The sequence below is a fragment of the Centrocercus urophasianus genome, unplaced genomic scaffold (genome assembly GCF_019232065.1).
Source record: "Centrocercus urophasianus isolate 14NV4802_14NV808 unplaced genomic scaffold, USGS_Curo_1.0 seq_9, whole genome shotgun sequence".
Taxonomy (NCBI): domain Eukaryota; kingdom Metazoa; phylum Chordata; class Aves; order Galliformes; family Phasianidae; genus Centrocercus; species Centrocercus urophasianus.
In genome coordinates this window covers 26,512,837-26,584,925 of record NW_024885532.1, presented here as the reverse complement: position 1 = coordinate 26,584,925, position 72,089 = coordinate 26,512,837, and the positions used below count along the sequence as shown (strand labels likewise).

Here is a 72,089-nt window from a genome sequence, read left to right as displayed (position 1 = left end):
TGGTAGGCGGATGGTTGGGCTGAATGATCTTAGAGCTCTTTTCCAACCTTGGTGATTCTATGATTCTATGGTAAATCTCTTTGTGTATACTCATCATTCAATTATAGGCCTCTTAAGGAAGCTGATGAATGAGTTAAAACATTAAAAATTGCTAACAGATAAAGTTTGATGATGACTTTACGTGTTATTGCCATTTTAGTTGGCTATTCTGCTCATTCACTTTCCAACCTTGGAGCTTTCAGCCACGTGCCCCTTTTTCTCACACCTCAGCTGGAAGTTTCTGCCCTAACAGTTAGAAGAAAGACATAAGAAGTTCATTTACGGACGTGGCTTTGGAGAGACTAGGCAGAAGTAGTTGTAAATCTCCTTCAGGCACTTCTCCAAAGGGAATTTTCTTCAGTTGGGGAAGGAAACCTCTCTTCCTCCTTGACAGTTCGTTTCTATACTCCTCTCTAGATGTTTACATCCCTCAGGCTGAATATCGAGTTTGCAGTTTGTGAGAAGAAAAAAAAAATCACTTGGGAAAAGGAAAATCAATTTTGGTTGGTTTTGCAATGTAAAATAAATAATCTTGTTCTGAAATGTTGGGATTGAGCATTCTTTCCCATGTTTCTTCCCCAGAGTTTAATATCTTTGCAACCTTAATTACAGTATTCCACAAATTTCTGATCTAATGAATGAAATATACCTTTTAATTATCACCTTGGAAATCCAAGGAGATTTGCATCTCGTAATATTGACTATACTGTGGCAGTATTAGCAGGAAAAAAAAAAATATCACTTTTGCATTTAGAATTCTATTCAAGCAATGTGTCATTAATTATTTTGCATAAAGTTACTATGTAAAAGCTCTAGGGACATGCATTGAGAGCATATACATCTAGTTATTTAAGAATGACATAACATTAATCTCATAAAACAAAACAGAAATGGTGCAACTCCCCACTGAGAGATTAATAATTTATTTATCTTCACATGGAAAATTCACATAAAGTTTCAGCAGAGGCAGAAGTAAACACCGAGACTGGAAAACATTTTCTGTGGTCTGTTTTAAAGACTCAAATGAGAGGAAAAGCTATTGAGGAGAATCAAACAAAATGAGACAAGAGAGTATTGGTGTCACGATGGAAGCAGCTGCGCACAGAAGGGGCAGGGGAACAAAGCTGGTGTGAAACTACAGCATCACATCTACATAAAGTGAGTCTGAGTGCCAAGGGATTGGGTCTGCGGTTACAATGAATAGGGACAAAATGTCAGAACGTAGTTTCACAACTGTGTGTAAACCATGTTTCTGGACAGTGACCTCATCTTGTAGGAAAAGCTATTGTGGTCCCTGTGGTATAATCCTACCCTGGCTACTGTGTCATTTCTCCAGAAGTTTTTGTCATCAGAACATTTTGCAAAAGGATACATTGAAGAAAAGGGAACAAAAGAGGATCAAATAGTGAGGAGAAGAATAGCAAAATAGAAATTTGCACACTGTTGACGTGGCTGACATAGTAGCATTGTATCCATTATTTGACAGGTGAGCATGGAACAAAAATCTGATTTTACAGTGACCATGTATGTTAAAAGGTGGTTAGAATAAAAACTTCAAATATATTAAGGAATCCTCTTGACTCACCCAGCGTATGTATTTTAAGCTGTGTTACTAGCATATTTGTCTGATATCTTTTGCTTTTAGGTTACCAGTTTCAAAAAAAAAGGAGAAAACAAATCTGTGAATAGAGTTGCTTCATGTCACGTCAGAGCTTTTAATGCAGTGAAGAAGGTTCAGATAAGTCCTTATTATCTCCTGGAATAAATAGATGCTATGATCTTTGCTGATAACCTATTACCAAGTTTTACCACCCTGATTCTAGTCATTTCCTAGAATCATAGTACATCCTGCATTAGAAGGGACTCACAAGGATCAAGTTCAGCTTCCTGAATCCAACCTATGGCCTCTGTTGCCAGAGATTAACTGATTGTCTTTTTTTTTTCTTCAGTACAGTTATTGTGTCTTTCCCTTCTCTTTTCTCTTCTAACTTCCCCCGAGCTTGTCCTCTTCTCTATAGAGAGCAAAGCTACTTTAATCTCTCTTTGTACACTGTATTTTTTTTTCATTCTTGCTGTTTTCTCTCAGAATTTCCAGTTTACTTACACATTTCTTAAAAACTTACTGCCCATAATAAGCTATGCTAGTGAAACTAATGAGAATTACTTTTACTTTTTTTTTTTCCTCTCCCAGAATTATATTTGCTATTCATTTACTCCACAGTCCATGGTGATTTTCTGCATCCTGTTCTTCCACTCTTTTTTCTGTACACGTACCTTCCTTTCTTTGAAAGGAAGCCTCCCAGCTTGGTGAAACCCACCAGCTTCATAGATATATATTCTATTCTATTCAAGTAGTTTGAAAAGCATCAGATCTAGAATAGGTATTTATGAGACCCTAATAGAAATGACCTGAATACTTGAGGAAGAAGTCCTTGGTAGTGTATTTGAGAATCAGTTTTAAGTAGGTGTGCACCTTGTGATGATTTCCTTTACCCCAGATTTCCTGAATACTGGAAAATCTGCAACAGTGTAGAAAGCCTTAAAGCTAAATAATACCGCGTGTGTTGGTTTCAGCCATGAGAGAAAGATTAGTTCAGAACAGATGAAAAACATAATGGCAAACGTGGCAACACAATGTAATAATTTATGTGACATTATTCATGTTTTGTGTACCCTTGTCATTAGAGGTCTGCATTTCACAAGCATATGGTTTTATTTAACTATGGTAAGCCAGAAATTTCAAATGAAGGAAATATATTCCTAATGGGATATAGTTAGAGATATTACCCAGCATGAAGTGGTCTAATGTTATTGCCCAGTATGCAGGAGAAGCCTTTATTCAGCTAATTCTTGTGTTGTGAATTGGGGATTGCATATGTAATTTTACATAACAAGCCTTCTGCAGATGAAATCAGGGGAGAATTTCCATGCTACAGTTGCAGACCTAAGCAACTAAGCAACCACAGAGATGACGGCAGGAAACAAGGAATAATGATTGAAGGCTGTGTGAGACAATGGGAAAGGAGCATTGTTTCATGGTTACAGATGGCAAAGAAAAGGAGAGCCTCTGAAGTGTTTGGATCTGGAAATAAATGAAAGCAAACTTATTTCATGTTTTCCTGTTAGCCTTTGCTTCCAGGTACCACCAAACCTGTAATGATTCCCAGTTGTTTTCTCAATGTCTGCATTTCATTCCTATCCTCTCTTGACAAGTGGTCAAGATTTGATGCAGGTGCTCATTGCCAATATGGATAAACACCAAATTTAAGCACAGATGTACAAAAAGTTGAGCCAATGCTAAAAAATTAATTGAAAACTTAATAATAAAAAAATAGTATTACTATTTCCACTTGGGATAAGACCACTTTTATTTGGGGATGGTATTATGGACCTCTATCATGGTCTTAAAGTAGAGTCATGGAAAAAAAGTGAAAAACTAAAAAAGGATGATAAAGTGGGCAAATTGCATGGCCTAAGTTGTTAAGGAGCAGCTACAGGTGTCGTGCCAAGAAGGGACTCCAAGCCAAACCTGCTATTTTACCCATGGCTTTGTGGTAGGAAGAAATTATTGGTATAGGAAGTATAACTATAGGAAGAATATAAGCATTCAATGACTTTTTAATGTGAGATGTCATTTTGTCTATATACATACTGAGTAGAACAGAGAGATTTTTCATTCTAAATAGTCTAATATTAATATGAATCCATCTCTTCTAACCTTTTGATCAGTTTCAAGGTTTTTCCATATAGTTTTCTGTCCATACCTGATTAAAAAAAAAAAACTTCATTAACAAAATGTTGCTTGCTTCAACAATAATTACTCCTCTAAATATTTCCAAATATCTTTCAATTCAAACTACCTTTCCATACTCCTATATAGTATTCATGTTTTCTTAGATACAATCTCAGTTTTAAACTGTTGATGAAAATTTACAAACGTAACAGTATTTTAGCACCCTGTGCCTCAGTTCCCCATAATTTGGGAATGGCCACCTGGTTAATATTTCATAGGTGAATTGTTAATTTACTTTAATTTCAGTAAAGATCTCTTCCCTTTGAATTCATAATTAATTAACTCATGCTGAAAATTCTGTCTTTGCAATTTTTATGGTGCCTGCAGACATCACGGGGGCATATGCCCTTGGAAATTAGATTATGGAGAAGAGATAATTTAAGTTATTTTTACTTGTTCCACACCAAGCATGAGTTATTAAACTAAACTTGCACTTTTTCCCTCCAAACACAAAACGAAACAAAACAAAACAAAAATGAACAACCAACAGTGAAACCCCAGTGAAAAATAACAACAAGAAAAACAACCAAAACCCAGTGTTCTTGCATTTCTGGTGGCTTTTATCTACTGTGGCTTTCTGAAATAAAATTGTCATAAGCACTGTCTGTACATTTCTACAAATCATGGGAAATATATTTCACCATTCTCTGGAGGAGCATTTTTCTTCTCCTATCAAATACACCGAGTATATGTTTGTGATAAACTTGTTTGTTCTTTCTCTCTTGGAATGTTCTTTTTGATGTCTATGTTTTCCAAGGCTTTCCTAGTTGTATGCTCTCATCTCAGCTACATTCTGTTCAGGAAAATTATTGCCCACTGCTGACAGATCTGTTGCTGGATGTTATGTATTGAAGGACTGTTGTTTCTTTCCTTCATTCAATTAGTCATTCATACAAAACAGAAAAGAATTCCAAAGGTTTTAGTAAAAGCTTTGAATGTAAGTTCATGTTTTCCCGTAGGGCTGAAATTTAATCAAAGGATTATCCTAAGGGGGAAAAAAAAAACAGCAAAATAAAGAAGTGTACAGATGTGTTAGTCTTATTTTTGTCATGATGGAAAGAGGTGTATCAGCACAAGAGCTTACATCATTGACTGAAAATTCATTACTCATGGTATTGTGAAGCTAAATTGTTTATACCTCTGTTTACAATCTCTTGTTCAGCTATCTTATTTGTATGCTGACTTCAGTGATATCGCTAGAGTAAGAAAAAACTATTTGTGTGATGTGTCAGGAGACTTCCTGACCAGACAAACCTCATGAGTTTACTTTTTTTTTTCCCTAGGCTTGGGTAATTCTTCTATTATTAAAGGGCAATTTTAACTTTGTATTACCACAAATGAGATATTTTGTCCTTTAACTTCCCGACTGTAAATGAAATTAAAACTCCACATCCATTGCTAAAGGCTTCATAGAGTTTTGTTCTAGGTGAAAGTTAAGACTTTTTTCAAATATTAAAAGGGAGTTGCAAAACTCCTACACCAGACAAAGTCCAAATGTATAATGGACAATAAACTCCATCAGGGAGCAGGGCTGAATATTATTGATAGTGCTCTAGAGAGATGAAGTGTGGTGGTCACTGTAATCAGCACAAAACTCAAGTATAAGGTCACTGGGTAGCACAAGACCACCTATCAAAATAAGGAGATATTCCCCTTTCTGAAGATTTTCTCATCTTGCATACGCCGTATATGCAACTCAAGAAGAAAATGTTCTATTACAGGGATTCTGACATACTAGTCACAGTAGGTCACATATTTTTTGTAGTACATTTCAGACTACAAGTCCTAATCACTCAAGAAAACAATATTATTTAATCAATACATCTCCAAATATGATAAGAATATAACAACAGGTATCATTGAGACAGAAAGTAGCATGGTGTTTTACAGCAATGTGGGTGAAATATAAAATGGAAACCAGACGCAGAACACGTGTTCATGGCAATGGGTCCTCCTCCTTTCCTGCTGCATCCCTTTTCTGACTTCCCTTAGGGACACTTTGGAACTCAAGCCCCACCTGCTCATTCATCATCTCTTTCTGAAGGGGTAAAAAGTCTGTCCCTCCAAAGACTCAGATTAACCAGATTTTTGGATGCTTGGATTTGTAGACAAGTCTGTAGGGTATCTTCACCTAATCTCCATCTATCGACAGCACAGTTGACACTCTCAAAGTTCCTGTGCATGCTTAGCTGCACCTCTTGTGCTTAGGACATGCCTGCAGGTGCAAGAAAAGACAATTCCAAATTGATAAAATGAAAGCCAGACCTTCTGTCAAAGGTATGTGAAATGCAGAGTTGCAGATGAGCAACCACTCCCTACCTTGGTGTAGTGAGGTACCCTAATCCAACAACTCAGCTGGGATGCAGCACGACATTAGCACAGTTTTGTTTCATCTACACCAAATCTGTCTTTCATCCAGCTAGACATACCAGTGGATCCCAAATGAAAATTCAGTCCAGTAGAAATACATTAAAATAGATCCATAAATAGGATTTGTGCTGCTGAGGCAAACACTCTTCTGTTTGATGTAAAAGCAGTTAAAATATAGGAAATTTATATCATTAAGTGCATATGGCCTTGAGTTTTTTCATGCCTTTGCTTAGCAAAATCTTTTTTTAGTGTCGGTTGCTTCCACACACTTGCGGTACTCACAGAGAAATCCTCGCAGATTCCTCATTTACTCTGAATAATCTTATGAATATTCTTCTAGAAAGTAATTCCTCCTAGAAACATGCACCAAATAAGTCTTCTGTAAGATATTTTTTTTAGGTATTTATTTAGGTATTTATTTTAGAAGGGTACTAGGAAAATTTCTGTAGTAAAAATGAAGGTGACCATTTTAAGTTGTCTTTGTTACATAAGCTTTCAAATTCTAGATTCCCTTTAAATTTCTACTGATTCATTGTTCCCAGAGATATGCAAGTCTTCCAATAGAAAACAAGAAATTCTGCATCCTAACCGTAGTATAGCCTGCAATCAGGCTTTACTTTGCACAGCAGACATCATGTTTCGTTGAATTTTTCTGTACTTTCTTGATATATTCCAGTAGCTTGTTTGGCTTTTACTGCAATCATACATTACACCGATGTTTCCTATCATTTATACTTTGTTTGTTTGTTTTCCAAACTAACTAACTAACTAACTAACTAACTAAATCAGCAGAAGCAATATTAAAATCTCCAGGCTCCTCTATCTTTCTTCATAGGAGAGCTGTTCCAGCCCTCTGATCATCAACCTGGACATAAAGTCTTTGACCACATCCCTCTTATCCCTCCCATCAATTCCTTATCCACCAAATAGGCTAACCTTCAAATTCATATCTTTCCGATTTAAGACTGTGATGTGGAACCATACCAAAGGCCTCGCAGAATTCCAGACTTACCATTTCATATGTCCTCATCTTTCTTCTCCAGTAACTATGCTGTGGATCTTTCTGAATCTAAAACTTATATGCAAAAATGGACCCTTCTAAAATGCACTCTCATAAGTAATCATTTCAAACCTGTATAGGTCCAGACTTCTTCCAGAAGGGAACTGTCATTCTATATCATGCTCAAACTATGCTGGATTTTGCATCAGAGTTCAATATATCTCCCATTCTCCCAAGGTTTTGCTGCAATTAAGCAAAAGCAGCACAGTCTGTTTTCTTGTTTGTGACATCCAATTGTCATATTTTATTGTTTATTAGAGAGTGTTAAGGATATTCACAGACCCAATTAGCCTACAAGCTATGTCATACTCCTAAAGAAGTGCAGCACATTTCCTTTCATTTTAGGGAAATCATCAAAGCCTCCACTGATTTGTAAAGCAAGTAATCTGCTAGGTGTTATGAACTGAGCAGATAACATAGTGGGAAGGGGCAATGTGAGATCAACTTGGTAGAGAAATAAGGGTGCTCATCTCTACCATCTCTGCTTTATTAAGTGCTTATACTCCACCACTAGGGAAAATTAACTATGGATATTAATAGCAGCTTCTAGGGTTGTAGTCATGATGGAAGACAACATACTTTAATTTATATGGTCTTCAGCTTCTTGGCAATCTAAGACAGGTAGGGAAAGCAACAGGGGGCATGTTCTGACCACTGAATTCAAAGCTAGTGAAAGGAAAATCCCTGTGACTGGATAGGAGAAAACCACCAGAAATACAAGAAAATTATCTTGCTAGATGAATTTGTCATATGAAAGCAACTGGTTTTCACGTATTTCATATTTAAATTTTGTTATGTGCTACTTTTACATCTGCATATTCACTACTAGCTTGGGATTTAAGCAGTGGATTCCCAGACCCTTTTCAATTCATAAATTAACATACTTGACTGGATCCAAGCAAGAATTTTTTCTGAGTTCAAGCCCAGTGCCTTGGAGAGCACTCAGCTTTCTGGTAGGAATATGTCCATTTTGTGCTGCAGAGCTTCCAGAGGTCACTGCTTTGGGGCAAGCCATTCAAACATACAAACTTGTGCTCACTTTTCAAAACAGAGGTCTTGAGAATTAGGGTAAAAGAATATAATAATACTTGCCAGCAAAGCCTTGAGGAGCTGCAGTACCAGATGGTGAGTTTGAGGGGGAGCAAGGCTGATCTAGACAGGGAAGATTTTGTAGTGCCAATCCTTCATTTCATCCAAGCTTTACTGAATAAGGAGGAAATACATATAAAATGATTTTTATAAAGGGCACCTGTGTACACAGTTTCTCTCTCCCAATCAAATTTTCCTCTTGTTGACTAATACTGTGTATTTTCTCTTTCTCATTCTCTTCCAGTGTCTTGCTCAACTCTGTAGTGCCAAAACCTCAACAGGAAAGGTGCTGTTGAAGCACCCTAGTTCAGCAAATCCCAGAAGAGATAGACGTTGACATAAAGCTCTTCAGACAGAGACAAAATCCAAGTCTTCTCCTTCCTTGATGACAGCAGATTGCTAAGTAAGAGATGACTGCCATTATCATAGCCTCCCCTACCTCCTTCTAGAGAGTTTCAAAGAAATAATGTCAGTATTCCACTTAACACTAGTTACCTATTCAAAACAAGTTCATACTTTCCAGATCTGTTGAGAAGCTTAGGCAGATGAATGTGTACATTTCAAATGTACTATAAATAAGGTGTCAGTTTACTTAACTCTGAAATGCTTCAATGAGTACGAACCCAGATACCTAGAGAACTTCAAAGTTACCTACAGAACGTCAGTGTTCCTAGATTTAGGAGATCTGACAGTTGAAGTGATGTTTTCTAGATCAGTTTAGGATTTATGAAGCTAAATTCCATCTAAGTGTCATGTTAGATGCGTAAGTCTTTTCCTGGATTTCAGCCAGTGTCTTAGCTAGGAAACTATTTAGACTCGTGCTTTAATGGGTATCATACCGTGTGAAAGTTATCAGCACCCTGTAGAGCAGACTAAGTAAGCCAAGATCTCTCCGTTCCACAGATAAAGTTCTCTAACCTCCCAAAGACCTTTCACATTTACACTGATACATCCTAGGAGATTTTTCCCCTGGTTAAGTAATTTCCTTTGAAAAGATTATTTACAACATTTCTCTGATTAGTGGCAAGAGAAGAGCTAATTGCTGTATGTTAATGATGTATATCCACGTTTAAGAAAATGTTAATAGTTTATGAGTTGAGACAATAAGAAAGCTATAACAGGGAGAAAAAAGAGGTAGTTCATAAATATCTAAAGCCAATTTCAGCATCTTCCATTTGCATGGTTCTGATGCATGAATATGTCAGTGATCTGCCCAGATATAAACTGTTATTCGTCTGAGAATGCTTTCAGTGACGCACTCCAAGAAATGCTATGCCTTCTCACAGATTTGTAAAGAAACTCTATTTACATTATTTCATTTCTGAGAAAGCACAGAGCTCCCTCCTTTGCAATGGGCTGTACGGACATTGTTCTAAAGTGAATGTTAGCGAAGGAGTCTTGTGACATCATTCTTATATGGAGCTACAATTAGTCTGTCTGAAACTAACAACAATCCAGATGAAAGAGATCAAAAATGAAGGGGAGACTTCCTATCAGTGAATTTGCCAAACATAACTGGGAGAACTACAGGGTATTCAGGAAAAAATGGTGAAAACTTGCTATTTCGCTAGCCTGCTGCTTTGCTAGACTTGTTAAAGACTAGCAGTGCCTTTGTCTGCTAAAAAGAATGCTTTTATTGTCCGTACAGTTACACAGCATTTTGCAGTTGGCAGACAAACCTGCAATGATTGCACAGCACAGTGTGTGTGTGACACCTAGAGAACTGCCTTTTCTAAAGTTCTCAGTGTAAGATACCCAGAGTACAGAATTGTCTTCCTTCACAATAGGTCACTCAAGAAGATCTGCATCTGAGAGCAAGTATGTGATGACAAGAGAAAGGTCAAGCCAGCATTTGGGCACAGGAGAAGCAGGGTGTCTTCACACATAGCTTGTGTGTGGCAAGAAATGGTATCCTGGGAAGAAAATGGCTGTAGGACAGGCTGTAGATATAACTGTAGGAAAGCTACCTTTGCATGGCTGGGGCATCTTGTGGCTTACTCAGAACTTTTTGTGCTGGGGAAAACAATAATTTGTGAAGTCATAAACTGCTGTGCAGTTTAGGAGCTTCCAGTGTTTAGCAGGAAATGGTGAGGGAGATGGGAATGATAACTCTACATTTAGGGATTGTAAATGCTACTAAAATTCCATTTTCCATATGTGAATTCTAACTAAAACCCAGATGCTGTTGGTCAGTGACACTGTCAAACTGTCAGCTGGTAAAGAGATTCCTGACTTTTGTTGCTATCTGTTTTAGAAAAGGCTGGCAGAAAATGCCAGTAATGCAAATGTTGTTCATCACAGTGTCATAGTGTCATTAGTTCATTGTTTTTCTTTGATATTTGGAAAAGGGTAAATGTTATTTTTTTCCCTCTGTAAATGGAAGGGAATTGATTTCCTTTCTACTAAGAGGTGGGAGATGTGATACTATTTGTGAAAATATTATTTTATGAAAGGTTGAAGTATTTACCTACCATTGTAACCTTGTATTTATAAATCCAAAACATATTTTGAATGCTGATTTATTCAGGATTCTGGAAAATTTGAAACATGTGATTTTATTAATCATTAATTAAACGTTTTTGCAAATTATTTCAAATGAAAATTGATTGTGTCATTCTTTAGTGAAATGGCAATGAATTACCTTTGTCAAATTTTTAAACTTTGGCAGATTGTAAAGGACCTCTGAAACTTCTGGAGCTGAACTGAGGCCAATGTACTTAAAATATGTTTAAACAAGATCCAACTCCAGCACATTCTTCTCTAAGTGAAGCATCAAATTAGACTGTGATGAGACCACCAATAAATTCTTGGTGAGTGAGTGATTAGCTCAATCTATATTTACAGTCATACTACAATCTAACATGATTTTTTTCTCCAATAATTATTGAGCGAATGATTACTGTATAGTATTATAGAAGTCAGATCCTCGGCCAGTTTTTGCAGATGGGTGATTTTTCAAAAAATCTTTGCTAAAAATTACTGAGGAATACTACATTAAAAACTGAGTGGCTTTTTTTTTTTTTTTTTCAAAATAAAGATTAAAAATTAGTTGGAAGTTCATAAAAATATTGTTTTGCTTTTTATTTTGAAATCTCATTTTGAAACACAAAATGAAAAGGTCTGAAAATTCAGAAATTCTATAAATAAACATTTCTTCCATGTTTTAATCAAAATTACTGTTTGAGCTTGATTTATAAATACGATTAATAAAAAAAATTATTTGTTGCATTTGTTAGGCATACAAATAATTTTCCCCTTTTGCATTAAATACACTTTAAGGTTCATGAGTTTTATGTCCTTTGAAAATTTAAGATTAGATCAGTAATGCAAATTAGCTGATGTGCTCACAAGTACAAGGAAACAAAAGATCACAAGGTTTGTGAAGAATCCTTAGCAGTAGGGCAAATGACTCATGAAGCTTTTTATATCTCACTGAAGTCCTTTGTGGAATTCATGAGACAGGGCTGTTGGTCTGAAGATTAAAATGGGTCACCTGAGATTTCTGGATCTTATTTAGAAGATAGCTAGTTTTGTGTCAATCTTTTTTGCATCCCTACTGCACTCGCTGCTTTCTTTATAATAATTACGGTTTCAATTAAGAAAGTTTAGCTTGATGAGCCCCACTTGAATCAGAAAATATCCAGATTGGCAGTAAGGCATTTCAGAAGAAAAGCTTCCTTTATTTCTTGGCTGTCCCACTTTCATTTTCCTTGATAGCATGAGTAGAGAGCATACGATTTACAGTTTATTTTATAAACTGACCATTGGCTTTTAAACATTTCCCTCCTCTTCATCCAACAAACTGTCAAGGAATCTGGGAAATATGCAGATAGTCAAAACTGGACTCAGTGATGAAATGCAAAAAAGCCACCCACCACCAGCTGAAGGGTCCAGTGCTGAAGTATCCACCTGCCTTCCCATTCAGCAAGTCTATTCTAGTTTTGCATGAGCCAAGCTGACACGTCCTCCTTGTATTTGAGAAACTCCAGGCTTTTTGTATGATTTATGGGACGATGTGAAGCAATAAATCTTTGCTACAGCTAAATGGAACTATGTAGTGTTTGTGTAACACTTTTAGTCAGTTCTGCTTGACCACATCTGTGTCAATTCTGAATTGCTGAACTCTGGAGCAATGGCTATATGGGGAAGTGAGACTGAAATAACACCAGGCTCCCTGTGCCACACATGGGGACTTTCCCATCTTCAGCTGTTTTCCAAAGAATTAGCACTGTTTGTATAAACAGAGGCACCAGAACTTGAGTTAACCTCTAACACTGTGACCTTATTTTGTATTTATAATACATAATAGTAATTTATAATACAAAATAAGACTTGCTTGGCAGAAATGTCCATGAGCAATGCCCAGCTGAACTCTCCTTCTGGCAGAATATACTGCTGACTGAGCAAAAGGAGATCTGTGCTGGAATGGTAGCTGGGATGTTCTTACTGGTAGAGGGAGGGGAAAATCTCAATTAGGTTTATTATACCTGCCCTGGAGACAACAATTCTGTTGGCAGAAGGAATGAATAAAGGAAAGCAACATCAAAAAGGCTATCTCAGAGTAATTAGTGTGAAAATGAAGTATAGCTCTTGGTATGGCAAGAATATCTGCAAAACGAGATGTGTCTCTATTTAAGAAAAACTGTGTCATGTCAGCACTGAGACAGACAAAAGCAGTAACATGAGGATAAGGTGTATTTACAGAACCTATCTATAGACTGAGTCCTGCAAAAAACCTTGTAGACTGAAGAGAACAGATTGATGCAAAAATGGAAAATGAGGCAGTCTGCTGGCTCCCAGCATAAGCATTAGACTCAAACAGGGTTCTTAGAAAATAAATGGGAACTCACCTATACAGATATGCCACATTTGGACTATGAGGATTTGTTGCTAAGGTAGTATAATAAGATGCAGATTTTAAGGGAAAAAAAACGAGCACATTTTTGAAACCAGTAGATTTTTAAATCTCACAGCTGGCAGAAGGCTATTGGGAGGTAATTATCACATTAGACAGTTGATATTTCTATTAATGTGACTGCAGAACTCATCTGAAGAAAGCACAGGGATAGGGGTGCTTTATGGAATGGTACACGTGGGGAATGGAAAAGGCAGGGAACATGAAAGAGGAGATGAGTGTCACTTGAATAATGGATTGTACAAACGAAACCTTACATTAGAAATTCTATATGTTAGTACATATTTGAGGACTGTGGTTCTCTGTGAAGTTTCCTAATTCTAAAGGTTAAAAAGAAAAGCAAATGTTTATTATATGAAAAGAATCCTTTAGGCAGAAATGTTCTATCAAATCACAAGAGTAAAACTGCAAGAAATGTAGTGACAAAGTCTTTGTCTAAAATGCAGGACAAAAATAAAGCTGCAAAAAACCATTTTCTGTCAAATTTTTAATTTTATTTTTATTTTCCCCAGGGAAATAATGAAATAATCTTTTGGTTGAGAAACTCCCATGTTGGTCTCCCCTGGAAACTTAGTATAGATACCTAACACAACTGTCCTCCTGAGCCAAACAAAGTCAGGAACCATCACAATGCATCACAACAGGACTCAACTGTCTGTTAGCATCTTTTACTACTGCTTGCTTCTTCCTCAACTGAGAAACTCATTGTTACAGGAATACCTTATGTAGCTAATTCTGCCTGCTGCAGAATTTACTATTTTCTGCACTGCTTGGGTCAGGGCAATCACAAGCACAAATACAGTTTGATTGAAGAATGGACTGAAAACAGGCCTGAGGAGAAGGACTTGAGGTTGTCGATTAATGAGAAACTCAATATGAGCTGACAGTGTATGTTTACAAGACAGAAAGTCAACCATATCCTGAGCTGCATCAAAAGAAGAGGGGAATAATTATTTCTCTTTACTGTGCTGTCCTAACACCCCACCTCCAGTCCTATGTTCAGCTCTGGGACCCCAGCATAAAAAGGATATAGACCTGATGGAATGGATCTAGAGAAGGCCATGAAGATGATCAGAGGGCTGAAATACCTCTCCTATGAAGACAGACTGACACAGTTGGGGCTGTTCAGCCTTAAAAAGAGAAGACTTCCGGAAGACCTCATTATGGCCTTCCAGTACTTTAAGGGGGCCTACAGGAAAGATGCAAAGGAATTCTTTACCAGGGAGTTTGATGATAGGACAAGGGACAATAATTTTAAATGGAGAGTAGACTTAGATTATACAGTCAGAAAAACTCTTTCCTCAGAGGGTGATAAGGTGCTGGCACAGGCTGCTTAGAGAGGTTGTGGATGTCCTATCCCTGGAGGTGTTCAAGGCCAGTTTGAATGGAGCTCTGAGTGACTTGTTCTAGTGAGAAGAGTCCCAGCCCACTGCAGGGGGTTTTAAGGTACCTTTTAGCTCAAGCCATTCTATGGTTCTATGATTCTATGATGGCATGATCCTGTGATTCCACTTAAAGGAAGTGTGTCTTTGGAATCACCAGATATCTTCACATCAGTCCTATCCAGTCCTTCAGTTATATTCAAGTGGCCTTTTGTCCCTTGGAAACTTACATGATTCTATGATTTTTATCCATTATGTGCAGATAATGCAGTTTTATCAATGACTTCCACAGTCTATGAGGCCATAAGTATTTATTATATTTCTTTTCTCTTAATTATTACATTGAAGACAGTAGTTCTTACCAGAAACAATCCTTTCTCCAGTATTACTTATGTGTATAGGATTTGCTGACTAGTTTTTCTTTATGTAATTTCAGATTGTGAACACCCCTTCAAACATTTTTACAGCAAGATAAAAACTGAGCCTAAATGTTTTAGAAATGAAGTCTAAATACTAGAGATTAAATCTGTCATTAGATACCTTAAAAGACTTGAAGAAGATATCTGAATACTGCACACTTTGTGCATCATACTTACGTTCATTACAATGTCTCTTCCTTTTTGGGTGAAGGACACTCACTCAAGCCAAGTGCGAGAAAACAAATTCCCAATTTAGAAACATGAAATATCATCTGGATAACTCAAGAGTTTTTGTTTACTGGAAAGGATACTGAATTCATTATAGAGTGCCTCACACTCATGCAGACTTACCCATGGCAGAAAGCCCTACTAGCAAAGGTTAGTGAGGCAAAGTTTTCCTTCTGGGCCAGGCTGCCTGAATGTGCAGGCAGAGTACACATATGGTGATTACACTCACAGCTGCACTTTTGGTTCAGGCCCTGATCAATTAATTTCTCCAGCTCAGGCCATTCCTTCCCTGCCTTTGTGAGTAGAGATGGATTTTGACTGTGAGTGTTTTTCTCATACTCCTGATCCTCTAGTTGTTCAAGCTGGATTACCTGATACTGGACATCCTTGCTTTCTTCATGCATACATTCCTGGCTTTCCTTTTACTGAAAAAAATTGTGCATGTGAGGTGATGGTGTGTATTCAAGTTTTGCCCCAGTTTCAGTAACAGCATCCCAAATGTGCCATCGATTCTGGAAGTAGAAAATGGTCCCAAGGTTCTCCAATTCAGGTATATTTATGATATTATCTGAACCAAAATATTGCTTAATTTTAGCAGTATACAGAAGATCTAAAATAAGAGAAAAATATTAAAAATTAGCTGGACAAATGTCTATTGTATTGAAAGATGTAGTAAATAGCTTAGCCACTGTGAAAACAGTCTGTGGCTTCCTGTGACTGCCCAAACAGGCTTGTGCTGTTTCTTATCAAGTCTGACCACATGTGTTCCCTTAGCCTGTAGGCTTCCTGACTATGTTGTTACCTACTATGAATGAATCAGCTTCAGAGAGTGATTCCTCAATGCCATGTTATATGAGGGCAGTCTTTGTGCCCATGCTCTTCAGAGACTAATTCCTTTACAATGTTTTATTCATGCAGTGCACAAAGCTTAGCCTCCTCTCAATACTGCAATTATTTGGCTTGTGTCTCTCAGTCCAGAGCGTCAAAAACAAAGTAAAATCTGTATTGCAACGTAGCAGAATGACGTCATGAAACTGAGGGCAGGTGTGAAATGTTTTGGGACAACATATGAGTCCATGTAAGAGGGTCTGAGAACGGAAAGGCTACTGCCTTGTACAGCTGTCTTAAGAGTACCCATGAATTGAGGCCACAGAGTGAGCTATCTACTGGCTGTTGATAACCAATTTCCATTTCACAGGGAGCTTCAGAGAAACTCAAAAAGTAGACAAGCACTTCTATATAATGGACAACCAAGCAAACCAGAGGGATCTGCTAAGTCTTTGATGGCACAGACTTACAAAGTGATCAGTCCATAGTCTACTAACCAGTGGCTCTACAATTGTTCTGTGTATGTCTTACACATATATTTGCTGGAGAATAGTTTATCCTGAAGTATTTGCTTTCTTATTTGTTTTCAGTTATAGTATAACCCGCATAACTCTAACATAAAAAACCCTTAATTGGGTTGCACCCAATATTCCACATCTGTCACATGTCACGTGACTGAAATCTGATTATATCATCTTAACCTCTTAAGAGTACTTTTGAAAACATAGAAGTGGCATACTGCCAAGCTTCTAAGCATATCAGTTGTGATAAAAAGAATTATTTGACTAGGGACTAGGGGACTAGAAAATAAACCCCAAGAGTGAATTATCTGGGTCTGTTTCAGGGAACTCTGGAATGCATTTATTCAAAATGGAGATTTTTTCTTCCTTGGAAGCAACATCAACAAGTCAGTATATCAGATTTCCCAGTTTTAGCGCTCTTTTAGAAAATTTGGAAACTTGTTCCTTTGAAAAAGAACCAAATATGAGAAATTTACATTGAGCTGTGTTTTGACTAACCATACGTTAGGCCATAACCCAGGTTCTCATGCTAGCACTATAACATCAGTCACTTCTGTGACTTCATGTAGGTGATAGTCATAAGTGCAGACCTTACTTTTTCCTGGATTCTATGAGACTGAAGATCCATAATCTGTATACTATGGGACACAAGATAGTCTTAGATATCTGTCAGTTTGTAAGACCGAGAGAATTATATGGATACAAACTACCCACCTTTCAGGATCTCCCACTCACAACCCATATGTTGCAGTTAGCAAGTGCTGGCATCAAGACTATCAGATATTTCAACCAACTGACACCATGTGTTTAAAAGCTTCATTCAGATTCAGAATCACAGTTAGCGAGGTCTGCCTCCTCCTTAGGAAGCACAATAAATTAAGATTTGAGAGAGTGCTAAAAGAAAGGAAAAATACTGTGATGTAATCCAGCCTCCACTAATTAATGACAAAACTCCCACTGATGTCTGTAGAGATAGGGTTTCTCCACTCAGATGTTACCCACCTACTGTATCTAAGGAAACAGCTGGTAAAATCTTTGTCCCAGGCATATACTTCCTATCTTCCAAATTAAGCTCATGAAGTGACTTATCTTTCTGGAGCTGTGTGACTCAGTTAATAAATACTTCCACTTCAATCCTGACAAATGTTTACTGTATCTGAAATTTTGTCTGTTAATTGTAGTTATAGCCTTTGCTCAAACAAAAATCTCTTGCTTTCTTGTAGATCCTTGAATGTGACAACTAAAATAGATTATCAAAGCAATAATGGTATCACAGTGGGAAACCTAAATAATTAAATTACAGAAAGAAAGTTTACTACATTGAATTCTGCAGAGAAATGAATATAGGTGAATATCTGTTGTATTTAGGAAGGAAATCTGTTAACTTGATCACAATATTCTACACATGAGTACTTATGAAGAGCTGAGATTGTGTATACCATGACATCATCCCTACACTGGGGTGAGCTTGTGTCATACAGGGATTTCCCCTTCATGCTGAGGTTTCCCTGCAGGGGATGTAGTGACCAGCAGAAAGACAGAGCCAGGTCAGCTTCTGGTAGTGCCTCATCACCCATGAATGAATAAAAGAACATCCAAGAATAGAAGAGATGTAAAAATCTGGCTTCCATCTTCAACATGGTAATTTTCCAGTGAAAATATACTTTTAATAGCATTCACACAGAAACCGCAGAGTTAGATCATAACCTCACAATCTCATTAGATGGCAGTGTGTCAGCAGGACTGGAAGGAGAGTCACCAGCATCACCAGCCGAGCCCTATCTTGATCCCCTATTTTAGCTTAGGATTTTGATTAGAGAGAGAAAAAAAAAGAAAAAGAAAAAGAAAAAAAAAGATCCAAAGAAATGTTTAGCTCTATTTCTAAGTGCTGAGGTTACATTATTGTCAGTGTAGTGTATTTTAACGTATAAAACACAACCTAACATTCAGAACTAGATGATCATTGAACAGAGGGTGGACAATACAAGACAAATGGCTTAGTTGGGCTTTCCAGCATTTCTAAACCATGATCACATTGGCAAAGACAGGCATTGCTTTTTTAATATAAAATTTAGAGGAGTCTTAACACTTAAGAGTAACTGGCTGTTGTCAGGCTCATTTGAGATAGACTGCAGAGCTGTGCTGTAAATTCTGATATTTGCAGAACACACAGTTATAAAATGCATAAAAAATGTTTATGTGTCTTTATATATAGTCTGTATGGACTGATGAGATAAAGATTTTTGGTGAAAAATCAATAGGTGCATTTACTTTGTATGCAGATATACTTTGTAAGTGTCACATGAAATCAGTAACACTTTTCAGTGACTGTAGAATTTAAGGAAGAGAAACAGTCCACTCCATCTATGCAAATCCAGATACAAAAGAAACTTAAAGTTCCTGTCTGTGACTTTCCCTACACAAGGGCTAGTTCATGCTGAAGAGTTTTGGACATCTATGTTTGCTCTGAAATATCTCCACATATTCCTCTTCCGTAAAGAGTTATCTATATTGTGTAGCAAAGTAAGTGGACAATCTCTAAATGTTCATTACTAAATGCTTAGAGAACTTCTAAATGAGATCTACATAAAGGAAACTTTTCCTTCAGAAAAAGCAGTGATAGAACTGCTGACTTGATTTAATTGTCTAGTGATTAGAGGTCTTGTCCAGGAATGGAAAATCTGAGGCTTTGCCTCACTGTGAAGTATTTCAGTCTCTATTATGCGGCTGTTGCTACAGGGACAGATCTGAGCAAGGATTGGAAGGGGTTCTTCCTCTGTCAAATGTCAGACAGTGAATATTCAAAAACATGCACAGAAAAGAGGATACTATCAGCTATGGCTGGTGTAAACACACAGAATTTTTGTCACAGAGTTAACTAGATCAATCTATGCCCGTGACAGGGGGGCAGTAGACCCCTTCCCCCCCTCCTCCCCTTTGCCCCCCCCAGCCCCACAAAATGGGAAGGAAAAGGGAAAAGGGGTAGGGAGATTGGAGCTGGGCTCAAGGGAGGAAAAGAACAGCGGCAGCAATATATGGAGGAAAACTTATTTTACTAACTATGATATCAGAATGCAAGATAACACAATATAATACAGTCTAATTGAAATTGAGACTAATAAGTCAAAATAGGAGAGAGAGAGTTCCTGAGATGGAGTCAAACCTGAAAAGCTTGGTACGGCTAGGAAAGCACCCTCCAACACCCACTGCAAGGCAGTAAGAGACCACCCCACCCAGAAGGGCCAGATCTCATGACTTCCACAATGTACAGGGACATGTACTTGGAATTGGAGCATTAACACTTTAACTTCCAGTGTATTACATGATGTTATGAAACCAAAAACCAAAAATCACAAAACCATGACAATTTTTTAATTTTAGATTCTACTTGTGGCAGATTGTAGTAAATGGATTCAAAGAGTAGCAATTGTGTAGAAAGTAGTCCTTGGTGACAAAGCTCTGCTTCCTGTTCTAGCAAGCACCAATCATTATAACCCTGGAAAACTGTTCTTTGTTTCTACAGCCCCTCATCCTTGTGTGTGAAGAGCAGACAACTTCATTTTCTCTTACTTTCCACTTTACAAAATTAATTACATTAAGATCTTGCTCTTTTTATCACAAAACAGGTTTTTCACTCCTTCAATCATTCAATCAATCCTGCACCTGCAGAGATCTAAACAATCCTCTGTGCGCTTGGGTAGCCAGATTTGCAAGTTTTATCAGTGTTCTCAACAGTGGCATTAATACCCCATTCTCTTGAGCACATCCTAAGACAGCAAATACACTTTATTGTCTCTCTGCGATCAGCAAATACATCTTGATTTTCTTTTTATTTTGATTAGCTGGGCTTCTCTTCACAGGCAGTTCTGATTGTGAAATCAGGAGTTTAGGGGCTTTCTAGTCTTCGTGTCCCAGTGTCATGATGCCAAGAGCCAGATGACTTTGAAATGGGATTTTGGTTGCCAGATTCTCAGGGCAGCTCTGGTGTCCGTGCTGCCAGAGGATGAGGACTCCAGGACTTTCAGACAAGTGCATTTTTCAATGATGAAACTAATAATGCTGAATTTTATAGTCTGCCACACTTCTACTGCCATAATTCTACTTGATTTATGGGGAGCTCAAATGATTGCATGGAATAACATCTCATTGCATTGGTATTTGAAAAGTACTTTTTATTATAGAAGAAGGAAAAATATTACATAGGGGCATTTCCAACTGAGCCTTTAACCATTTTTCAAGACTGTAGGTGGCCCAGCTTGAGTGGAGGGATTGGACCAGATGAACTCCAGAGATCCCTTTCGATCGCAACTATTCTGTGATACAGTGATATTGTGAACAATATATCCTAAATTTTTATGGCACAACTGAAACAAACAAACAAGTCAAACCTATGAGGCCAAACAAACAAGTCAAACCTATGAGGCCATCCACAAATTAAAGTCATAGATTGTTCAGCACTATGATGGGTCTCAAATTGTGCAGATGTTTCAGGAAAGTATGAGCAAGTTTGTTACTGGAGTGAACAGGGATGCTCACACTTTTTATGGCTAAAACAGCTGTCTTTTCTAATGAAGGCATACTTACTGGAATATGTGTGCCTAGTCTGATGGCAGCTAAGCCAGGAAGGAGAGAAGAATATGGGAAAGTGACTCTGAGATGACTGTCAGAGAAAGACTGTGAGAGAGTACCACTTGTCTGGGCAAAACATTACTGACTGTAACAGTGGGGAACAATCCAGTCTTGGCTAGGAGATCGATAACGTGATCTTAATAATAAGACTTTTCCATCTGTAATGTCTCTGATCTACATCTGGAGAAATTATAAATACACATTAGATGTAAAGCTGTTTTCTTCCAGACTTGCTTCTGTTTGTATTTTGGCTCGATGTTTCTCTGGCTCATGTTTTCAGAGCCCTTGATGAGGACTGGAGATGTTACACAGTAAACACTCAAGTACTGTCTGTGTAGAGTTTGGGCATCATCGGGGCATACACCAGGACACGCAATCTTGGAAATGTTCCTGGGGCTTCTGCAGATTTACACAGTAGGAATGTGCCTTTCAGTGGTCCCATGATCTTTTTCCAAGGGCTCAGCACACTGCAGAATAAGCCTTCCCAGAGCCATTGCAATCTTAGCTGTACCTAAGTGAAAATGTGAAAGAAAAAAAGACACTAATATACACTTTACTTTCAAATACTCGTTTGCCAGGATTCCTGTTTAAAATTTGCACTCGTTGTATTTCCTACGTCTGTCTGGCCAAGATCAAGAAATTAGTTGTCCTTCTGCCCTTTCTCGAAAGAATGGTCCTTCCCAGTTAAATCACAGCTGCTTCCTTCTAGGGCAGAGCACAGAGACTCAGCAGTCTCACTTGCCTCTATGTCTGCATCTTCCACTGCAATATGGGTTCTCTAATGAAAGCCTTCACAAAAGAGTGCTGCTAAATTCTTCAGAGGAATGGATTTATGTGTCTATCAAGGTGGATCTCTACTTGCTGCTGAGAATGAAGGATCTGGATTTGCCAAACTGTAATAGACCAATAGTGTCAGGCTGACAATGACAGGCACCTGAGCTCTGGGAATTGCGAACTGGTGAGAACCTTAGGATGTCTCTTAGATATCATTTGCATTACAGTCAGCAGCTGCAAGGGCCAGGGATAAATTGCAAATCAGACCTTAATTCACTGCTGCCTGTATCCCTGAAAATTTCCCCATCTTTTGCCAGTAGTTTTTGCATTGATGTATTTTTCACACTTAATAAACATGCTGTTTTAATTTTGTTTAGTATGGCTTCATTGTGGCCCTGACTCAGGCCACATGTTTCGCTATGGAAAATAAAGCTGTTGAAAAAACTGTCAGATATTTTGCTGAGAGAAAAAAAACAAAACAACAACAGCAACAAAACAGTGAGATAATTGGACTAGAAATTAAAGGGCTAACTGCCTGTGATTCAACCCAGGCATGACTGAAACAATCCTGAAAAGTATCGGCAGGAGTTATTATGAAGTGCATGATTATAAAGCAGGCATGGATTAAACAGCATTCCTCATACCTTAAACATCTGACACACTATGATCAGGAGCATCTTTTGTTTAACAGTGAGTACCCCAACAGTCATTGTGGGGCCCAATATTATTTAGCAGCTACATTAACAGCTTGGGCAATGGAACAGAGTGCACCCTCCACCCTACAAGTTTGCAAAGATTACAAAACAAGCAGTGAATCATCATAGAGTTGTTCAGAAGAAAAATTGTCTGACGTAAACCTCATGAAGTTCAGCTAAGGGTAAAGCCATCCTGCCACAGGGGAAGAATTATCCTGTACAGGCTGTAGGCTAACTGGTTAACAGTTAACACAGGCAGCTCTGCAGAGAAGTACATTGGGTCCCAATGGGCAGAGCCAGGCTGTCCTAGGCTGTGTTGGGAAAAGCACTGACAGTGCATCAGCAAAGGGCCATAAAGTTTGTGAAGGGATAGAAACATGTAGCAAATGAAGAGAGACAAAGAAGGAAACACAAAGTTTTTTGTCTTTTTTTTTTTTTTTGTCTTTTTTTTTTTTTTTTTTTTTTTTTTTAATGAAAAACCTGAATAGTGTGTTTTTTTTTAGCTAAATATGATCACTTCTCATTCCTCACACGTGAGCCTCGTAGATTTCTTTCCACAGATGAGTTAATTATTGAAAATTAAAAGGAAAAGGAGCACTTGGTAGAAATGTGTCTGAAATTAGTAATTATTCATTTCTTTCCTTCCTTCTTTCCTTCTCTCTTCTTTCTTTATTTAGAATCATAGAATCATAAAGGTTGGAAAAGACCTCTAAGATCATCTAGTCCAATCATCTAGCTACCACCAATATTGTGCAGTACACCATATCACTTAGTGCCACATCTACATGTTTCTTGAACATCTCCAGGGACAGTGGCCCCACCACCTCCCTGGCCAGGCAGCCTGTGCCAGTGCTCAACCAGTCTTTTGGAGTAGTTTTTCCTAATGTCCAACCTGAACCTTTCCTAGCACAACCTGAAGCCATTACCTCTCATCCTATAGCTAGTTACCTGGTAGAAGAGAGTGAAACCTGTCTCTCCACAACCTTCTTACAATTTGTCTTCCTTTCTTTCTTTCATTCTATTTTTTTAAATCTCCTTCCCTCCTTCCTTCCTCCCTTCCTCCCTCCCTCCTTCCTTCCCTCCTTCCCCCTTCCTCCCTTCCTTCCTATATTATAGCACCTGATTTAGACCAGCTCAGCTGAAGTTAAATATTAGGTACATTATATAGAAGTGTGTCATAAAACACAATTTCAAGTACCCTAGTCCATACTTACATCTAAACTTTAAATAGGATATGAAAATTAAGTGAAGTATTGGACACATTAGTTTGCTGTTAAAGCGCTCCATAGCAAGATTTTGACCCATACTTTTGTGCACATTTTGAGCCAATCCCATGCACTAAATTATGAAGAACATGTTCCAGAAAATGTTCCAACGGCATAGACAAGACTGCACAGATGTAGCTTTCTATCTTCCTCCAATCCTACCTCGGCTGGCTTTTCACTCTTGGTTAATTCCTGTACACTTTACCACAGTGCATACAATAGAAAAACTTCACTGTCAGGTAAAGACAGCATCCTCAAAGCATCATCTTATTTCACATACTCTATAACAGCAGGAAAGTAAACCCCCCCTCCCTCATGAAAATTAAATCACAGCAGACCAGGTGGTAAAAGAATCTGAAAATGCTGTGTAGGATGGATACAGACTGCATATGCCACTGTACATAAGCATAAACAAAGTTTCTATATCTGTTTTTGTTGAGCATATCAGTTGGTATGAAATATCATATTGATCTTTCATACACGATGAAAAAGAAGAAAAGCCAACACTGAAAATGCAGGGCTGAAATATGTCTTGATTTCAGGAAAAGATCGTGGAGAAGGGTGACAGTTTCAGTTCAACCTCTGAGCAGTACTGTGAGGTTTCAGTCTCACCTAAAAGCTCTAACATGGATTAGCAGCCATCCTTCCATTCTTCCTTTTGGAAGCAGCACTGATTGCAAAGCACTGTAACACCTTATAGATGTTTTATTGGTCACCGCATTAAAATACTCTATTAGCTCAATAGGTCTACAAAACATAACAGTACAATACTTAGGCAGATTTACCCCCCTGAAAAGAAATCAAGGGAGTAATGCTCATGGTACATGATTATGGAATTAAGGGAGAAGTTAATTCTGTCTAAGGAGAGTCATGGAGTTAAAGGGCATTAATTTGTGCTAAATGAGGAAGTAAAGCATCTGCTTGCTTCTGTGAAGGCATGTTTTTATCCACAACTACACTGATAGCTTATGAATATATACAGTTTGCTTTATCATTAAAAAAAATTATAAATACAACGAAATTTAGCCAAATTCTTTATTTAGTATTTTTTTCAAGACAGAAATATAAAAGCACATCAGATGTTTCCTCTTAAACTTCGGTTTGCAGAATTAAGGCACTTTGAAGGCATGTTTTTTCTTAGTCCATGAGTAATTTTTTTCCAGCTTTCATTAACAAAGTAAACAATTTTTATGAGTACAAAATTAGTTATGGAAATGATATAATTTACAGACAAGTCCACATTAATACCAGACATTAGCAAAGCATGATTTGATATAAAAGCTTTTAGACCTAATCTCGTCTTTGTGACACCATTTTCCATGCAGAGTTAATTGTTTGCATGCAGTTTATTTATCCACTTTAACACCAAAAGACATATTTAGGGAAAACTGGGAAAACACTTTAGAATCTCAGTATGTGTGTTGGTACATCATACCTTCAGCAAGAATTATTTTTCACATAAATAAAGTTCAATCTGGTCTCAAATACATTTTAGGAAGATCATAACATTTTTTTCCCCCCCTTACTAAGAGCTTCCATTAGCCACATTTACCATATGACATTTGGATATGCAATGCAGAACAAAAAGAGATACACTGAATATAAGGCTTATTTCTTTGTTTAGAAAAGGTAATGTTATCCATTTCACTATGACATTAAAAACATGACAAAATCTGACTTATAAAGGACATACAATTCTACTGAACCAAAAGTGCTACGTAACACTCATATTTCCTTACAATACTCATTCTAAAAGTCACCTGAGGTGATTTTTCTCTAGAAATGATCTGATTTCATTTATATTTCTTATTTAGTGGAAATAAAAATAATTAAAAAATATACATTCTGAATTGTTCCCTGCTGTTTTTGAATCCAATCCTGCAAACGTTTACTAACCGATTTAAGAGGGAATCCTGGAGGAAGTTTTTCTTGCATCTTCAGCAGTTCCAGGATTCCTCCTTGCATAAAGCCTACTGTTAAGAGCATTTATAGCACCTCCAATGGAATACCCCTAGTGAGCATTATGCTGTTAGTAAGCATCTGCATTTTCATATCTTTTTGTGGATTCATGGTTCAGTTTACATTGTTACACAAAACACATTTTTTTCTAATGTTCTTTTTTCTTTTCTTTTTTTTAAAAAAACAAACAAACAAACAAACTTCTTTCTCTCAAAGACCACACTGTTTATTTGTAATTCTGTGGATTCTATCTTGAAAAGCTTTTAAGAATAAGCTAGTCTTGTCCTCCTTCTTGCTGATCCCCCTAGAGAAAAAAAGAAAAAGAAAATATAATGTAATTATATGTAATATGTTACTGCATCTGTATACGTTACTGTGTTTACTGATGAAAAGAGGAAAAAATGAAGCTTGACACTGAATCTTTCTCTGCTATGCTGCCAGCTAGGGAATTATAGTTGTCTCAGTTTCTCAATCAACCCAGATAATGTGGAATCCCTGTGTTACAAATCCCACAGTGGGGAATCCCACAGTGTCACTGTCTTAGTTACAGCTGGGACAGTTATTTTCTTCATAGTGTCTGGTATAATACTTTGGCTTTAGGAGAAAAACTGTTGATAACACACCTAGATTTTAGTTGTTGCTGAGACAAGGAAGATTCAGATTTCAGTTTCTCTTAGTGACCTGACACCAAGAAGTCTGGGAAACACAAGGAACTGGGAGGGGACAGAACTGGGACAGCTGACCTGGAACTGGCCAAAGGGACATTTCATACTATATGATGTAATGCAAAAAAAAAAAACAAACACGTATAAAACTGTGAGGAACTCGCCAGAGGGTGCACAGCCACTGCTTAGAGACTGGTTGGGCATCAGTTGGCGGGTGGCAAGAAATTGTGTTGAGCACCACTTCTTTTCTAAATATATATAGGTAATTATCATTACTTCTATTATTTCTCTTCCTTTTATGTTTTAGTAAATAGTTTTTATCTCAACTGTACTTTTTTTGTTGTTTTGTTTTTTTCCCTGATTATCTTTTATCTTATTATTTTTTATCTTTTTTATTTTTTATTCTTTTTATCTTATTGTTTTTTTCCCTGATTATCTCCCCCACCTCACAGGGAGGTAGGAGTGAATTAACAGCTGTATGCTGAGCTGCCTTCTGGGTTAAAACACAACTGTCCTTTTCACAGTGCTAGACTCTGAACTTTGACAACTTTATTCTATTACAAAACAATACCTGACCAAAGCACATAATAAAAGTTCTTTCAGATAGAAAAACATATATGTATATAAAGCATGCATAAGTCATTTACCAAATTTTGCTAATTTTTCTTTTTTTTTTTTCTTTTTTTTTTTTAAGCAGAAATGCAACTCTTTCCTTTAGAACTCAGTTTTTTTAAGTTCCATCCTGTTTCACCTTAAACGTAGCAGGGGAAAATACTTGAAATATGCTAAAAGTTTTTAACATATGTTTTGCTTTTACCTTGTGTCCTCTTGTTTGCTTGTACTTTCCGTACAGGTGCTTCTAGAAAATAGAAATGTTTCAGTCAGAAGTTATTTGTAAGAGGTATAATTCATTATAAATGTTGGAAACCCATTGTAGACTTGTAACATCTGCTCTAAATGTTTTTAACGAATTAAGGATTTTGTTAGATTGACTCAATCACCTGAAAGATGAACGCTAATAATAAATAGAGTTTACACATTTCCACCATTTGTATTCATGCACAGAATTCTATCAATATTTCAAATAGATTTTTAAATTTTAGTGCTATGAACTGATCCATTATTCACACTGATCTTGTGTGGACATTTGCATGACATGGACATTGGCCAGGACATTTTACTCAGGCAAAAGCTATCTGATGCCGACAGCGAGGTGCGAATTCATATTAGTGTACTGCCCAGAACTTGATCTCAACTTTTGGCAGAGGAAGTTCAGGTCTGCTTGCAGAGCACTGCAAGACATTTCTTTAGGAATTATGTATAAATGATACGGTTGAAATGCAGCTGTTGCAAGATGTTGTTCACATGTCCAGTTGCACTTAGATGTGTGATGTGTAGCTTCACCGAGAGCCCACAGCATCACTTCATATTTACGGGTCAGCTGATGTTCTCAGAGACTTCTACTTTAAAGGGTATGGTGGAACAAAGCCCAACGAGGTACCATTCTCACTAACAGATACATCTATTTTCCAAAAGACTGATTCAATTCTATGGAGAGTTTTCCTTTTTTCTCATGAAATATTTTTTAAAACCAGGTGCCTTCTCAACAGACGGAAAAACATTTCAGAAACTTAAGACAGCATGCTTCTATCACTGTCACAGGAATATGACTGTAGCATTTTTCCTTCTTTACATGAAGTACTTGTTTCTTCGTTTAACCAGCAGTTCTCTTTTCATCTTGAGGTACAAGGTTTGTAAATGTGTTGCCCTGAGATACAGGTTTTGCCTCTTTTAGCTGAGGCTAACTGGTGTGCATTTGTACCAAGTTCTTCAACATCCTGAAAATGAGAACGTGAAAATGAACGTGGCCTGTGTGAAGTAGTACATTTTCAGGTAAGGTCCCATGGTCAAAAGTCATACTTTTCAGGCAATAGTTGATTTCCCTGCATGCCTTGTACTTCTCAACACTGAACATAACAAATAACTGGTGTACCTTCAGCATTTAGTGTAAACTTCAAATTGTAAGAAGTATAAAACCGTATTATGTCTATGAGTCTGTAGTTCAAATACATTCTTACTCTGCATCATGAGAATTAGATTTAGAAAAGTACCTTCATACTAATCCAAAAGAAACACAAAGCAAAGTACTTTTTAATTAAAAACAAAGAAAAAGAAAAAAAAAAAAGAAAAGATTGTGAGACTTGAAGAATAAATTATTGGCATATACCCAGGCTGAAGCCATTAGTTGGCTCCTCAGGTTGGACTCCAATTCCATTCAGCTTTTTAAAAATGATGAACTTCCCTTACTTAGCAATAGGATGAAATTGATATTTACACTCATGCCCAGAGGTTGCAGTCCTTCCACCCCACTCTTTTACTAAGTTGAGAACCCAACAGATCATATTAACATTGACATGAAATATCTCATGTTAAAAACAACTCACGTGGTCTTCTTCTGGATGTGCTGCTTAGAGAAAGGTGCATGTTCCTTCAAATGTTTTACCTATGCTTTGTGGTTTAGATATTTCCTCTTGTCTACTATGCCTGCCAAATCTTTTGGTTACTTTCAGACACAAGATAAGCCTCAAAATTTTTCTCTGTAATGTTAAAGAATTCTTTTTCCAAAACAAACATAAAAACACTTTCAGCTAAAATATTGACTTCAGACCTAAGTAATTTTTATGAATAAATAAATACTATAATTCTGCACCTAGAATGATTACTTCAGACATAGGAGGCCTTAGTGATATTGGATTTTTAGACAAACTAACCTTCCAAATGGACTTTCTTGATTTCTCTCTCGATAATCTGTGGTTCTCCCTCAATTACTTTAGTAACCTTGGTGTACTCAGTTCCAGCTATGATAAGCATTAAAAACAAGTTAAAACTGGGATAGCACAGAAAACTTCAGTGGAAAGAATGCCATTTTGGGAGTAGGTGTATGCAGGCCACAGTAATCATGCTGTAAAGTCCTGCTGATATTCTTGGCCCTGATACAGGTGATTCCCTCTCTAGAGCTGGAAATCATTCATCCACAATCTTGGCTTTTAGGATGTTCCAGCACAGACTGCCAATTATAATTAGCAGTACTGTACATCATACAAGTTGAATTAAAGCCCATCTTTTAATTTAGAGGGAATGCATCTATTTTTGTCTGGATTCAGATTTAAGTACTTTAGAAATTTTCAGTAAAACAATAAATTTGATGTAGACAAGAAAGTCATAAAATATCACTGCTATTATCACCAACAGCCAGAAAGTATTGTGTGTATCCACTTTTTTTGGCTGAATGTATGGTAAGATATTGTCATGGTAGCTAAGGGCAGCTGACTGGACGGATAAATCATGGAAAAGATAGAAAAAAATCAGATTAAACAACAGCTTGAAATCTGCCTGTATGGTTCATTCTGCCAAGCAGGATGCTTATGCAATCTAACATATAATAGCAAGGAAAAATAGCAAGAATTCAAGAGACAGTATTGTCTTTACTAAATTTACTCCACGTAAAATATTTCTCACTTTTCACATTTATGGGTCCCTGTAAGATATACAGATTGTGTGTATTTAGTTGTATACCTCTGTAGTGGAACATTTTGCACGTTTCTGGGATAAATTTATACACGCTCTTCATAGACTGTTTGGGACCAATAGAACATAGTTTGATATACTTTTTCTCATTTTCAATTTTCACTTAAATAGTCACCACTGAAATAGGCATCTGCAGAGAATAACTCATAGTTGGGATGCTTAGGGTAGGGTACAATGGAAATATCCTCAGGAATTTCATCTCTCTCTCCAATGACTGTTGACTAATCCTGGCTAGAGCAGTGAAACTAAGATTTGGCTCTTTAAAAGACCAAAGATTAATATAGTAATCAGTATTCATGATCATATCTTGGTTTGTCTATAGGACTAGTTGCATTATCAGCTAGCATGGTTTTGTTTGATGGAAAATTACTGTCTTTCAGCCATCACTTAATTTTTACCTGATGTTTAATTCAAGTACACAGAATGGTGCTCGCAAAGAGCTCCTAGATTTACTTCTGTGAACACATAGTTGAACTGTCAGCTAATTCAGTGGTATTCAAGTTACTAAATTATTATAAAGTGAACATAAAATTAATTGGATTCAGCTAATTTGTGCTAGGAGAAATATTCGTGAACATGGTTGAACTTCTCACCTTCACTAAAAACACAATACTTGAATTCTCTGTTTTATTCTCCATTGCTATTATAGATTGTTATTTTAGTCTATATATTAAGCAGAGAACATTCCCAATTGAATAGATAAGAATTAATTTCATAAGCACAAGTTCTTTCACCAGTTTTCTACAGCTACTGGTTATGTACTGCCAAGACTGTTAGAATCAGAAGAGCAAGAAGGAAAGGAAACCATTCCTTGGAATGCTATATTTGAAAAGAATTAAAGTTAATGCCTCCATATCCATCACCTGTAAGCACTGAAAGAGGGATGATCAACATGCCTTTGATTATTTACATGAGGGCAATGAACATTCATTTCTGGATAACTGATGAGGAAGATACATTTGGCCTATTACAATACTTTGGATTTCATAACCATTTTCCACATATTTAAATCTGCTGATCAAAAGAGTTCACAGCTAGTGGAATAAATCTTCATTGCTCTCCTCGGTTTTTATTAGACATCTTTTTAAAGACTGAGAAAACAAAGAAAAAATATTTTTGTGATTGATAACATATCAGAATAGTTTAATCAAAATTTGGCACTTTGTCAGATATCTGGCACTACATCACACAGCACTGCACTTTTTCTTTTTTTTCTTGAATTAAAATTTCACTTCCGTTAGGTCAGTCTTTAAAAAATGTTGAGCTGAACGTATCTGAGAGAGGTTTCAGTTGTCATAACCTGTTGCAAAAAGGTTAGTTGTAATACACCGAATTACCTCCCTGCAGAAGTCTTTTGATTTCTTCATCTTCAAGTAAATGACCATCACCTTCAATAAATTTGGTCACCTTGGTAACCTCTGACAGGATACAGGTTATGGCAAAAAATTGATTGACAGAAAATACATGACAATCATACAACAGCACATAATCAAATGTATCATGTTACAGAATTCTGTTGAATTACAAATGTCATCTGTGATGATATTAAGCTCCATGCAAAACACTGGAAACACCATTTTTCATGACAAGGGTAGCTTACTATATATTACAGGAGATCAGATTTGGACATTTCTTAGTTTCTGAGGCTTAATCTCTGATTTTGTTCTATCAGCACATTTGAAGAAAACAAAATACACATTCAGTTATTACTTAACTAATATCGTGCTGGTTTTCTGTGTTCTATTTATTTACTTCTTTTAAAGAAGATAAGGATACTAACCTTCCTCAAGCAATCTCTTCAAATTTTCTTCATTGTCTGAACCACCTGCAGTAATTCTGGTATATTTTATTTCTGGACCTGAAACAAAGACGTATAAAACAGGGACTTCAATTGTAATGTGTAATAGAATTATCGTTGAAGATTTTTAATAAATATTAAAGCTTGTGTTTGTTTTTTTTTTATTTGTTTTTCTTTGTTTGTTTTTCTTATTTAAACCCCACTCTATTTCTATCTTTAATGTGTTTTAATCTGCTTCTATGGTGGTTTCATCTTTCACTGTGTTCCAAACTGAAATGAAAGAGAGTTACAAGTACAGTTTACAGCTATTCAGACAAGTAGTTCAACAAATTTAGCATAGTAAACATCTGCTCACATTCTGGAAGAAAGGCACAGTTTTAATCACCCTGCTGTATAAGGTCGGTATTTCCTCAGTGAAAAATGAAATTACTGTTGTAATGGAACAAGAAAATATGATTTTCTTTTCCAGAAATATTCTCTCTTGAGAAATAGACATATTAAAAAATATCTTTTTTTTTTATTATTTTTATTTTTGTTTAATTCCATTATATGTAAGTAGTTGCATTAGAATAACTTCTCCTATTTCCTCTTTCTCTCCTGCTTGAATGACATTTTAAATTGTCATACATAAACTCAATGTGAATACCTTCTGCTAAATCAATACGTTCCTTTTACACTGTCTTTCCCTTGCAGCTTTTCATGCAGACAGTATTTTTGCTATGGTGTTAAAACTGAATCTATCCAAGGGGATCAAATATGTTAGCAAATAATTTATACTACAGTTATACTATACTACATACTAATTTATAACATACACTATGCCTCACTCCACTCATTTCAATTTCTGTATAGATTCTAGAATTCCTAAACGTAAAATCTGCACTGTAGGTCAAATGTAACTGAAATTTGTAAAGGAAAGATTGAAATTTACAGTTGAAAAAGATCAAGGAAAAGATGCTCATCAGTTCTATTCTACATTAGGACTAAACAACTGTCTGCCTTGTAGGTGTTAGAAAAATATAGACTGCCCTCACACAGAAACAAAGGATTATTATAGTCATTATTTCTGAAATAAGTGTCAAGAAATCCTGAGATGAAATGCAAAAGCAAGCAAGGTCTAGTATTGACAAAATGAAGACTAGCTGGAGATATAAAAATAACTCGAAAATTCATATATATGAATACCCCAAAAATTAATCCTAAAATAAGATAGACTAAAAATAATTCAGAATAACAGTCTCATTCTGAAACGGTAGTTAGAATCCAAGAAAAATGAGAAAAGATGAGTTTCTGTGTTTTTGCATGCAAGATGTTGTAACTCTTTCTGCACATGTATATGTAGCAGACACAGAAAAAAATTGAGCATACACAGTGACAAATAGCAGGAATAACATTTCCTCTCCAGGAAATGCAATTTAGGCATTAGTACAGGACTTAAGCAGTGTTATTTCAGTATGTAATAGAGAACTTCACTGAATAGCTCAGCATGAGTTACCTTGAATAATTCTTTCTTCTGTTACTTTTTTCTCTGTCACTTCCACAGGTCGCCCATCAATGATTTTGGTGTACGTTTTAATAATTGGTTCTACGAGGATTTTTAAAGTGAAGATATTAATAAATTGATGAGCAATGTCTGAAGTGCTGCTTTTGAGAAACTGAAACTTAATGAAGCACACTAGGAATTACAATATAATTTTTTTTTTTTTTTTTTTTTTTTTTTTAAGTCAGATTGCTCACAGTAGACCAGAAACTAAGTTTCCCCCAGATGTAGAATGGCCACATGCTATTTTCTTTGAAACACTCCTAGATATAAAATCCTCAAAGTCCCTAGCGAAGCAGGAAAAAAAACAGTCGATTTCTTTGTCTGACAAAGCTGTCCTTCTATACAAGAATTACATCCTAAACAGTTCCTAACTTCAGCAGGTATAATGTCAGCATGCAGAGAGAGCATTTCTAACACTATCTTGGCTGTAAGAGTTACAGCTAGACAGATAAAAAGACAAAATACTTCTGAAATGCATGAGAAGTGAGAATGAAATGATACAATCCAATCCAATAATTCTCCTTAAAAACTGGTCAGTTGTCCAACATGAATAATTTTCATCCAAACAAAAACTGATGGGGAACAGATAATGTTTCAAATTTCATCTAATACAAATTGAGTTGCTGAAAGCATACCAACCTCCATGAATCACTTTAGTTATTGTCTCTCCCTCCCTGACTATTTTGAACTCAGGTTCTCCTTCAATTATTTTAGTGAGCTGTGTAATAGATGGGTCTGTGACATAAGGAAAAAACAGCATGTTATGAATAGCCATAAAAATATGCACGGTATTCCCCAGGGCTGAGATTAAGTTATCATTACCATTCCTACCCAAAATAAGCCAGATGACCATAAAAGAGTCTTTTTAAAATCTGAGTAGGCATCTGCAGCTGTGGCTGCACAATCCTGCACTTCCTTCCATACTACCTCAAATTTAGACCTTACTGCACATTTACTGTTTAGAAATATTTCTTACTTCTGTGCATTGGGCATTTTTAATATCTGACAAGACTTGGGCAAAAAGACTGTCAGCAGAAGAAGGAAAGCATACATATTGGTAAAATACCTACTCTGACACATTGCTAAAATCTTACAACTATTGCTTTGATAATCATCAGCATGTAAAGTATTGAAAACTTGGAAATGACTGAAGAGAAAAATGTTCATCGTGTTATTTCCTACTAACTCTACAGATACCCAAAAGGAAACTGGGTCTTTAAATTAATTCAGATTGTTTATTTATTATTTCTTTATTTACGAATGGCTGATTCCTTTTTTGTTGTTTTTATGTTTTCTAAAGCTAGCCAGACCTCAGCTGTGGTCATACAGTGTAAAGAAAAATTAAGGTAAAATTCAGAGCTCAACCAGAGGGGCTGCAAAGGTATTTGTCAGCAAGACCAGCTACCATCCTCTGAGATTCATGGGAGATGTCATCTTGATATCAATGGCCAAAGCAAATAATTTGGTAAACTCTTATCTTGTGAAATCCCTGGAGACCACATTGATAAAATGTGCCTCTGCATGACAGGATGCTGGGATTAATTTGTTAGGACTGGGTTTCAACAGATTTAACTCCTGAGATCTCTTTTAAACTTCCTTATGTAGAGACAATGACTCACAACACCACCAGAAATCACTAAGATTGGAAGTGGCAAACAGCAAGCTGTAAAATGACTGATTTTTTTTGTTGTTGTTTTAATGAAATCTCCCTGCCATGATTTTCTGCTGGAACATACAGACATTATGTTGCAAAATATAACGTGCAACTTTTTACACAGACAATTGTAGGCATATGTGGTTCTGATGGGAGCTTCTACTCATTGCTGTTATTGCAAGCAAGCTAAAAAGGGCTGAACCAACTCTCCTGGGACTACATCTGAGTCATCATTAGGCAGATTCTGTTGGCCAGAGATCATTCTTTGGATAGTATCCCAAAACAGGAATACTGTACTGGCAGCAGAAAGGAGTGACAGTTCAATGCTAATTAACATGTGAAAATATTTTATGCCTCTTTGGCAAATAGCACTTAGTTGTACATTTGCAGAGAAGTGCTCGGACATTTCATTTTTTTCCTTATTTTTTTCCTCATCTTTCAAACTATACTAAATTACCAAAACTATCTGCTCCAGTTTTGGATTTAATATAGAAGAGCAGGTACCTCCAGAAGGTAATTCACCTTCATCTTATGAAGATCTCTAAAATATTTTGGTCAAATTACAATGTATGGAATCAATTTCATGTTTCTTTTGCTCTGTAGCTCTGATTTCATAACAGAGACTAGGAAACAAGCGTTAGCATATACATGTATAAATATATAAGATAGTATCTAATGCTAGGTGGGACAAAACGCAGAACAAAAAAAACTCATTACTTCTGGTGGATGGGAGCCTCCACAGAAACAACGGCTAATCAGTCTGCATGAGCATTCTGCAAGATACTCTGACTGCCTTTGTTCTCAGTTGAGCTCCACCAGATTCCTTTTGAGCGTTTACATTTCAGAAGGAAACTGGAGCAAATAAGCATGGTCACCGGTTTAGTGAAACTAAGGGATGTTTTATTTACACTATGAATTACAAGTGTTTCTAATAGTTATGGCCCCACTTTTTGTTCTCTACAGTCACACCACTTATCTATTCTTTAAAACATGCTTTTGATTTGAGACAAACAGTTTGGCTGTCTTTTCCAGGCATTTGACAGATATTGGTATTTAGAACTGATTGAAATCTATAAAGAAATTAACTATTGCTTTTAATGTTTGGTTAGTTGGTTGCACTTGAGTGTGTAACAAAGCTTTTAAAATAACTACTTCAATACAAAAACATGAAAAAATGTTTCAATTGCAGAATCCAATTTTCTTTATACTTTAAGTATAGTAATATTTATATAAAGTAGAGTAACATTAAGGCGTTTAAAAGGCACGCTTTTAAAAAAATTTTGTATTAAACAATGTGTTTTTAAAATGCCCATGGGAAAATAAAGTCCATCTGGGGAGAATAACTGTGGGAAATCTTTTCATACAAAACATTTCAGCCAGTTCTAATCACAATATTTGTATCTTTGCTTTTCCAGCAAAGTACTGAACAACCTGGAGCTGTTAAGTACAAAATACATTCAGTTAAATAAATACAATATATATTCTGTATATATACATATTTGAACATATACAGATATATATATTGGAAGGCCCTGTTTACCTTCCTTTCTGACGATAGGCTGCACGTTGCTTTCAATTATGTTAATTTCTGAAAGTATAGAAAATGGAATATAACACACATTCCATTCTTAATGATAATTCTTGATGGTCATAATTCACATCTGGTCATAAAGATGTGAATAACGATACACATATTAACAGTAGGTAAACTAACTTGAAATGCCTCAGAGTATGGATCTCAGTTCTATTTACTAAATGGTGGTATATACTGTAGACAGTCTTCTAATGTGCTATTTTCTTTTGTTTGTGTCTCATAAAACCCACTGGTCTTGAAATAACATAAGATAAATAATAATACTGTCTCATACAATCCTCTTTATAAGAATTTATACTGTTCCCCAGCATACCTTAACTTTGAATTTTGCCCATTTTTTTTCTTAAAGAGCTCAAGTAGTAAACAGAGGAGACCCTCTAACACTGAGAACTATTCTTGCATTTCACAGAAAATAGTGTGATACTCATAGGTATCAGTTTGCCCCTCTACAACTAAAACAGACGTGTGTTTATAAAACATTGCTGACAGATCTGACTCACAGCCATTTCTACAAACCTTCACTTTAGAGGTCACAGCCATGTTGAACTAAATCAACAGTTATACAACTTTCTTAATGCTCAATATTGAAATTCCTTGCTCCAGCTCATAGACATGGCTTCTTGTGCTACTATCAATGGCTGTGAAATACATATTCCATTTTTTTGTTGTTGTACCAAGAGCCTTTAAAATTCAGTATATTCATCCTAGAGTTACAAACTCTCATGTGATGTTCTCCATTTCTACTGAGAAATGTGGGCAGTCCTGCAGAAATTTAATCTGCGTAACTTCACATTCTGATACAAACTGATGTGTATGAGGAACAGCTGAGCTTCCTGATTTGCTTAGCCCAGAGCAGAGGAGCTGAGAGGAGGCCTGACAGCGGCTGCAGCTCCTCACAGGGAGCAGAGGAGCAGCGTTGATCTCTGCTCTGTGTGATAGCAACAGAGCGGAGGGCATGGAACAGCCTGCCCAGGGCTGCGGGCACAGCACCAAGCCTGACAAAGATCAGGAAGCATTTGGACAATGCTCTCAGACACAAGATTTGAATTTCAGGTGGTGCTGCGTGTAGGCCAGGACTCAATGCTCCTGTGTGGGTACCTTCCAACTTCAGATATTCCGTGATTTTATGGTTTTATAATGCTTTCTGTGCAGATAGTAGAAGCAAACCCTTAGAAAGTCTATGAGAGAGCAAGAAAGTTTCCTTTTTCATATTTATTCCTCATAGAGGAAATGTTTGAAGCAGCTGGTTCTATAAAGACTCCTATTTGCATGTATGCAAAACAGGTGGAAAAGGTCCACTGTCTCACTGGAAGCATTTGTGAAAATGAAAGCATATCAAATGTAGAGTTGGTCAATGCGACATCTTTCAGAGCCTCTGAAGCCATACGACTTCTGTGCAACAAGCACTGAACTTCAGGTAGAAAGTGGAAAAAAAAAAGTCTTTCCATATGTATCTTGTCTGCTCCAAACAGTCTGAGCAGCTTAGTTTAGGGATTCTTCCCTGTCATCTTGAAAAGGATAAAAGTGTATACAAATACATGCAATAGCCAAAAACATTTGAGTCTTTCTTTTCCTGGGCTTCATTGGCCAACCTTATCTTGCCAGAAATTGCTTACTTATCAATTGAAAAAAATAAACAAATAAAAAAAGAAATCTACAATTCAGAACTGGTAACATTAAAAAGCAATCTCAAATCCATCTGTTAATATTTAAAATTAACTTACTGTAAAACGTCAGTGGAATCTCTTTGAAGGTACTGTCACGAACAAACTACAAATACAGAAAAGTAAGTTTAAAAGAGCACTTGCATTTCCATTTTCTAAAGATTGTACACAGAAATCGCTGGTTAACTGATCAAAAAGTCAGGCTACTCTATTTGACTATGTCCTCTCATTCATGACTGAAAGTGAATATAGCCTCAAGAGAATAAGACAGATCTCTATTTTTCTCCATAGGCTTTGAGGCTGATGAGTTGAACGAGTTACCTGCTTGGTATTTCTCTCAAAGACAGGTTGCCTTAAGGACTTGGAATTTACCTATGCTGATGTAGTGATAAAGTGTACCTGAAGCAAACAGTAGATTTGGGCCAGTTCACACTGGAGTTGCCTATGTACAAATATTCTGCAATTACTTGGTGATGAAAAACATAACTTCTAACTGTTGCATGCAATGTATCATTCAAGATTACACTTGGGAGACTGGGAGCAACTATTACGTGTTGCATTCCAAAGAAGCAGAGCCAAAGAACCATTTCTGAGTGATAATGCAAGTGATTTTGCAGATCCTGCCAAAAGGACAATGGGGGCAGACATTATTATAAGAATACCTTGATTTGAATATACTTGATCAGCTTCTTCAGGATTGTGAGCAACTGATCATTTCCGACAGGCAGATCTGAAAAGAAGAAATAGGCATGTAAGAGGACACATGTGCACATGTTTTATTTCCATTTGGAGTAGTAAGGATATGTAAGGATTTTCATTAATTCATAAAAGCATGTATGTGTACATACACATTCTTCTGTATTGAGAGAGGGATAACACAAGACATCTTATCTTCCATATACTAGACTTTCGTAACAGTTCAAAGAGCTGCCATGGTTTCAGACAACACATAGAATAAACAGTGATGTACACTTTTTGTTTTGTATTCCACATAGAAATTGTCTTTTTAAAGGAAGTAACTTTTTACAGTTACTGCACATAAGATACAGATTCAGAAATGCATGTAAATTCCATGAACTAATACTCACCTGCTGGATATAGGAGTTTATCAATAACATGAATTACACCATTGGTTGCCATGAGATCAGGTTCTCTTGACTTCAGTTCATTAACCAGAAGAGTATCATTCACCTGGTAAAGAACGGAAGTTATCAATGATATTAAAAAATGAAACCCTTAATGCTACATTCTGAGAAATATCACACAAAATATCAAAATATAGACATTGAATGTCAAATCTCCATTACAAGATTGTATTAGAAAGAGTCCTTTTTCATGACTTAACTGTTTTCAAGTACAGTTTTCCTCCTTGGATAGTTTTAAGGATGTTTGTCACACCAGGCTCAAAACCACTTCCAATGAAAACTCCTTGTGTCAGGTGGTAAAGGAGAATGTTCCTGAGAGCATTTTTGTCTCCTATTTAAATTGAAAAATAAGAAATACAAGTAAGAGATTTTCTAATTATGCTCCACAAAAACATTAAATTCAGAAACACTAAGCAGTCTACAGTATCAAGTATCGTCAAGATACAAGATAAACTGCTACTTTAACATCCTTGCAATTAAAGGGAACTATAGCTGACAGTGTTGGCACTGAAATAAATGCAAATATTCTCTTAAGCAACACCCTTCTGGGATGAATGGGGATAACTCATAGCTCACTATACACACATTTTCTATCTTGGGCAGGACAAAGTTGCAGGCAGACTAGAAGAATGTCATGTGGAGTATGATCCTTTGCTGGTCTTACATACTGTGAGAGGGAGAGAAGTTGAGAAAAGCAACCCCATTCTGGGAGTGATTTCCTTATTTCATAGGTTTCATTTCTATTTGGGAAGAAAAGAAAAAAAAAAGCCAACATTTCCAAGACTAGCAAAGGAAATGGATTCTGGAGTCCAAGGTAGTATCATGACAGCCCTCTGGAGCTCCACATCTACGGAAACAAAGGATGAGCTGTAGGAATATCCACAGGACCAAGCAGGACAGATTTAAAACATAATATTACATGGAATATTGTCTAATATTGATTATTCTTCCTAAAAGTTTTAGCTTCATTGAAACTGTGAGATTATAACTTTTCCTAGTTTCTTTTTCAGTGAGCATTTCCCTTTCTCTGCTTTTGCTGATTGCTGATACCACTGCAATTCACTTTACTGCTGAAGTTCAATTAAATGCTTCTTTTCTATCTTCTAAAATCAGTGCCAAATTTATGTGACTGAATCTTCAATAGATAGAATAAAATTATATACAAAGCGTAAGCATGGCCATTTGAAAGCTTGTTTCACTAGATTTCTTTTGCTCTTTGACACAATGGTCATTGAATAAAAATAATCTTTGTTCTGTATCTTTCTTACAGATAAATATTTTTATATTCCTTTTAAAAAAAAATTATTTTAAAGTTTAAATTTTACATAAAAAATAACATTGTATCTTTAAAAAAAAGACAAGATGAAGTTCCAGAAATCAATCTGACTCTAAAAAATGGACTTTAAGCTGTAAAAACAATAGGGTAAAACTAAAATTTTAACTACAAATGATATTAAGTATAAACTACATCACAATGGTAGGAAAAGCCAGTACATAAAAGTCCTTGAAAAGCAGAATGGACACATGGTTTTCTGGATTGTCAAAATGATTCAAAAGAATGTAGGCCTGGGCTGCAACATGAAGTAGTTAGCTGTGACAAAATAGGCCTCCATTTCTTTTGTTTCTTTTGCAAGCATACCCAGTCTTAAAAATAGAACCATAGTGTTCATCTAGTTGGTTAAGTTCACAGCACTGAGACAAGCTTCTTTTGATTTTATGGCTCTTTAATGACATTCATTTAGGTTATCTGTTAGTTTATTGTTACTAAACACACACTACACCAGAAGGTAATTTATACCAGAGTCATAATTTTAAATTACTAAGAGGGAATTAAAATTTACAATGCCTCATTAGTGAGTTAATGGCTGCACAGAGCTGGGTTATACTGGGGCAGTTACTTATCAGTGCTCTAAGCTGGACTCTCAGATGTTATTAAGGATTCATGGGATTTTTTTTCAAGTCTTTGAACCTTGATTTGAAAAGTACAGGAGCAGAAAATGTGGCTGCTCTTCTGGATGTTGAATTCAGGGCAACTGCTATTCCCGCACTAGTACAGCAAGCCAAATTCATATTCCCTCAAATAAAGTAAAAAGATAATATGTCAACAAATGAGGATAATTTTTAGTTAATGTTGAATGTTTTTTCCCTAAAAGATATTTTCTCCATCACTGAAGAAAGAATTAATTTAGAGAAGTCCCGTGGCTTGTTTATGCAAAAGGTTATCTGCTTTATCAGACATTTAGGAAATCAGACATCTAGGAAATACACTAGCCATTTTTCCCATTAATTTTTCCATAATTGCTTATACTTGCAGTTTTCTTCTGTTACTTACTTATCAATACAGCCTTATCATCATCGGTCAAACCTTTGAAGGCATCATTAGTTGGAACAAACAGAGTCCATGCTCCAGGCCGTGACAGAACATCATCTAAATCTGCAGCTTTCACCAGACTGAGGAAAACACTGTTTAAAGCAAACAAACAAACCACAAATACGTTACAACTATACTTAGGTCTGGGCACTTAGTTCCTTCATTTCTTCTGAGAGACCATCAATTTTCAAACAATCCCACTATTTCCCAGGAATAAAGACAGTGGTGGACAAAAAAAATAAAATAAAATAAAATAAAATAAAAAAAAAAAAAAAAAAAGGGTGTCTTAAGAGTAGCAGACTGAGAAGAAAAAAAAGAAAAAAAAGGCTTTGAAAAGTAAAAATATTGTCAGTATGGATCAGAGCAGAGCTGAGGGAATAAAAAAATCTGCAGATCAAAGACATGAAGGGAGGATTAGAATTGCTCTCTGAAGGCAGTTCCTCTCTGGAGGATCAGGATATCTGAAGACAGGGGACAGGAAATATAGACTGGTGATGTATGAGTCTCTAATCATTCTGCTCCAATATGGAATAGTATCATTGGGTAACTAAACCTTCACACTCTGCTACATTTATAGCTCTCAATGTGTCATCCAGTCCCTTTTACCCTCTTCCCTCTTGCTCCTCTCTTGCCTATTTTGCAGTAAAGAACTGTTTTTAAGGAGTTAATTACCTCTTTCCTGCCATCTTTGCACCCCAAATATTCAGTAACCCCTGGTTCACAATTATTTCTCAGTCCAGCTGTGCTACATTCTGTACCCAAACCTCAGCGCTGTCAAGATGCTACTCACCTAAAACGCTTATCATTTCTCAGCATTTCATGCAAAGATTTTTCTGCTGGCTTGATGATTTGTCTGAAGACGTGAATAAAGCCATTCCTTCCTTCTTTACTTCCTCTGACCATGCATGAATTTTCAACACATACAGCCTGATTAATAGAAAAATGATAGTTTCAAAGGTACCTACTCATAGAGCATTTATATATTAAATTAAAACATTTAAACATATTTAATAAATACAAAGTTTGTGTATTTCCCGACTGGCTGCTAAGATTAAAATTAGTTTTCACCTGGATTTTCAAATATCATACTGTATTGTCTTGCCAGGAAATCTGAGAAAGCAAAAGTAATGAAATCTGGAGTAAGTTAGCAGAGTGGAAATGTTTCCAAACTTAATTTTTTTTTGTTTCCTTTGAGGATTTTGTTACTTAGTTATAAAAATTAGTTTTATAAATTTATAACTGAATGCCAGATCCTGAATTTTGTTTCATTTTTCCAAAAGAGTAGTTTATGCAAAATTCCCACGAAGACTGAATTCTCATTTTTTTTCCTAGTTTGAAAGCTTGATTTTTTATTTCTTCATTGTGGTAATTGTAGATATTGTCATTTTCATTCAGCTTTTTTTTTTTTTTTTTCTTTCATACGTTTTCCTTTTCGTAGTCAGGATGCATATTGCTAGAAAGTCCCATTCACTTACTGTGCGATACACAAAGACTCTTAGCAGCTTTCCGCCAATTGTCTCCAGCTCTTGTCCGTTGTACAGTTCATTGAGCCCAATTTTCACTTTTATAATGTGATTCTGCAGGATTGTTTTAAGAAGCCGTTGATCCATCTGTAAAGTGTCATCTACAATACCAATTAAGTAATAAATTATTTAAGTAGTGAACTTCCATCCAAGCAAGTTTGACTGTGGATATCTGCATCATCACCATGGAAATACTGAATCTTTACTTGAAATGCTTATAATATAAGACTTGGAAAGGTATGGGTAAATAGAAAAGAATTCTTAAACATTTTCTTTAAATTATCCTTTCTCAAATTTAGAAATAACATTTTGACACAGTTATGATTAACTACTGTAAACAAAATGGCTGATGATTTTTGTGTGCCAGCTGAGTGAACTTATCCCAAATTTTGCTTTCTGAATGTGCACCTGAAATCCTTCCCAGATTTCTCTGAAGGAAGAGATAGGATGCTCATGTGGTCATTCCTGTAAACATGTAGACATGTTTTAAAGCACTTTTCTATCAGTTTCTCTGTGCTTTAATGGACTATAAAATACCAACCTCCTTTTATAAATTTCATGAGTATAAATAACTAATCTAATGTAAGAAATGCACAAGTTGAGTGTAATGTGCAAGTTCATTAATATCATTGCTTTCACATTATATATCTATGCATGTTTTGTGTCTTAGAGATAATATTTCCATTAACAAATGCTACCACTGAAAATGCTGTGCAGCCTAATGGTTACATTTATTTTGTCTTTACGTATGGCGTTCATTCTGGAAGGCTAAAGTATCTCTAATTCTTAATTACTATCTTTCTTTGGGATATAGAACAAGTACTGGCAATTATTTGGAAGACTGTCAGAATATCAAACATTCTTCCTGCTTATTTCAATGTTCAGATACTGTTTGAAGGCTACCAACCTGAGAAAGCACGATTCTGTGGTACCAGAAGAGTGTATTGGCCTTCTGGTCTTAAAGAAGATGCTAGTCCTAGTTGTGTTACCAAGTCTGTAAAAGTAGTCTGCTGGGAACCTCCAAGCTCAATAACTTGTTTGGCTGCAAATAAAGGAGAAAGAAAAGACATATAAAAACATTCTTTTTTTTTTTTTTTTTTTTTTTTTTCCCTTAATTGCATTTTTCATGCTTTCATAACCTTATCAACAACAACACATGAGAAGGAATCTAGGTGGGATGAGAGGAAATGTCTTCAATTTAATAAGCTTGTCATTTACATTACTAACCAGAATCAGGAATTAGCACTCTATCAATGAGGTGGATAACACCATTGCTCGTCACAATATCTTTGCGTTTCACCATCTTTACTCCATTCACAGTAAGAGTTTCACCATCACAGCCAACTTCAAGTGTGTTTCCTTCCAAGGTCTCATAGACAGCTCCACCCATGATCGCTTCAGAGCACTGAAGGGTATTTAAAATATGGAACTTCACAAGAGCTGCATGGAAAAGAAAAAAACTTAGTAAACAGATGTTTGGATATATAGATTCATATACCATAGAATGGCTTAGGTTGGAGGGAACCTTAAAGACCATCCTGTTCCAGCCCCTGTCATGGGCAGGATTGCCAGCCATCAGATCAGGCTGCCCAGGGCCCCGTTCAAACTGGCCTCAAGGGAACACCTCAAGGGAAGGGGCATCCACATTTCTCAGCAGCCTGTGCCAGCACCTCACAGCCCTCTGAATAATTGTTTTCCCTAACATCTAACCTAAATTTCCCATCTTTCAGTTGAAAGCCATTTCCCCTGGTTCTATCCCTATACAACCATGTAAAAAGCCAGTCCCCTCCTGCTTTTAGGCTCCCTTCACGTACTGGAAGGCTGCAGTGGGGTCTCCCTTGAGCCTTCTTTTCTCCAACCCAAACAAGCCCAAAACCCTCAACCTTTCTTAATAGAAGGTGCTCCAGCAATTTGATCTTTTTTGTGGCCCTCCTCTGGACCCACTCCAACAGCTACACATCCCTCCTGTACTGAGGGCCCAAGGCCTGGAAGCAGAACTCCAAATGGGACCTCACAAGAGCAGAATAGAGTGGTTACCTCTTTTATGATGCAGCCCAGGATACTGTAGGCTTTCTGGGCTACAAGAGCATGCTGTTGGCTCTTGTCCAGCTTTTCATTCACCAGGATCCCCAAGTCCTTCTCTGCAAGGTTACTCTCAAGGAGTCTGTACCTATATCTGTGATTGCCTCAACCCAAGTATAATAGTTTGCACGTGGCCTTGCTGAACTTCATTCTGTTCACATGGGCCCACTTTTCAAGCCTGTCTTGGTCCCTCTGGATGGCATCCCTTTCTTCTATTGTATCAGCTGCACCACTCACCCTCATGACATCTTCAAACTCTACCCCATTGTCTACGTCATTGATAAAGATGTTGAAGAGCACCAGTCCCAAGACAGATTCCTGGGGGACACCACTCATCACCAGTCTCCACATGGATGTAGAGTTATTGACCATAACTCTTTATCTGCAACCATCCAACCAAATTTTTATCCACCGAATTGCCCACTGTTCATATCTCTTCAATTTAGAGGAAAGGATGTAGTAAGGTACCGTGTCAAAGGCCTTGCACAAGTCCAAGTAGACGACATCAGTTGCAGCCTTTGTCCACCAATGTCATCACTACATCCTAGAAGGCCATCAGATTTTTAAGGTGCACTAATTGCCATAAACCAAGTATTTATCTTCTGCAAGAAAAGCTTACATACCTTCAGAAGCCACCTTGTCACCCATGATTCTTTCTAAGACTCCTCTTGGAAGACGCTCGAAAGCTTCATTAGTAGGAGCAAAGAGTGTGTAATAACCAGGCCTTCCAAGAGTATCTAAGACATCTGATGTGATGGCAGCAGCCTGAAAAATAAAATTCGTTATTAATGCTGGTTATTTAAAGCATTTCCCAAATAGCTTAGCCATCTAGTCACAGGAAAACTGAATATTAACTAAAAGCTAAGATATTTTAACCCCTAGATTCTGAAGTAAAGTCTTATTCTTCGAATGTTGAATTTACACTGAAAGCTGGAGTTGCTCATGAAAGTTCACGGACAGCATTTAGCACAAAATATCTCCTGTGCATTCACCTAGTGACTAGGGGTCTTTAACATGAGACTGTGCTCTGTGTCACAGAAATATGTGTTAAAAGTGAAATGACAAAAATGGAATACAAAATTAATGACGTGGGTAAAATATGCCTTGGTATGAAAAGTTACTTCCTTAATTTAGCACATAGTGAGTCATTTCATTTGATTTTGTGTTTGCCTTTTACAATTTAACCCTTCATACCTGCAGGCAAAATACAAAGAAAGAAGAAACTACGAGACCAGAATGTTTCTAGTTTCGCACACTTACTCTGAGAGATGAAAGATCATCCTCAACTTCAATGAAATCTTGAATGGTATTTCCAACAGCAGTTAGGACACGGTCAATTACATGAACAACACCATTGGTAGCAATCTGGTTGCCATGGATGATCCTGGCACAGTTAACAGTAACAACCTATGTACGAGGAATCAAGTAGTAAAAAATGAATGCTTTTTCATGTGATCATATGCCCGGAATCTGAATTTTGTGGAATAGCAGTCAATGTACTCTGAAAAATGTTTGTCCTTTCAGTCTTTCTAAAACATTAGTAAAACCATGCAAGATTTAAAAGGCTGACTCAACTCTTTTGGAAAGCATTCAGCTACCAGTTGACTAATGCAGGCTACATTGATTTCCTATTCATGTTTTATTTGCCATTACGGTCCTTATTTCTTTTATTTGCTTACCATATCTGTTTATTACAGTGATTTTATATATATTTTTTTTTTAATTGATGTAAACCGTTGTCCAACATTAATATTTTCATGCATTTGAGGCAGGGACGAGTGACATGACTGGGAGATTTCAGCATTTATGAAAAGAAAATTATTTCTAGAAAGTAATGGATGTCTGCACACTGCAACATTAAGTATTTCTACCATGCCCCCAGTTCAAACAAAAAATCTGATCTAATTAAAAGACGTGATTTAATAGTATTTTGTAAGTACATGAAGATTAATAACAGGTTTTTGCTCTTTGATTTATTATGATGTCTAGGCTGGATGTGGCTCTGGGTGGCCTGGTCTGGTGGTTGGTAACCCTGCACGTAGCTGGGCAGTTGAAACAGGATGATCATTGTGGTCCTTTTCAACCCAAGCCCATTCTGTGATTCTATGATGCTATATTTCGGCCACAAAAGGCTTGATTTTTAGCAGGAAGTTCATTCTCATTAGAACCTTGACATTTAAACAGCAAACTACATATTCATTAATTCTTGGTGATCAGCTGGGCAAAGAAAACTAAATTTGTTCAAGAATTATTTATTTTTTTTTAATCAGTGTCAATTGAATTGCAAGCTACTAATCTTTCCATTATTTCATTCTACAGCAAAGCAAACTGATAGAATTTAGTTCCTCACGTAGTTCCTTCATTTATTCTGAGACCATCAATTTTCAAACAATCCCACTATTCAAAGCAAATTGATAGAAGAAATATCAGTGGTTAAAATTACATTATTATATTAAGAAAGTCTTATCTATAGACTTACCCCATTAGGATAATGGTTGATAAGCAATTTCTGGTCATTATACATGGACACCAGTGTCATGCCATTCTTAAGATCTTTTGTCAGCATGCGCTTGTTTACCATGTGGTGGTGGAGAGCATTGTATAGTTCGATATTTACATTGTCAATTAAATTCCTGTGAATTTCCTGGAGAAGAACGGAAATTAATTAATTTGAAAAGTCAGGAGCATTCTTCAGTTAGAAAGATGTACATATTGCTTTACCTTTACATATACTATGAGAACAATGGACAGATACTTCCAGTTAGTAAATACTGGATTTCCATACTTAGTTATCTGGCTTTGTTCAGATGCTGGTTTAGACTAATTTGATTACAAATTGAAGACAAGAAATCTCATCAGAGGCAAATCACTGAAGGTACTTTAGTTCAACATTTATTTTAACTAAAAGCATTACTAAAAGGAGGACATGTGAGTCACTTACAAAACATGACTGTACTCTACATTATGCAATTGATGGAATTCCTGTTGGTTGCCCTAAAATTATATGAAGGCTAGCAATATTAAAATTTGACATGCAAGTGCTTAAGTAAGAAACATTGCCACTTAGCATTCCTAGAAAATAAATTCAGATTGTCTAGCTTCAGTAATGTATGATAAGCAGGTGCATTCTTATAACGTGTCTTATAATCTTCATATATAATCATAATATATTATATATATCTTATAATTTTATAATAATAATAATAACTTGTCTAATGTCTGCTTATGCCTAAGATCTTATTACTGTTTGCCATCTAGGTTATAAATAAGCTAGTTATTGTTAGTTCATTAACTAAAATATTACCTGAAAGAGAAATACGTACATACATAAAAACACAGAAATGCTTACCGAACTTAATTGCTCCCAGGCTTCATTACTTGGTGCAAAGAAAGTGAATGAACCTCTTCCCTCAATCTCTTCTCTCAGCTTTGACATGTCAGAATACTGCTGAGTGGAGGTAGCTCCCACAATACCAAGAGTTCCATATACATGATCAATAGGAGCAACTAAAATCAACATCAGACAAAAATACTGTAAATACTTCAGCCAGTTTCTCACAACTAAGTCCAATTTATTTCTTTTGTTTGGACAAGTGTATTGCCTTTATGAAACTGTTTAAATCAATATGAAAACAACATGCTTGAATTAAAATGCCACTATCAATGTATTCTGAATTCATCCAAACACATCTGCTTGGTATTTATTTTACGGTTTGTCTAATGAGCTGAAAAAAGTAGATCAAACAAAACCAGATATTATAATGTTTTCTTTATAAAAGACGTCTTGTTTTGTTCCAAGCCTCATATGGAATGGGAACCTATCCATTTGGGATGTTTGAGAGAGGATATGAGTCAATTTTATCTACAATCTCAAAAACTGCTGAAGCGGGTCACATTTGGGCACCATCAGCCAGATTTATTCCTGTGAGGCCTCTTCCAGTGGTTGGCATGTGTAGAGATTGATTCAGAGAGCAACAATGACCATAATCTCACAATCAAAACTCTGCTATATGAGAATAGGATGCAGATCTCCTAATTCTAGGAGTCCACAATTCAGGTACTGACACATGAGCTAGCTGCCCCAAGTTACTTTTACAGCTGTTGAGAAGACAGGATCTTTTGGAGTATGCCCGATCTCATTCTAATGTAAACATCTAAAGTGAAATGAATACACCGAAACAAGATGAACTCTGCCTTAAGATATGCTTAACAGAATGTAAAAGATGAGCTCAAATAGAGGGTTATAAATTGATGAAATATATGCCATCTCAAATTATCCTTTCTTGTTGCAATTAGGTTTATGCAAAACAGAATAGCAAAAATAGGAGAAATTAATAGTCTCTGCCTTCATTTTCACTGTTCAGTTTATCTAAAGCCTCTTAGTCAGCAAGATTCAAGTCTTCTCATGAAAATGAGTAAACAGAACTTTGATATACCACATTTCATGCCCTAGGTTTCTGATCTCTGGTGTGCTATTGGTTACTCTGGAGTGCGAGGGGAACAGAAATAGAGGTTCTCCTTCAGCTGTTTTGGAAATAGAGAACTCTATCACTTCTCTCCTATCTAGGAGCTGTAAGCAGTTGGGGAATTTAACTTGAACCGCAGGATCAAATTCAATGCAGGCTGATTTTCAACTGTACTGACAATGTATGAAAGAAACTTTGCAGTTTCAGTAATTTGTACAGTTGCAGTAATTTGTAAAAAGGCAATGTTTCCTCAAGCTGGCAACCTTTGAAAGTCTCGCTTTTTGTAGTGCTTCTCATATACTGACTCATCCATATGAAAATAAACTAGTACCTGCAGGACATCCTCTCATACCATCCATCTTCATATAGCCAGGACAGCACTCATACAAGACAGTTCTGTAGAACATACGAAAAACAGTTGTATACCAACTTTAGTTTGCAGCCCCATTTCTTTCATTATTTATTTTACATTGCGAAGTACACTTTCTCCTAATCTTTTTGCTCTTTTTATCATTCAACCTGTTCTGTATATATTACAAATTGATTGTTGTTTTACTAAATGTAGTCATTACGCTTAACCGATTGAAAAACAAACAAACATAAAAGAGGTTGCAGAGTTATGAACAGAAGAAAATTAATTTGATGAGTATATTTTGAAAAGATTAGGTGGGACTGAGGGAAGGCAAAAATGAACACAGTGGAGATAGTGAGAGGAACTGTTACCACTAGTGTCCAAAGGGAAAAAAAATTAAACAATGTAAATTTAAATGACAAAACTACTTGAGGAAACCTACAGCCTGGATGTAGAAATTTAATGGATACTTTGGAGAAGGTCTTGGGGATTGTATGGTGAAATAAAATGGGAGCAGAGCCTCAGTGTACCAAGAAGACTTTGAAGAAGCTCAGGAATGAGGGACATAATTAAGTACAGATATAAAGCAGGTCATAGAAAACAGAGTCACTAAAGACAGGATAGTTGGACATGAAGTTCCTTGGTAAATATAGCAAGGATGAAAACCAGATTGCAACAAGTCAAGCACAGAGTTAAAAGAGTATGTCATCAAAGCATATGTACAATTTAATAATAGAGCAGACCAGGAACTGTTAAATAAAGATGTCAGTAAAATACTCCCTTTCTTGAACATGCATTATCTATATGTAGCAGCAAACCAGGGTTAATTGGTAATTCAGTAGCATAACATTCAACTTTGTACTGAATGCCTAATGGAATATAATGCCCTTTTAATTAATATGACAGAAACAAAAGATCTACCATAGACTTTCTTGACAAATTCTCTTCTGAGTTAGTGCGAGCTTGCAAAAAAAAAAAAAAAAAACCCACAGGGTTGTGTGTTGTTTCTGGCCCTTCCATACAAGGAATGTCAATAAATTGTATAATCTTATCAAGATCTAAAGAGTGTTTTAAATTTGCAGACTTCAGATTTTTTTTTTTTTTTCAAATTATGATCTGCTCTGGATGGCAATGAAGATCTTACTAATAGTATTATTTTTATACGTGTGGCTGATCTCAGCAGCTAAAGAGTTCTGAACAGGATTTCCTTGAAGATTTTTGCTGAGTCTTTAGCACAGTATTCCAGCTTTTAAACTGTAGATTCTTCAGTGGCAGGCTTCTCTCATTTTTCACAAGCTAGAGCTGGCAAACACTGATTGCAAACATATTAAACTGTACAAGTTACTCAAATGGGAAGTTGTACTCAAAAGCATCACTATCAATCTACTTAAAGAGATTTTTAAAAAAGGAACGCAGACCGAAAGAGCAATAGTGTTACAAACCATGATTTATAAAGGTAGGATTGGAATTCCATGATTTACAACAGTCTGATACAGATGTTCAATATTTAAGATTTTTTAAAAAAAAACAAACAAAAAAAACCCCACACAACACTTCATATCTCAGTGCTAGGGAAATATGTGATTCCAGTCTGTCATATACAGATACACACATAACCTTTTCACCTTTCTGGCATGTGCCTCTTTTCTGCAAATGAGCCATATAAGCAAAATTTTGTACAGTTCTTTTTCATGTATTTCCTTCTGTGAGGCAATTTGCTGAATGGCTATTTCCTCGAAATGCAAGATGAACAGAGAGTTTAGGCTACAGATTTTCTAACTGATAAGGAAATTAAACTTATAACCTTTCACCTTCCTACCAGTTGTACCCTTGCCAGTAGGTAATAAAACAAGACATCTGACATGTGCAACAAAAGTCAGAATATTAGCCCATATGTGTGAACTGCTTCATCATGAGTAGTTCTTTATTTCCACAGGAAAAAAAAATATGTATGTATCTCCCTCACCCTTTGAGCAAATATATGAGGCTGCAATCTTAATTAGCTTTTGGAGAAAGGAAAAAAAGTTGAGTTGTAAGAATAGCATAAGGCATGGCAAGTTCAATGTTCTTACCATAACCAACAGTGACACAATTAATGAAAAGCAGAAAACTGAATGAAAAACTTAGTTAAGAAAGTTGTTTCTTCAGTCAAGCATTACAAGATCACTGCCTCTTTTACCATGTAATTTGTTATGAAAAAAAGCACTTTTGCCAATCACTGAGAGTTACTCCAAGTTTTTGTTTTTGTTTGTTTTTTTTTTTAATATTAATATGCCCTTATGGTTGACCACAATTGGAAGGTCCATGTATCAATTGTGCTCAAAATGTAATGAGAAGGATGGAATGAGAGAAAAGTGGTCCATAAAGAGGATCCAAAAATAACACTAGAATGCTATAAAACCTGATGCAAGATGCTATTTTTCAATACCACTCACTTACAGACACATGGAACGTTCCAACTCACACAGTAAAGTCATCCCCAGCTGTATGACCCTGCTAGCTAGTGTCTAAGAGAAGAAAGTTGAGTTTGGGAATTTTTTTTGCATGTATCTTTTAGTACTGAGGCAATATATTCCCAAGGAAAAGAGAACTGATCTGGACTACCATATATTCTTGTTATTCTTCGTTAACAGAGAGGTATGCGACTTATTCAGATCAGCTCTGTGACTCATCTGTTTCTACTCTTTGCTGGCATGGAGATAAAATATTGTATAAAAACAGTGGAACACATTTGGACCAAAAGACTTTGATTTTAGCAGATCTTTAGTTTGTATCCCAACTGAAAATTTACAGGAGTGTGTAGGAAATGTAAACATAAGAAACTTCCTTAAATTAACGTTTTATAGAAACTATATGCAAGTTATGAAGGACTTATTAACACAGAGATATTAACATGAGAAGAGCCATGTCCTTTGGATTAACATTCCTGCTAAAATAACCTTTTTAGTAATGGATTCACACCATATTTCACACATTCATATTGTGTGAGTACAGAGAATATAACTCCCAATAAGAGCTAAGATTAAGTTTTAACAGATGCTCAGTTACAACCACAAAAAAGTCCATGACTGTTCTTAATCTCATATACAATGTTTTCTCCTCTAGCCTTTCTGTGTAAGTGCCTGTACAATGGTAGGAGTGTTAAAAGAGAATGGAGATGTTTTTGTGCTTCTCAGTCAAAGTCTACCTGCTGCTGCTCAGTCTCTTCTACTGGTTGGCTGTAGTGGGTTTCCTGCTTAGGGCCTAACAAAGACTCTCTAAAATGTTCTTCAGCTTTGTCAGAAAAGGGAATAAATTCATGTATGATTTCATTGAGCCCAAACTGCCTACTGCTTCAAATTACTTTTCCTGACACATGAGAAGAAACACATTTCTCACTGAACAGCTCATTTTACTTCTGGAGCTTCACAAAGCAATGTGTTCCTTTTCAGATTTAAGCAGAAAGCAGAATTTTGCTCACAGGAACATGACAACTATCTAGGAATAAAACCACAGAAGTAATTTGTTTTCCAAAACTGACTTGAGAATATCCAAATTTCATTTTCAGGAAATATCCTTCTTCCTAATGTGTCTGTAGTGGAATAAAATGTAGTGCCAAAGAAGTTAGTGGTATGGCACATTTTTCTCAAAAGGTGAAATATTTTGGATAACTTGTCGGATGACCACAGAAGAAAGAAGGAAGTCTGTATTATAACGCCACCTGGAGGAGCAGGAAGGATTCTGATAAAGACTATAAACCTATGAATACTAAAAATCTGAAGGCAGAGATGGGGCAAATGATCACACACAATCTGGTTTGACTGGAAATCTATCACTATGATATCATCACCAATTGCCCAAACCTCCTCAATATTTAATATGAAAAAATGGCTTCTAACCTGTCTAGAATTACTTTTTAAAAAAAGAGTCAAAATAAAGGAGAGAGGGACTGAGTGAGATTCAAGACAGTAAGTTAAGTTCTGAACTTCTAGAGATCTGGGAAAATCAGACTGCTTGTCTGTCTGGAAAGTTAATTATACTTTGTGCTATTTCCACTCTACTACAATGCCATTACTTCCTTCCATCTTCTTAAAGAAGTAAGTAATTACTAATCCGATAAATTCTACAATAGCAGAAAGCTTAGGGTGACAACTTGGATCATGACAATAATATTTTATTGAGCTCTGATAGGGACAAAGTATCATTCCTCACGTCTAGACTGACTTTAGAATTCAGACTTCAAAGCCATGGCTGTACTTGAAAGGAAAGCCTGCGTGGTGGAATCTGTGCCTCACTGTATTGGATATTTAACTCTGTTCCATTAATTTATGGTATGCTGGCAGAGCAATGAAAACATTTTCTCAGGATGAAAATAGGAGAAAACTTCCTCCCACTACCTCTTTCTTCATCCTTTTCCCTAAGGGTCCTTTCCAACACTGTGTTATGACATATGATATCTTTTATGAATCTTAACAACACAAAGACTGTAACAGCCAAGAGAAGTAATGGAAACCACAATACAAGCCCTTTTCAGATCTTTGTCTGAATTCCGACTACAAATTCAAGAGTAATTTTAACAGTGCAAAAAATCATTAGTAGGGAAACAATATTAATGGGGAAACAAGAACAGTGATTTCCCGTGACAGCTGCTGAGAATGTTATCCAACTAATTGTGTATTAACAGGAGAAAATGTGGTACAACTAAAAAAAAAATACTAGTTCATTGTATTTGGTAAACATTGTTAAATTATTCAATTTTAAATACGACAATTGGGGCAGACCAATTTCTGGATTGGGGTTTTTGTATATATTCTTTCTCTGAAACCACTCGTGGCTGATACAGAGGTAGTGATTCTGATACTGTTGAAACTTTTTTCCCCTTACAGAAAAGGCAATGGCTTGTATTCTGGAAAAGAAGGACAACTGAAATACATACAGATTCCAAAAGATTGTGAAACTCATCCAGACTTGTTCTGTGCTCTTAATATTTTTTTTTTTTTCTTCTCTTTGTGAAAATATGGTCTGAGCACATAGCTGCTAGTTGTGCAGTTCTTTTCACAAATGCCCTCAGGCTCCTCTGTGTTCCTGAGTAGGTCACATAACCTTGTATTTAGAATATAACTTTGTGTTTAGAATATACCTACATAAACTTAACTGAGAAAAATATTCCTGAAACTTATGCCTGGAAACCCATACAACTTTAAAAGCATTACATACCATGCTATCATTTTCACACATTTTGGGATTATTTTTGGCAGCAATTACTGAATCCAGGTGGTTTTAATTAAAGGAAAGCTGTAACACTAAAACTATGACATTAATTCTTCCTGCTTCTGCATTTGAAGCAAATATTTAGTTTCACACTGAGGAGAGTTTTCTAATTGAATGCTATCCTATTTCAGTGGGTGTTTTGAACAGCAGATACTTACGCTTTCTTTCCACAAATGGATCCCTGGTACCAGTTTCTGCAGGTGCTGAAGTATTTCTTTTTGGTTCCCATAACTTGCTGAAGGGCACAGACATTTGGGCTATGGATGGAGTGAGAAACATTAAAAAAAAAAAGTCTTTACACATCTATAGGAGTGCTATATAACACAGCAGCATATACAGATTTTGTTAAGCAAGAATGAGAAGTGAACATCTGGCTTTAGCAGCCAGGGCAGGCGTGCATTCAAGTAACCACAATGCAAGTTCCCAAGACTACCCAGCTGGGTTCCTTGGCAAGTCCACCCTCCTGGTGGGGACAGATGATTCCCCTCCGCTCTGGTCTGACCCTCTGTCTCAATACGTCTTACGTTTCTTCCTTCCTCCAGGGAAGTGAATTAATTACCAGCCACCAGGGACTTAGCTGCTAATACCATCAGGCTTTTTTCATTAAAGCTTTTTTCTTGAACACATCTGTGCAGCGGAAGGTCACGGGGAGATGGGGAAGGGTAGTGACTGGCTCTTTATGTGGAAGGAAACCCTGTAAATCAATCAGCTGTTTTGATTACCATCCATTTGGAGGACCGCAGGCACCTAAGTAAACATTCTGGGAATTGCTGGGGACCAAAGGGTAAACTGGCACGTAAATAAAAGGCATTGCAGAATTCAAACAAGGAAAACTTTTTACTTAGCAAGGTAGCGTACAGAAGAGAAATTTTCTAAGAGCAAATTCCATGGAGCAAAGGCATTTTGTCACTAATTTCTGTAATTTCACAGTACAAAAGTTCATCAGTTCAAGAGTTAGAACATATGCTTTACAACAGTGGGAATGAGAGAGAGAGTGAGAGGGAAGAGAAGAGAGGGAGGGAGGGGGAGAGAGAATTCAATAAAGGAAGGCAGAAAGGATGGCAAACAATTCTTTTCACAGAACAGTTTTTACTAAAAAAGATTGAAGGGAGATACGATGTTGAGATACATCATTTCCCTGACACCAGCTGTTCAGATAAGTTCTGTCTCTCTGAACAGCCTGGCTTGTGAGTGTTGTCTCTGGGGTGCAAGTTGCCGCTACTCCAGTGGGAACAAAAGTTCTACAAAGAGCTCCCAGTGTCAGACAGTATTAAAGAATAGTTCATGATTTATTCATTAGGACAGAAAAAAAGCAAGCAAATGTTGTAGAATAAACGTCAGTTCTATCCAAACATTTGAAAATGTGTATTAAACATATCCCAAGCCCCATTATATTCATCATGAACTGTAATTAAGTTCAGTGATTCTAGAATGTATGCATTCTCTTCATCAAGAAGTGGGGATTTAATTTTTTCCAGGTTTCATGAAGTTTTACATTATTTAGTCTCCCTTTGAAACTCCCCAGAAAGCTTTGAATCTAGTTCTTATAAAACTAATTTAGAACAAAAGTAATTCTTGAATGATAGGAAACAGATTTAAAAAAAAAAAAAAAAAATCACATTTAAAAAAAAACAAAAAAAAAAAAAAAAAAAAGAAGGGTAACTGTTCAGAGATTCCCTTTTAAAATGCAAATAAAGCCCCTCATACTTACCCCTGGTCCCGTGCCCTTATTCGACTGTGAGTTAAAATCTTGTCATAGTGAGCATATGCAGCTGCATGTTCAAAAGCAGACAAGAAAAACGTGGAAAAAGTGAATAATAAAAAGATCTTCATCTTTAGTCCTCAGATGCTTCTGGCAAGTCTAGAAGAGAGAACTGGCAGAGGCTCTGGAGGGCTGACAATTTATATACATGTTGGAAGGTGGTGGGAGGGAACCAAGGAATCAACCTGAAACTTTGTACCACCCTCCTTTGAGTAGCAGCTTTGGCTGCCAATTTCAGTAACCTAAATTAATATCATACATTAACTGTATGAGCAGTTCTTTTTTTATCCCTGATTGACTAATTTCTTCCTCGTTACAGAAGGCTTAGCATTTTATTCTGCTGACAGAACAGCAGAAGTTTGGGAAGTTTAGACTTTGAGTTATGATTTGGTATTTATAGCACTAAAGCGTCCAGAGGTTGGGATCACTGTGTGGCTCTGTTCAAACCCAGATGAAGTTTATTCCTGCTGCTTTCTTCTGTTTTCCATGTCCTTGTAGTTATCAGCTCTGAATTGTTTAACTAGTGAAGTTGATGAAAGTTCCAATCAACAATCTGTTGTCAATACTCTTAACAAATGGCATTTATGCCCTCAGAAAAAAAAGGCTATGTTAACACACATACTGATTATGAAGCAGTTATACAATCAAACACACTATTTAAATATGTATTTTAATTCTAATAGTAACATTTATTATTGCAGAATGCTTTTAGTTGGAACATCACGTAGTCTCACAGAAACCAGAATAGCTGAAAATTTGAAGAAATGCTTACTTATACCCAATAGTTAATCATTGGGAGCCTCTAGTGAAACAGATGGAAAATGTAATGCTGAGCTGTAAATGAGGGAAATGAGGCAGAAAGATGAAATGCTGAAGACAGGCTGAAAAATCCAGAGAAGGGGCAGTCTCAAGGGACAGTCAGTGCTTGGACTGCAGTCCATGAGTTTACGATTTTGATGTCGAGAAAAAAACTGCAATTGTATAAAAGGGTTCACATGTGAATTCAGTTTCAAGGTACAGTTTGTCATTTTGGATCTGTATGAAAAATGTCAGTTTTAATAACAGAACCTTGCTGTAGATTATTCCTCCAAAACAGGGAAAATAATAATATGGATAACTGGAAATGGATGCAGTTTTGGACTGACATAGCTGAGGGAATCTCTCATTACAGAACACAGATAAATGGAACAAAGAGCAGAGGCTGGAGACACTGGCTATTTACTATGTACATAGGTAAATATTACAAGGCTAATACATAGACATTTAGTGATCTAGGATATCACCATGGCACTTCATGTCTTCTAAAGTTAAGAACAGGTACATTTGGTTAAATGGTAAAAAGACTTTTTACTACAGCAGCCTATATCATCCTGCCTATAAATGACTCAAGTTGCTGAAGGCAGTATCAGCTGTGTGTGAATTCACAGTCTTGCTGAATCACCGTCTTCAGATCAACTCACAGAGGTGACAGGTCAACACAGAATTACAAGTTGTAAGAGAATGTCACTGCTGTGCTACTTCTGTTCCTCTTAGAGCTCTTTATCTCTGGTCTGTGCGGCAAGAAATACTGTGAGAAATATCACCTCCTGGATGCCTAGCTCTGACATTTAGAGCTGGTAGTAGGTCTCACTAGATTACTCATTGCAGTTCTTGTTCTACAGGTGAAAAGTTAGAAGATGTTCTCTTAAAGTAATATGAGAAACTTTTGAAAGTCACAGCATTGTTCCTGTCACCCGTCTTCTCTTCCCAAAAACGTCTACCTCTTGAGTCTATCGCCTCTCAGCACAGCTCGTATATGTCTCTTCCACATTCATCCATGTAGCATCAAAAATGAATAGAAACTAATGCTACTGCATGCACTGAGAATCATAGCTATCTCTGAAAGTAATGTCTCCTATTTATTCCGATGGAAATTACAACAAGAGCACAATAACACTCTTTGATAGGACAAATTCTGAGCTACAAAATGTTATTTTTCATTAGTGGATTTGCAGGGATGAACTGATTTAAATGCTTTGCTTTTTGTAGTGTGACAACTGTGTATGGCCACCTGGAACGTGTCTTTTTTTTTCCAGTTTTTGTTTTTGTTTTTCCAGCTACCTCACATCCAGTGTTTGGTCTTCATAAATGCTCAACAAGCATTGATGTGTATCATTGGGTGCAATCTTTTCCACATGGAGGGATTAAATGACACACATTGCTTCTGACACTTCCATGACAGATACCATTCTATCAGAATGCCCCTCTGCTGCCATCTGTTGCATGGTAACAACATGGAACAGGATGTTTGTGGGAAGGTTTCACCTCTAATGCCATACCACCACCATAAACCACCACTGTGATGTTGTGAGCTGACATAATAAAATAGGAGGTGTTACTCTTGGAGAAGCCCTCATATGAAGCTATGTGTGATTAAAGAGAGAACAATATGAAGAGGACAAGTATTTCCAAAATATTCCAGCTTTCTGATTGGTGAACCAGTTTCATGTCACAGAGAACACCATTTATTAATGTAATTCTCTCTCTAAGGTTTAGAGTGAGTGCCCGTGTAGATAAGGCTTTAATTCTTAAATTGGTAGTTATTAATATTATCGTCTCTGTTACCACTTTTCTTTGATTCAGATAGGAACTGGGCATAATGGCAGCAGACAGTAAACCTAAAACCATTAATGTTTCTATTTCCACATAAGGAATGCATATTAATATTAAAAAAATATATATGCTGTTTTCAATTTTGATGCTGTTTTCAATTTTGAAGTATGTAAGAAACTCTGAGGGATTGCTACATGTCAAACCTAGTATCACACATGGTGGCAGAGGTGATAGGACAGCACAGAAAATGGTGAATAAGTGTGCAAATATTACCAGATTAAGGGGTAATCAGCATTAAGCCTTGCAGCAAACTTACTGACATCATTCTATTTAATGTAGCAGATATTAGCTAAAAAGGAGTTAATACAGACATGCAGTTCATGGAAATAAAATAGCATGAGGAGAAAAATAATAATAATTACCTATCTTAACTTACTGAAAAATCTGGATAACTTGTTGAGTGGCACAAAAAAATGCACAGTACCAGGAATGGAAAAATCTCATCTTCAGCTAGATATGAATATTTTGAAAATTCTCAAAGAAATGAAAGCTGCACAGTCTGATCAAATTTATGGAAAACAAAAAACATCAATATATATATATATTAAAAAAAAAAAAAAAAAAAAAAAATTCCAACCACCTGAATGCTATTCCGTATCTATGTTTATGTTAGTCCAGATTTAAAATCAGAAATGATGCCAGGCTCCTCTTTTTGCCTGTGAGATAACAGTTTGCTAGATAGAACACCAGAATAATTATTATCTAATTTGAAAGTTACTGGTGAGGCTTTTTTCAGTGGTGCATGGCAATAGGACAAGGGGAAACGGACACAAACTGAAGCATAGGAATTTCTGCTCAAATGTGTAAGAACTTCACAGTGAGGGTGACGGAACACTGGACAGGCTGCAGTGGAAAGTTGTGGAGTCTTCTTTTCAGGAGATGTTCAAGAAACCTGTGCAGCCTGCTGTAGGGGGCCTGCTTTGCAGGGGGTTGGACTTGGTGATCTCTAGAGGTCTCTTCCAAGCCCATACAATCACTGTCTGTGATTCTGTGATACTGTTCTGACTAACCAATTCCTTTTTTCACTTGTGATAATAACGTGTTGGGTTTTGTTTGTTTGTTTGTTTGTTTGTTTTTTGCTCTCTATTTAGAAAGATGGGTCCCACCAAGATTTCTCTTCCTTTAGCTGCATACATTGTGCAATCACAGATACAATCACAACATAAAATATTAAATCACAATATAGTACTTAACTAAGGAATATAATGCTGAACATCTGATTATAAAATGCTTTAAAACACCTAATGTATTCTAAGGGCTATTGAAATAATAGGACATTTTATTATCCACAGCAGAAATAAGGACAAATACATAGTAAGTATGGATTTTTATCTTCCACAAAATTTGAGCAGTATCAAGAAGAAAAGCGTAAAGTATCTGCTGATTTCTGAATATTGTTACTTGTATTTCTCTAGAGACCTCTAGTGGAGATAATTCTGTAATGGTCATATCCTCAAAACTGCTCTGAGCACTTATGACTTTTCAGGTGATGAAGATACTTATTTCACCATTCCTAAAGTTTCATTAAGCCACATGATATTTCCTTTTGAATATGTAGGGACTTGACAAAGCTTTACATTATTCTGAAGTAACTGGAACTTGTAGGTTTTAACCTATTGTAGATAATTCTATTGATGACTTGCAGAAATGTATCTAATAAGAATAGTAGGAAATGAAAAGTTTTTCTAATACTGTTTCCACAATTAAAACTTGAAGACACTCCAGATTATTTACAGTGCATGTTATAAGTATTTTGCTGCTGTATTTCATAGCCTTTTGTTGTGTTTATTTTGTGGTGCGTTCATGTGCACATTGGAAAAAAAAAGTGAGTTAAGTTTTAAAATAAGAAGAGAGGTATGCTGCATCCTGCAGTTGTTGTTTGCATTGTTTGATTGCCTTGGAAATTTTGACTCTCCAAATTTGGGAGTTTTGCCATTAACTTCACTTAGATCAGAAATTTACGTCTGGAGTAACCCGCAGTGTTACTTCTTAAAAATTGGTTTACTGTTTGGAATGTCATAAATATGCACTGTAAGAACCCCCAAAATCCATTGTCCTTAGGGACAAACTAATAGTTGACTGTAACAGGTATGTAAGACATTTTCTGGTGACACACCTTAGGAAGTAAAGAGTTTAGATGCACAAGAGTACAGAGCAAGTCACAGCTGGGGCACATGGCTTCACTGCATATCTGCTTTACGTGAGCATTAAGGGAGCTGTAGTCAGGGAAAAGCTATTTAACACCTGATGATTTACTGCAGCACCACTTAGAAATCCTGTCAAGTATAGCTTGAAATAAGCGTGTAAGTAGTCTTTCTTTAAGACTATGCAGCAGATAACCAAAAGCATAATCTGTTTAATTCAGGACGAATTTGTGCTTTCTGGAGATTAAGGTCAGATAATTAAAAAAGACTGTAAAAATGAGCAGAGCACAGTTAGCCTGGCTACCAAAACAAACTACCAAGAGATGAGAGGTCCCTGAATGTAGTGAAGGACCCAGCACTGTTTAGATTGGATGCAGCTTGGTTTCCACACAAAGTTTTACTCTAGCCAGTGTTGTTAAATTTCAAACAGGGGAGGAGAAGTCTTGATTATGTGGACCCACAGAAATACAGAGCTATTAAGTGCATAAATAAGGTTAGGGTGACTGACTTCACTAGTTGTCTAAAATTTAGGCAGTCCAGAAACTTTAGAAGAACCCCACTAGTTGCATCCTCTCTTGGGTGGTTTGTTTTCGAGGAATACACTCTTAGGAACACAGTATGTTGGATAAGATTATTTCTTAGTACCATACCTTTTCTAGTGATTGAAGGGGTTATTAGCTTTATACTCTGCTGTTTCACAAAGTAATGACTAGCTCCACTGGGTCTTTTGCTGGCATTCTGTATTCAATTTTATTAAGGTTATGCTATTAATCATAGTCACACCACACCTGGAGGAGCTAATTAATTTTCCTCCTTCTGTTGAGTTTATTTATTCAAATGGTTTCAGACTCTTCTTATAAATCTCATTGGGTATCTCATTGCCAAGCAAATTACAATTAGAATCTTCTAATGTTTCCCCATTACCCAGCTCTTCCAATCATTATGTTGTCACTGTCTGAACTTAGCCTCCTTTGTCAAAATCTCTCAGTCAACGAGATGTAAGAAAGTTAAAACAAATCTCAAGATAACAGAAGTATAGTCCAAAAGAAACCAGTACTAATTCTGGATAAATTTTACTCTGTTAACTTACTGCAAGACTTAGACAAAAGACTGTTTCTGAATACAGTGTTGTTTTTTTTTTAACTTGAATTTCATTTGATACACCTTTGCAAATGACTTTTCTTTGCCCATTTCCACTATTTTCTATTCATATTTAATTCTTATTCTATGTGCTAGTCTGTACTCTAGAGCTGAATCAACATATTAAGCATGTTTAATGAAGTCATTTTGTATTATTCTTCTCCATTACTTCCACCAGTGTGTGCATGGCACAGTTTATGCATGTATATGGGAATTAAATCACTAAGACCATCACTAGGTGGAGAAACACAAACTGTTTCACAAGCTGTAAGTCAGCTGAATTTGGAATGGGAGAAAAGGACAAAGGAAGACTCAAAGTTGAAGTTACCATGAGTCAGAGTTGGAGATCTGATAGGACAAGGGGGAATGGCCTTAAACTGAGACAGGGGAGGTTTAGGTTAGATATTAGGAGGAATTTTTTCACACAGAGGGTGGTGACGCACTGGAACAGGTTGCCCAAGGAGGCTGTGGATGCCCCATCCCTGGAGGCATTCAAGGCCAGGCTGGATGTGGCTTTGGGCAGCCTGGTCTGGAGGTTGGCGACCCTGCACATAGCAGGCGGTTGAAACTGAATGAGCATTGTGTTCCTTTTCAACCCAGGCCGTTCTATGAGATAGCAATATCTTTGCTTCCACAGTGTGTAAGGAAACAATTATCCCTGTAGATCCTTGGAAACTATAATTGTTTAATTATTAGGGAACACAAGAGAAGCCTTGAAATCAATCTGATCCCTGATGAAGTGACTTATATATATTTGGAAATTCTGCAGTCCCAAACATCAAAATATTCTGCTTTCTCTGAGTTTTTATTTACTGATGAAGTCATTTGCATATTGCATGGGCCGTAGTACATGATTCTGTGAGTTTTGTAATGTACCAAGGACTGTTACTGCATATACTGCATATCACTACCTTTCGCATATTTCAAATAGGCAGTCATATGTTGTTTGGATGAAGGTCAAAGTCATACGCTTTCAATTTATTTTTTATTTTTTATGACCTCACCTCTACATATGCAATTCTATTTCTATTTTAACTTTCCCAGACACAGAACTTAATCACACAGAGCTGTTGTCACCCTATCTGACCACCTGCCATGACGATGAATATGCAGGAAATGTTGGACAAGTGCTGCCCTTTCAAGTTGAAGAAAGCCTTGACTGTGGCCTCCATAGTGGTTGATGATGCCCCTTGTTTTTACAGGTCTTCTGAGCTTCACTTGCAGCTTTTGAGACAATCTGGCTCTGCAGTCATAACAACCTAATGCCTTCTTTGGATATGGTCTGCTTGCTCAAACCATATCTGCATATTCAGCTGAGTTATCCTGAGTAATACTACAAGCATTTTGCCAGCTTCTCAGAAAGTGTTGATTCCTCATCCAACAGCAGGTGATGCTCTTGCCATAGGCAAACAATTCAGTTCTCACTCAGAAAAGTAGCACACCATACAATCAGGCAGCTTGAGATACGATTCACAGTATTAGTTCTTGTGCTTACAGAGTACATAGTATCACCAGCAGACTGAGATAAAACTTGAGTGAACCAATCAGTAGGAGTCAATAAGTGATTCGAGCAGCAGTGGAGTGCAGCATATGGCCTTGAGGATGCAGCAAAAGCCTCCATCTAGAATGATTGTGCTCTCTTCTGCTAATATTTCAAGACTGCTCTGGGATTAAATGGTATGACGGTGAAGCACACTGTGTTTCCACACTGTCTCTTCTTTACTGCTTAAAAGAAAAAAAATAGACAAACAAAAAGAACACCCACTAGTAACCCAGGACCATTCAGTTTATTTACATATTTAACACATTTCCCTTCAAATACTTCTTTTGGTAAAGGTTTCAGTAAAATTGACAGCAAATTGTCAGCAATATGCATTTCAAATCCCCAGTTAAATGCTCATTTACTCTGTTGGAGAGATTTTATGGATTTCAAAGGTCACTTACTACAGTCAGGTGCACATTAAAGTTATGTACTTCTAGTTAACCAGGTAATTCATTGTAGTGTCTGCACGATCAGGAAAAACTAAAGAGAGGCTCCCAAAAAATACACTACAAAACAGTAGCAATTACATATATTTGAATCTTGTGGCAGCTGTTCTCAGTGTAAAAACCTGAGTTTCTTGTTGCTCGTGGATTGCACAGTCCTGACTGCTTTGACTTCTTCCATTACAGCTTGCATCTCAAAATATGTAACTTCTAGGGCATTAAAACCATAAGAAAAATACTGGAATAAATATGAAAGGTGAGAGTGTAGCCACTTAGAAAGCTCTGTAAAACAATTAAAAATGTAAAAAAAAAAAAAAAGAATGATCAGCTTTTATGTTGACCTATACCTTTCAAGTTTGGGCTTTACTCTCATCAGTAAGGCTACAACAATAAAATTACTGGTATTGCTTTGCATGAGTATAATGTGGCTACAAATGAAACAAATATTTTCAGCTTTTGTAAGGTGAATGTGAATAAACATGAATAAATGGCATTCTAGAAGAAGTGAAAATAAGGACTGCCAAAATAAAGTGAAACTTTAAAGTTTAACTTGCTGAATAGCGGTAGTGAAATGTATGGGAGGGAAATGGATTTGATATTAAAAAGCAAGTTTGTTGATGACTTTTTTCTTAGGTTTCAAGCAATGTCAGAGCAAAATAAGTGTGAATTATGGAGCAGTGTGCACTGAATATGGGAAAAATGGTCCAGGCATCTAAAAGTGTTTTTTTTTTTTTTTTTTTTTTTTGAGAAATATCTGATAGATTTACGAAGATTTGTAGGCTGCCCAGAGCCATACTGATGCTGAATGCAACTCTGGGTGGTTTGGTCCTGTGGTTGGCAACTTGTTGGCACTAAATGATCTTTGAGATCTGTTCCAACCCAGGGCATTCTATGATTCTATGATTTCAGGAAATAGAACTTTTAATATTGTTGCAAAATCCAAATATACTTCCAGTTCCAGTTTTAGATTTGAAGAAATGTACTTTGATTTCTGAAGTTAATGCACAATCTGAACACAAGTGATGACTGATAATGCAGTGATTAATTCTAAAAACAGCTTATATACAAATGTAGAACATATATAATTCTCAAATTAATGAAATTTAATATGATTCTTTTTACAAGGTGGAAGTTTCTGTTTTGAAATTCAATATGCTGAACATGACTAGATACACTAATTTCCTTCTTCGCATTTATACATTCGCATCCCTACGTAACCTGCTGGGGCCCTGAAACAGCTTAAGATTCCTATTTCTAGGAAACAAGACACCTTTTCTAGGAATTGCAGTCAGAACTTAGGTTTTTGACTTTTAAAAGTGATGAGTTCACTCAATAAACCCTATAAACTGTCCTGATAGTGAGGACTCAGTTCAGAGGCATAGTTTCCTACCAGTAAGACCCTTCACTGAGTTTACATGTATGTGCAAAAGAAAGGAGGACAGCAGTAATCTGTTTCCAGTCTCTCTCTGCAGTGCTGCCATACAATGTGATAAGCTGGGTAAAAATATAAATAATTTCTGGCAAAATTCATGAGACTGTCTTCCATATGAATATCTTACAATACACAAATTGTCTTCTGAAGAGCTAAGTCAGTATGAAAACATCAGTACTGTCTCCTTTATGAAACAGATTGTGTTAACTAGCCTCAAGGATACCACACTTCTGTCTCTTATTCAAATTCTAATTAAATTCAGTAAAATACTTTTACAGAAAAAAAGAAAAAAGTAGTTTTCTCTTGGAAGATGAATATGAGTGTCAGATTTAGATTTCAATTCAGCATGTCACATAAGCAGGTTTACCATGCTGTAGACATTTCAGTGCATGCAGAGTCGCAGTGGTTCATTACTAGAATGTCCAGATGTAGTTCACTGTTCACAGATCATTTTCATTTTCAGTCTTTCCCAGAACATGTGACTTTTTACATGAGGTGATATTTACTACAGCTTTTACTACGTTCAGTTTGAAGGTCATGACTTTTAAGACAAAATTACAGAAATAAAACAATGCAGAATATAATCTACCTTGACAAATCAGTAGATTTAATAATGTGAGGTTAGAGAAAACCAGTTTTCTACTTGACATGGGGAAAGGGTTGTGAAAAAAATTAAATATATCAGTATGGCATTTTGGAGGGAAAATGGAATCTTTATGCATAATGTCAGATACATAATTATTATTTCAGTGGTTCAGTGGGTTACCATAGCAATACGACCCAGTGGGTTTTGAAATACTTTATTTAGATCAGCCACTGGGGGAGGGGTTATTGCATTCAAAATCAAGCTTAATCAAAATGACAATTGTATTTTTTTTCCATAATTACTCTGTGCAATCCATGGCTTCATCAAATTTGCCTGTTATTGATTAATTACAAATTCATCTTTTGAAATCATCCTTGTACTCAATACTTAAGGCATCGGTATATTAAGGAAGACCCAGAGTAGATTGCTCTAGGTTAGAAAGAGCAAAGCAAACATCAATAAATGATTATATGCATGGCTAATTAGAAATCATTCTTGAAAGTTCATGAACATAACAGTGCTGAGCCATAATGCTGATGAACAAAAGTGTCGTTCGATTCTTCTAGCTCTGAAAAATATAGTCTTATAATTTCTCATGTTGCCTAAATAATGAAGTGGAAGCTCAAACAGGGCACTGTATTTCTTGGATGCCAGAGATATCTGCTACATTCTGAAGAGAGGTGCATTTATCTATTTATTTGTTTGTTTGTTTATTTTGAGGGGCGGTTTTTCCTTTTCAGTCACGCATAAAAGTTTTTACCAGATTGTTTAAGTGATTGGGTAAACTTCTACATATAGCAGTACAGATGATGCCTTTGTAGAGCTAAGAAGTGTACTACAGATGGCACAAATCTGTATGATCTTTAAGTAAATTTAAACTCCACTGGATATGCTGAATTTTAATGAATAGCTAATATACTATTAGACACATGGCAACTGCTTCTCTAAATATCCAGACTGTGACTTTCTCACTTTAGTGCTGATGGCTGCTGTGGAGCATTGATAACAGGAAGTCTATTATGTGATTGACTCTGAGACTATCCAAGCAAACAATCAGTACTTACAGTTCACATCAAACTTGGAAGTTTGATTGATTAGTGTAAAAAATGTACAAAGGATTAGCTAGTTAGATGCTACCAACACAAGTAGGAGTAAGTTTATGAATCTTGTTTTAATAGACAAGGCAGAAAGTAAAACTGAATATTTTCCACTGAATTTCAATGGATGCCAGTTTTTTAAATCACAGAATCACAGACTGGCAAACTTTCTAATAGTTACTTACCAACTTAGGATTTGCATTCTCATGTGTGAAGAATTCCATCCACAATTCCATGGAACTTAAAATTGTATTAAAATTCTGTTTTCAAGGTATCTTCAAAAAGTTGACATTTGAAAGAGAGTGCTACAGCTCCTGTCTCTAGGCATGACAGAAGGGTCACTATCAGAGACTGCAAGAGAACTTATGAAATTCAGGATGTCCCAGTACTGGGTCAACCCTTTCTCCCAGTTGGTAAGCCATGTACACAGTGCAGAAATAGCTCTTAAAAAAAACAAGAAAGAAAGAAAGAAAAAGAAACGTCCTTTAAGAAGATGTTATCATAATTTCAATTCAAAGGAACATTTCCAAGCATCATTGAGGGGCTCACCATTTGTGTATTTTGCCCTCTCTTGTCCTGCATGCATGCTGTGTTCATATATTTACAGACAAAAAAGCTGAAAGGATAGTCTCCAGATCCATCAGAATTGCCTGGTGAGGTGCCTTGAGACTACCTCTGAGCTTTCTTCTGGTGCTCCAGGCATTGACACCACAGTGGCTCTGTAGCTGTTGCTTTCTGTTCCTCGCACTGCTATCATACCTCCTGCACCTCCTGAAGCTTCCCGAGCTCTGCTTAGGCTTGTCTCAGCGGCATGGCACACGCTCAGCTTAGGGCCCAGCTGGTCAGCCCATCATTGATGGTCGCACTCAGTGGCTCTCTTGGTTAGTATCTGCTTGCCACAGCAGATTGTTAGCTCCCACCTCCCACCTGTATCCTTGCTGCTTGTTCCATATCAGTGTGGGGACAAGGTGGGCATGACATGGCCCAGTCTCAAATGCCTCAGCACCACATACCAGTGGGAGCCCTTGACTCACCAACCTAAGGAGTTCCTGGACTTTTTTTCAAAGTCTGATTGTGGGCTTTCTCTGAGAAGGACAAACAGGGAAGAAGTCTATGAGTTAATCTGAAGATATTCAAGGGGCAAAGAAGTGGGCAGCTGGGAAGGTAAAGACTTACAGAGACATGGGGAAATTTGTGCCAGAATAGAATCATGGAATCATAGGATCATCTAGATTGGAAAAGACCTTTAAAATCATCATGTCCAACCATCAACCTGACCTACTGAGTGCCACCAGTACATTGTGTCCCTTAGAACCTTGTCCACACATGTCTTAAATGACTCCAGGGGCTCCATCAGTTTTGGGGCAGGCTATTCTATTGCTTGGATTATGCCATGGGAAAAAAATCTTGATATTTTCTCTCAGCTTCATGCAGCATTTCACAAATCCCAGGTGCTCCCGAGTGGCTCCAACATAAGCAGCAACCTCAGTCTGTAGTATGGATCTGGAGGATAAGACCTAGGAGCATCCAGATCCACACGTGTAGAGAAGGCCTCTGGGGTACTGAGCATGTCTCTGATGAGAGACAGCTATGCTCTATCCATCACTGCTTTGTCTGTGGTGAGAGGAGTGTCATGCTGGGAAACAGAGCCAAACACAGCTTCCATTTCTGATATGTCTATGAACATGGATGCATTTCCCAGTTCTTTGGGCTGTACACATATGGGCTAGGATTGGTAGTCCTTGTGCATGATCTCCTGTGTCTCTGTTTCAACCCTGTATGCCCTGAATGAACATAACCTGCTTGCCTTGTCCCATAGTGACAGCTTTTGGTGCCCTTCCAGAGCTAAAGGTAGGATGTGAAGGGCTCATTTATTCCTCAGCTGGGTCTGGACTGGAAGACAACAGTCTTTGTCAGTGTTTCTCCTTACAGGCAAGCTGTCCACCTCAGCCTCACAACTTGTCCTGGAGGGTGACACTTAGGCCTTATGTAGAATATATGAGGAGGGAGGGAGCCCTCTGGGTTTATTTGCCCATGGGGAAAAAGCAATCCTACTACTGTGATGGTGCCTCACAAGATGGTACCACACAACATGCCCTGTTTTAGGCATGCATAGCGCCATGTGGGCTGAATCCAGCTGTGCTGACCCTGCAAAGGAGTTGTCTCCCCTTTACTTTGTTCTACAAAGTAAAAGGCTGCTGGCAGGTGAAGAGGGTGGAGATCAACACACAGGGATATTCCAGGTCTAAGGAACTCAAGTGCCTGAGGGAAGTGGACAAATAGCTGGAAAACTGATAGTGGATCACATCATTCCTAACAAGCATTGCCTAAATATGGGCAGCAAATACTATACATGATTACATTATTAAGGGACCATTTTCCATTCCTAATTTGTGAATAAGACAGCAGTGTCTTCAAGAGATGGATCTGGATTTGAGAAATTCAATTTTAGTGACTATTCAACTCCCAGAGAATTTTTCATATTAATTGTGTTTCAGGACAGAGAAACTGGATAATCTACATCTGTTATTTTTTTTAGTAGATAACCATCTACTTGTCTAGGCAGTTACTGACAATATCTGAGACTTGTGGCTTTTTCAACTTAGAGCATCTGCATTGCTTTTATTTACTCAGCTGGTGAGTACAATCATAGCTGCTTTATGTGCAGAGACAGTGAAGGAAAACCTTAAATGACTGGTTAACTATAATGCAGACAGTAATTTTGTAGCTTCGGTTGCAAATATAAACTTTTGCTACTACTGATCAACTTTGGCCCCTTTCTGTATGTTTTCATATTTTCTGCTGGTAGATTTTGCCTCTTTTAAATATGTGTTTAGTTTTTTAACCAGTTAGGTGTATCAGTATTAGGAAAACATGCCTGGTTGAAGAAGTGCAAAGAGATACAAATAAAACTTCAACAGCAATGGTTCAAACCTTCTGAATTCTTTATTATGGAAGTGGATAGTTAAATCATTATTCTACACTTCAAAATGTCTTCTTTGTGTTTTTTTTTTTGCTTTTTGTTTTGTTTTGTTTTGTTTTTTTCCCCATCAAACGTAAGAAGGAAAATCCAACAAAGATTTTGAAATATATTATTTCTGAATCAATATGTTAAAGGTTCTAGTCTGAATGTGACGATTACTACTCCCTAACACTTACACGTTACTCCCATAGATCAGAATGGGCACTTTGAACTGCATCTTTTAAAGGATTTAGGCATCTTAGAGCATTTGCACTTGGTCCCCTGAGGGGGTCCAAACCTCAGCTCTTAGTATTGATGCTGCATATACAGTTGGTGGGACATTATAGTGATATAAAACACCCACACCATGATGAACAGATATTTTCTTGAATCGTGATATGAAAATCACCAGAAGGACATGTACGTGGAAGGTTTTTCTTTCTATTTCCTAGCTGGAGCTCATTTCTATCTGAGGTGTTTGGGAGACACTTTATTTATGGTGATTTACTCACTATAATTTATTTATTTTTTGAAAGTTAATAATTTTGAAGATACTTCCAAAGACCTTAGCCAAAATTATCTGTTTTTCAACAGTCGAATATAGACAACAGACACATCAGTACTCATCCTTCCTGTAAGAGCCTAAGCGTGGCATTTAGTTAGAATT

At 36.7% G+C, this 72,089-nt stretch overlaps 1 protein-coding gene across 10 annotated transcripts; it reads right to left on the bottom strand.

Moving 5' to 3' along the window:
• Positions 1-25,028: 25,028 nt before the first annotated feature.
• POSTN (periostin) lies at positions 25,029-57,543 on the bottom strand. Of its 10 annotated transcripts, XM_042839294.1 has the most exons (23): positions 57,373-57,543; positions 55,820-55,918; positions 50,391-50,455; positions 48,943-49,100; positions 48,073-48,237; positions 46,854-47,000; positions 46,217-46,358; positions 44,739-44,951; positions 44,419-44,553; positions 43,464-43,612; positions 42,779-42,915; positions 41,950-42,080; positions 39,818-39,948; positions 39,561-39,663; positions 39,135-39,202; positions 38,533-38,578; positions 36,755-36,802; positions 34,200-34,295; positions 33,513-33,602; positions 32,000-32,077; positions 31,557-31,637; positions 27,449-27,490; positions 25,029-26,270 (listed from the first exon to the last, which is right to left on the bottom strand). In XM_042839294.1, exons 1-23 carry the CDS (start codon positions 57,492-57,494, stop codon positions 26,230-26,232), a joined length of 2,487 nt encoding a protein of 828 aa, XP_042695228.1. In that variant the 5' UTR covers positions 57,495-57,543; the 3' UTR covers positions 25,029-26,229. The 10 variants fall into 10 exon arrangements, with proteins under 10 accessions (XP_042695228.1, XP_042695231.1, XP_042695230.1 ...); XM_042839297.1 differs by lacking the exon at positions 31,557-31,637; XM_042839296.1 differs by lacking the exon at positions 36,755-36,802.
• Positions 57,544-72,089: the final 14,546 nt, after the last annotated feature.

Bases quoted from the DNA above. Each gene is read 5' to 3' on its own strand.
- POSTN (XM_042839293.1), bottom strand. From the start codon at position 57,494: ATGAAGATCTTTTTATTATTCACTTTTTCCACGTTTTTCTTGTCTGCT. The intron at 55,919-57,372 runs GTAAGTATGAGG...CTCCATCCATAG, and splicing joins ATAAGGGCACGGGACCAGGG to CCCAAATGTCTGTGCCCTTC. The intron at 38,579-39,134 runs GTATTCTTATAA...CTGTATTTGTAG, and splicing joins TCAAGTATATTCAAATCAAG to TTTGTTCGTGACAGTACCTT.